Raw genomic sequence first — 72,089 nt, 5'->3', positions numbered from 1 at the left:
AATTTAAGCTTAGGTTAAGAAAACGGATTTAGGCCATTTTGTGAAGAGACGAAGACTGAGCGGTTGTGTCTGCGTTGCCGACCTCGAGCAGCAGTCGGCTCCTGCACGTAGAACAACCCGGGAGTAGGAGGCTCAGAATCGAATCTCTTCTCCCTCCTCTCTCCTGTTTTCGGCTTTGTGAGAAACCTTATCATCAAACACAATGGCCAGCAACGTTACAAACAAGATAGATCCTCGCTCCATGAACTCCCGTGTGTTCATTGGGAATCTAAACACTCTCGTGGTCAAGAAGTCTGATATGGAGGCAATCTTTCCGAAGTATGGCAAAATTGCGGGCTGCTCTGTTCATAAGGGCTTTGCCTTCGTTCAATATGGTAATGATAGCAATGCCTGGGCTGCTGCAGCAGGAGAGGATGGCAGAATGATTGCTGGCCAGGTTTTAGATAGTAACCTGGCTGCAGAGCCAAAAGTGGACCGAGGAAAAGCAGGTGTGAAACGGTCTGCAGCGGAGATGTACGGCTCCTCTTTTGACTTGGACTATGACTTTCAACGGGATTATTATGACAGGATGTACATTACCCAGCACGTGTACCTCCTCCTGCTCCTATTGCTCGGGCTGTAGTGCCCTGGAAACGTCAGCGTGTATCAGGAAACACCTCACCAAGGGGCAAAAGTGGCTTCAATTCTAAGACTGGACAGCAGGGATCTTCCAAGTCTGGAAAGTTGAAAGGAGATGACCTTCAGGACATTAAGAAGGAACTGACCCAGATAAAACAAAAAGTGGATTCTCTCCTGGAAAACCTGGAAAAAATTGAAAAGGAACAGAGCAAACAAGCAGTAGAGATGAAGAATGATAAGTCAGAAGAGGAGCGGAGCAGCAGCTCCGTGAAGAAAGATGAGACTAATGTGAAGATGGAGTCTGAGGGGCGTGCAGATGACTCTGCTGAGGAGGGGGACCTACTGGATGATGATGATAATGAAGATCGGGGGGATGACCAGCTGGAGTTGATCAAGGATGATGAAAAAGAGGCTGAGGAAGGAGAGGATGACAGAGACAGCGCCAATGGCGAGGATGACTCTTAAGCACATAGTGGGGTTTAGAAATCTTATCCCATTATTTCTTTACCTAGGCGCTTGTCTAAGATCAAATTTTTCACCAGATCCTCTCCCCTAGTGTCTTCAGCACATGCTCACTGTTCTCCCCATCCTTGTCCTTCCCATGTTCATTAATTCATATTTCCCTGCGCCTAGTCCCATTTTCACTTCCTTTGACGCTCCTAGTAGTTTTTGTTAAGTCTTACCCTGTAATTTTTGCTTTTAACTTTGATACCTCTTTATGACTTAACAATAAAAAGGATGTATGGTTTTTATCAACTGTCTCCAAAATAATCTCTTGTTATGCAGGGAGTACAGTTCTTTTCATTCATACATACGTTCAGTAGTTGCTTCCCTAACTGCAAAGGCAATCTCATTTAGTTGAGTAGCTCCTGAAAGCAGCTTTGAGTTAGAAGTATGTGTGTCACACCCCAACATTAGTGTGCTGTGTGGGGCAGTTCAACACAAATGTAACGATGTATTTTTGTGAATGAGAGTTGGCATGTCAAATGCATCCTCTAGAAAAATAGTGTTGTAGTCTTAAGATTTGTTTTCTAAAGTTGATACTGTGGGCTATTTTTGTGAACAGCCTGATGTTTGGGACCCTTTTTCTTCAAAATAAACAAGTCCTTATTAAACCAGGAATTTGGAGGGAAAAAAAAAAAAGAAAACTGATTTAAAAAAATAGGTTCCACTTTCCAAAGTTGTTATTCTATTGCTAAATCTGCTTTTCAGAGAAAACGTTTCTGTTTTATTGGCTATAAAACTACTGTTTTGAAAAATATTGACTGTAGCTATGAATTAATGTAAGTATTTAACAAAATCACCCCATGAATAAATCAAATATTTATTTATTCACTTGAAGTATATGGAAGGAGAATGACATAAAGATCAATTAGCAAGGTTGATAAATCAGCAAGAAACAAGCTTCTCAGGCCTACATTTCATCATTGAATTACTGAAACTCAGAGTTGTGGATTACATCATCTCAATAGTGAGTGTTAAGATAGATTTTCTACAAGCATGAGCGTTTTTCTCTGGGAAAGATTCTGTTTGTAGGTCATCCTGGATATATTCAAGGGACCATTATTCTTGGAGTTATACAACGTAACTTGATGTTCTCATAATCAAATGTGAATGCAATTCTCATACTTTATCTGAGTCCTCTCAAATTAACAACTTTGTCCAAGTATATTCTCAAAATTAGAGTCTCTGAGCCTGAGCAGAAGTTAGGCTCCCAGAAATGGCAGGAAGCTGTGTTAATAAGCAGTTAGAATAACCAGGGCTTATCTTTTGTGTGTCCTTTGATAAATTTAAACAAATTATATTCTTCTCCAAAATAGGTTTGATTCACAAACTTAAATTTTCACCTATAGTTTAATGAAATGTTTATTTTTAAAAGATTTTTAAAGTCTGAAATAGACTCCTAAAACAGTGTCTGACATGTAGTAAGTCCTCAGAAAATAATTCATAGATATTGAACGATGAGTAGGATATTAAAATGTGGTCATTCCTGTGGTTTACTTTTATCTGAGGGCACAAATATCAAGAACAATTCTACAGGTGCTAGACCTCATATATAGGACATGCTAACAAACTTGCAAAAGTGTTTTTTCAAATTTTAGTCTGTCATCTGCTTTCAGAGCAAATTGAGAATTTATAAGTGTTTAGAAATTAGGAAGTGAGAATTTTTTTATGACGGGACTTGCCAGTGTAGTTCGCATTTCCCATCAATAAGCAGAAGAACTTCTCTTTTATCTTCAGCCAAGTTCGGATTCTAACATACACTGGCAAGTGTCCTCTGGCAGTTGGAAGTTGCAGAGTTGAACACTTTCAGTGTGTGAGGTTGTTAGAACTACACATAACCACAGAGTAAAAGTGGATGTGTAAAGTAAAGCCACACTTCCAGCAAGGGTGAGGCTGAAGGGAGTGTTTCCTATGGGCTGAATGTGGATCTCACACAAAGCAGCCAGTCAGGAACCATCCCAAAATAAAATTCGCCTGAGGGTGTCCTACCACAGGCAAGTCAACCTCAATGAAAACAAGCTGCAAGTATAGAGTAGGAAGAAAAAAAAAATGGTACAGAGGGAGTTGTGTAGGGTGAGGTACAGTGATATGTAAGCAGGATTGATAAAGGGACATCAGACAACTGCAGAGTACCCCAGGAGCAGAATTTCTGAAAAACCCATAGAAGCAGTCCAAAAAAAAAAAATAAATAAAAAAGAAAACATTTGGAGTGTCAGCATACAGATTAAAACTGTAAAACTGTCCAGTCTGGTAACATCTTTCTTCCGTGTTGATTTCAGTTCCCTGTGTTTCACCTTCACTCATTCTGGGCATCAGGGTTGGGGAATGGAAAGAGATACCAGACAGGGAAAGAGTCATGCAGAGCCCATTACACTCACTTGCCCCCTTAATGGTTCCAAACTTTAAGCAGATCCAATACAAGCTGGGAGAGAAGAAAAGGGTTAAATCAGATAAAAGTTGGACTTTAGATATTAGATGGAATTGGCACTTTTATTATCCTTGTTATCAAAAGACCACAAGATCCACACCGGAAAGAAAGGAGAAGACTATTTTCAGAGGGGGAAAAAAACCCCTAGAATTAGAGAAATGCAGCTTTCAAGGAAATCTGAAAGTGCATGCTCCAAAGAAAGGAGAGGGGGCTGGCACACATGTCTTACAGAGTCAGTTTTATATACATACTGAGCAGAGTTGGGGAAATTCTGTCAATATTTATGAATATCCATGAGGGAAGTCAAGCACTTGTGCATTGGGTAAACAGATGTAGCATACACTCCATGGTCACTTTGAGATGGTGTTTTAATATTAAATCGGGTGGAATTTGGCTCTTTACCTCAAAAGGTGAACTATAAGGGCACAAAAATAGCTTGTGCATAGTCTCCACAAGCTGTCTGTAACTGGTGTAAGGTCTGTGGCCATTTATCAACAAAGATTTTTAACAAAGTTTTTAATATTCTCTATTTGTCCAATCTGAGTTATGGCAGGACAGCACCGCTAGGGAAGAAGGTTGTCCGCTAGCATCAGGCCATCTATGGAGATGTTTTGGAAATTTCCCAGCTGTAGTTGTTTTGGCAATGCATTTCAGCATTTCCTTATTGACTATGATGTGGGAAGAAATCAATAACATTTTCTAGTAAGCAGGGGCAGTTTTGAGATAGAATATTGTTGCTGGTTTCTCCTTTAATGCAGTTTGACCCTACTTGTTGAATCAGTTAGTTACCTATTCATTTAATTTTCTAGTGTTGTTTAAGCATTTCAAATGCTGTGCACTTGGAGGCTCTGAGAGCACTCACCATCAAGGGGTAAAATTTCCATGGGCGATGGGCTGATCACAGAGTGGGCTGGCTGGCCATTGGGTTACCCCCTAGGCTTGGGGGAATGTCCTGCTGCCAGTCTCATGGCATTCCCTCTTTTATGTCTTAACTGACATGTAAATCTAACCAAAATTTTTTTCCTAAAAACTTTGTCGGATTTTAAAATTAATTAATTATTTTGGAGACAGGGACTCTTTCTGTTGCCAGGCTGAAGTGCAGTGGTGTGATCAGGACTCACTGCAACTTACTACTCCTATGCACAAGATATCCTCCTACCTCAGCCTCCCCAGTAGCTGGGACTACAAGGGCAGGCCCCCATCCCAGCTGGAATTTAAAAAAATAGAATAAGAAATTTACCATGTAGCATTTTAGACTTTTTTTTTTTTTTTTTACACATTTCATGGTACCAAGGAAGAAAACATTTTTTTCACCCCTTCAGGATGGCTGACTAGTGGCCCTCAGCACTTCCCTCCACAAAGAGGAACCAAAACAACCAGTAGAAAATCCCACTTGGAATATAGCATCTAACAGAACACACTCGAATTCAGCAGAGAAAAGACAGCAACACTCGGAGGCAGGAAAGAAACAGAAGGGAGGCAAGCAGCCCAGCTGACACTGTCTGGGAGCCCAGAGATCTCCTATTGCAGGGAAAGTGTGTCCACATTCCCACTGCAGACTCCTGTGGTCCTAGCCATGGGAGAGCCCTGGGAGCCCCGAGACTAGGGTGGGGAGCGGTCTGGAGCCTGCACAACAGCACTGTTCTAGGACGGAGCTCACGCTAGGCCCCACACATCCTGGAGCAGGCCATTTGGAGCCCAGCCCCCACAAGCCTTCCTCCTGCCTTGGGTCTCAAGAGCTTCTGCGTCTCCATATCCCTGGATCCCCGCAGGCAACCTTCACCTCCCACACAACACTCCGCACACCTGGACGGCCGCAGTGGCACAAGGCTGACTGGAGCCCGCCCTGCAGCCGGGTCCCTGGCACTCTAACCCAAAAAGTGCCCTACACCCCAGGGAATAGGCAGTGCAGTGCACTGGGGAGGCTGTCCCAGTCAAAGGGAGCCAAACACTCTCCAGAGCCTAAGGGCCACTTTGGTGAGGTCGCTGCCACTGACAGCCACCCCGACTCCCAACAGCAATGCTGCAGCAGCACTGACAGGCTTTCTCTGCCCACCTCCACCTCCACAGCCGCCGCTGCTGCTGCTGGGGGGCCCTGGGGATTGCGCAGCCTGAGCCCTGCGCACAACATACAGGTGTGGGGTGTCTGAGGACAGGGCCACACCACCAAGCGCAGCCTCTCCCAGTGCTTGAGCACACTGTCCAGGGGCCCGGAGATCCATGGCCCTGTCTCACCTGTGGCTCCGTGTATGCTCCTGCACCACTAGGAGGTCTGAGGAAAGACCCAGCCTGCCTGCCAGCACACCCCACGTAGGCCTGGGGATTGTCCCGTCCGCCCGGCCCGGCCCCACCTACCACAGCCTGTGTGCACCATCTGGAGGCCTGAGGTTGGACCCGCAAAGCCTGGCACCTCCCATAAGTGCCGAAGTACATCATCCAGTTGCCTGGGGATCGCCTTGTCCACCACCCGCTGACATCTGCAATCCTCTTGGGGAACCCAGGGCTGCTCGCCCAGCCCACCCTTTGCTGCTACCACAAAAAAAGTTATTGTAGACTGGGCGTGGTGGCTCACGCCTGTAATCCCAGCACTTTGGGAGGCTAAGGCTGGTGGATCGCAAGGTCAGGTGTTCAAGACCAGCCTGGCCAACATGGCAAAAACCTGTCTCTATTAAAACTACCAAAAAATTAGCCGGACATGGTGGCAGGCACCTGTAATCCCAGCTACTTGGGAGGCTGAAGCAGGAGAACCTGGGAGGCAGAGGTTGCAGTGAGCTGAGATCGTGCCATTGCACTCTAGCCTGGGTGACAAGTGCAAGACTCTGTTTCAAAAAAAAAAAAAGTTATTCTAATGGAGGTGAACAGTAGAATGATAGTTACTAGCAGCTGTGAAGGATATTTGTGTGTGTGGTGTGGGGGAGGCATACAAACATACAGTTAGAAGGAGTAAGTTCTAGTATTCAACAGGACAGCAGAGTGACTATAGTTATTGATGTATTTTATATTTCAAAACAGTTATGTGAGAAGACTTGAAATGTTCCCAACACAAAGAAATGATAAATGCTTGAGGTGATGGATATCCTAAACTCCCTGACTTGGTGATTACATATCCTATGCATTTATCAAAGTTTCACATGTACCTTAAAGATACATGAAAATATTATATACCAATAAGAATATAAAAAAGAAATAAAACAAAAACAAGAATATTTTTCTTATAACTCATGATGATAACAACATAGAAATTGCACTTTCAAATTAACTTACAAGGCAAATCCTACCTATTTTCTAATATACTAGTTTCTAGCTTAAATGTGAAAACATGGTTATTTCAATGATTCAAAATTTATTTGTGGAAGTAACAGAAATGTCTGAACATGCTATGGTTTGATTTATCATTTCTACACTAACTTCTGAGAGATTATTTGACAAGAGGACTCTGGGTTAGAAGGTATCTATATCCAGGATGATTCTTTCTGAGCCACAGATGGTCTTCCGTGGTCTTTTTGTGTGGTTGAGTTCTTTTTCTCTGTCAGCAGGTACCCCTTGAGTAGCCGGAGACAAGATGTAGATTGCTATGCACTCCATCTTTTTTCTCTCTCTTTCTGTCCAGCTAATTGTACGAAGTGTTTGGCTCAATTAATGACCTATATTATCATTACATTGCATCTAAGTAATTGGGGTGTTTATTGGTTTAGCCTAGCGTTGTATTTACCAAGGCTATCAGGATAGTGGTGCTAAAATATGCTCCTGTAAATCTCCTGGTGATGAAAGCTCAAGGCTGTCCAGTGGTCTCCATGTGGACGACCTGAGCCACGTCAAGGGACTCTGTTTGATATGGCACCTTACTTATTGGGGTCCCCGTGGTCATCGTGTGTCTGCAAATCAGACTATTGGATTTGGGAGTCCGTCCAATAGTTGTATCACTTGGTCAGCGTATGGGCTTTCAGGACCAATATTACAGTTAAAAGGGAAACAAGCTTTAAGTCCTGCTCCTACTTAAATTTGGAGATTAGGATTTCCCTTTTTTGAACAGGTTCTTTCGCTTAGTGAGTACATTCCTAGTGGTGGCAGCTACACCCTTTCCTTGCACAATAATGCTACTGATATCGTCCTGATTTGTACTACACACTCCTATATACTTCTGTTTGGGCAAGGTGTTCCTAACATAGAGCAGAATCAATCCTTTTATAGTATGACTGTCTCTGCCAGTAGTTAGTATGCTACATGCTTGTCTCATCAAAACATTACACAGTTAAATATAACCTATGTCATGATTTTAAAATGTCTTGCAGAATTATGGCTGCCTATAAATTTAACCCAGAGATGGGAAGGGGATTCTACCCTGCAGTTAGTTAGAAAAGCATCATCTCATACAAAAAAAAAAAAAAAAAAAGATTTCCGGCCACTTTAATTGCTTTTTTAATTTCAATTATTATTACACTAGCAAGTGCCACTACTGCCGCTGTCTCTTTGACAGAATCTATTCACACAGCCTCAGCCGTGGCCCACATGGTATATACAGTGCAACCCATGAATTTCAAGAACAAGTAAATATTGATAAAGCTATCTTGTCTCCCTGGAGGCTCTTGAAGCTGCTGTTGAATGGCTGGGAGATCAGCAGCAGGCATTTACTATCCGTCAAAATTTACACTGTGATTGGCAATACAATTCTGTGTCACACCTCTACCATATAAGAGCTCCCAGTATGCTTGGGAGAGAGTGAAAGCACACCTGCAAGGGGCTTATCACGACGACTTTTCTTCTCAAACTTCTCCTCTTGAGTGTAAATTAAAGAAACAACTTGAAGAATGGTCACCGCAATTACAAACAAATACCCTTCGGTAATTACAAGAACACTTTCAATGGTTAAACCAGAACACTTGGTTGTCTGCATGAAACATGCACATTTGGGTGATGGCCGCTATACTTATGGTTTTTTGTATATGTTTGCTAGGCATCTGCAGATGGCTCTGTGCTGCCACTGATGCATATATGAGCAGGGAAGAACAATAGAAGCTTACCTTGCATTGGATGACCAGCATGCTATAAGAATTAAAGAATGGGGAGGTGTGGGGGGCGCACGGCAACATATTCAAGCTTATGTACAAGGCACTTGAGGTCGGGTTATGGAAAAATACTGAGGCACTCTGTGTACGTTATTTGTGCCTAGAATGTAACTCCTTGACCCTGAAAACAGGACAAGGAGAGGAGTGTGAGGTGTGATCAGGAACACTGAAAACAACATCCTAAGAATGCGGTTTGAGTGCTTTTACAAAATCAAATGCGATTCATGATCCGGCCTCAAAAAGCTATCTAGTGGATGTTTGTGCTTTAACAAGCCTTTTCAGTAAATACTTGACGGACAGATTCTGGAGTGGCACTCTCTCAGAAGAGTTGCTCCCTGCCCCGCTCAGCTGGGATTGTCTGAGTAATCACTCTCAGCATTCACCACAAGGTATAAGCTGCAAAATACAATATTGTGTGAGGAACCATGACAATGGATAAGACATTCTGTAACTCTGTGTACTGATGTTAGTAGAAGCACTGGAGGCAGAGAAGGCAAATCCGTTCCTAAAATATGTGATTATTCCTATGAAGACCATGCAGCATCTAGTCCAAGATCAAAAGTAATAAATCTTTCATCAGGTGACTGGCTGGTAAGCCTCCTGGTTCCAGGCATAGCTTATACCAAAATAAAAATATTTCTTTCCCTAAATTCTGTTTTTATTTATTTATTTATTTCATATTAAGAATTAATCTTAGAATGCCAAAAAAATTGTCAGTATTTCTTTTTCTTCTTCAAATTATATTGAGAAAGTGCAGGTAGGTGACTAGAAACAGCTGTGTGTGGTGTTCTCACAGGAGAAGTAAAAGGAGTGAGTAAATACAGCACCTTCGACTGAAGCATCCGGGTCCACACATTGGGATTCATCAAGAAAATAACTCAATCCACAGAGAAAGAAGTAAAGCAAGGCAGGATGACCACCCACCCGGGAGCAACACGGAGCCGGAGGAGTCTTCTCCAGCCAGGGAAGTGGTGAGTGGGTGAGCACCCTGGGGGCTCACATTTCTCCCATGGATCCTTGCAACCCTTGGGTCAGGGGATCCCCTTGTGAACCGCCCCCGCCCCCAAGGCCTGCAGTCTGACACACAGAGATGCAGGGAGTCCTGGCAGAGTAGCCTCTCTGGCAAAGACGCACTGGCTTGGAACTCCAGCCAGCCACTGGTGGCAGGGTTACACCTCCCTGAGATGAATCTCTCAGAAGGAGGGGCTGGACACCCTTTTTGCTGTTTTGCAGCCTTAGGCATTGTTGCCTTTGGGCTCTGGAAAATCCAAGGTGACTAAGGACTAGAGAATCTCCCAACACAGCAGTATACGAAGAGGCTGCCAGATTGCTTTTTCATGTGGGTTTTGGATCCCATTTCTCCTCACTGAGCAGAATCTCCTGACCGTGGTCCACAACCACCTCCACCAGTGTTTCTGAGCTGGCAACAGGTCCATACCCGTCTGGGATGTAGTTTCCAGAGGCAAGGACAGGCCACCATATTGCTGTGTTACAGCCTTAGCCACTGTTGCCTTCAGGGAGCCTGAAGTGAGTGGGTGCTGGACGAGTCCCCTGCAGAGCACAGCAGCTCTACAGAAAAGTGGCCAGATTGCCTTTCCATGTGAATCCCAGACCCTGTTTCTCTTTACTGGTTGTAATCTCAAAACAGAGACCTATAACCACTAGGTGTTTTCCAGTTGGCAACAGCTCGGTACCTCCCTAGGATGGAGCCTCAGAGGGAAAGGCAGGTGGCCATCTTTGCTTTTCACAACCTTCACTGTTGCCGCCATTACGCATTGGAGAGTCTCAGGCCAGGAGGGAGATGGTTGGACCCTCAACACAGCACAGCTGCTTTATAAGAAAGTAGCCGGACTGCTTTTGCTGTGGTTATTTATTTCTTCTTCTTATTTTTATTATACTTTAAGTTCTGGGGAATATGTGCAGAACGTGCAGGTTTGTTATATAGGTATACACGTGCCACAGTGGTTTGCTGCATCCCTCATCCCATCATCTACGTTAGGTATTTCTACTAATGCTATCCCTTCCCTATCATCCCATCTCCTGCTATCCCTCCCCACGCCCTCCACCCTCCGACAGGTCCCGGTGTGTGATGTTCCCCTCCCTGTGTCCATGTGTTCTCATTGTTCAACACCCACTGAGACTGCTTTTTTATAGCAGTCGCTGATCCCAGTTCTCCTCACTGGGTGTGACCACTCAAGTGGGGTCACCAGCCACCCTCACCGGCGTGTGTGGGCCAGCAACAGGTTGGTACCTCCCTGGGATGGAGTTCCCAGAAGGAGAAGCAGACTGATGTCTTTGCTGTTTCAGTCTTCACTGTTGTAACCTTCAGGTACTAGAACATCTGAGGTAACTAGGGACTGGAGTGGACTCCCAGCTTACTGTAACTGCCCTACAAGAATGGTGATCAGATTGTTACATGACCAGATTGTTACCTTGATCCCATATCTCCTCACTGGGTAGGTCTTCTCAGCCTGGGCTTCCAGCCACCTCCTGCCATGGCTATTGAGCCAGTAGCAGCTCTGCAACTCACTGGACAGAGTTCCCAGCGGGAGGGGCGGGTTGCCCTCTTTGCTGTCTTGCAGCCCTCACTCTGTCTCCAGACTCTGGAGAGTCTGCAGGCACCAGGGGCTGATCTGGCTCTCAGCACAGAGAGCCCACCTCATGGATAAGTAGCTGGACTGTTCTCCACCAGCATCCTGGAGCTCACATCTCCTCCCTGGCCACAGCCGCTGGACCTGGTCCTGCAGCACAACCACCCTGCCCCCACCTTACCACTTCAATCAAAGGCAGCCTAGCATTTCTCTGAGGAGGAAATCACAGAGTCAACCCACAAGCCCTCCACGACTGCAGTTGCCGTGGTGCCACCTAATAGCCGTTGGGCTGGAGAAAGAACAAAGGGCCTAGCGACCACACTGGCACTTCCAGCACACCACAGTCACCAAACAGAGAGGAGTCCAGCCCCGTTTCCTTGGGAACCCCCAACTCCCAACTCTTCACCAGGCAGGGCCCCTGACTTATGACCACAGAATGGGTGCCCCACACATGGCTGACCATACCTGCTAGGAGTGGCCCAGGGTTCCCCTGTGCAGAGGCTCCCAGAGGCATTCAACAGTTCCTCTGCCACAGGGATACAAACAGTGTTATCCCTGCTGCCCTCAGTCTAGGGAGAAGCAAAGATCCTGAGAGCTACCACCTAGCTTACAGAATGCAATAGACACCATACAGAGAGGAAGCCAATCTCTCCTTTTGGTGAGCTCTCAATCCCCTGCTCCCCAAAAAGTGGAGTCCTAAGCTCATGCCAGCAATGCAGCCACTCCACCCCACTGGCTGAAAACTCCCAGTACCAGCAGTTTTGCATTCCTCAGACATGAGACACCCAGGGACAACTGAAAGCACATCTGCCACTGTCTCTGCCATGGCACTAATCCTGCTACCCTCAGACTAATGAAGAAGCAAAGACCTGAAGTACCTTATCCATACTCCCAACAACCAACTGTCCACCCAAGGAGAGGAGACCAATCCATCTTACCCAGGTCCTGTACACTCCCTCTGCTCATCACCAAGCAGAGAAAACTGGCTTGAGCCCACAGCACAGATACCCCCACGCTGGGCTGACTGAATTGAGCAATTGCTGACCTACATCTCTCTGGGGTAGAGCCCCTAAAAGATAAGTAAAAGACATTCAGCCACAAACACTCCTAAAGTTCCTTCTGCAGCTGCCTCCAAGTTGGAGAGGAGACATAAACACTGAGGTCACCCCATAGCTGTAGGGGAAAAGCCTGGGAATGACAAGCCATGACCTACAGCCAACATTCAAGTGGGAGAGGAGCCTGAATTTTCAGAGCATTGAGAGACAGCATGGCTACAACTGTGAAGAAATATGGGGGAGTCATACAACTGACCAAGAGCCAACCAGCTGAGCACTATACCTAAGCACAACCTACTGGATCATACACCAAAGCTTTAACACCAAAATACTTTACTAACATACCCCCCACTCTGCCATGAGACCAAAGACAAGTCAGCTACAAATAAAGACCTGCACAAAGCCTCAGCTCTGTGAACACATCCTGAAAGGAAGTCTACTGACTGTACTCACAGTTAAAGAAACACTCACATGCAAAGAAAAGAAAGGAGCAACACAAGAACTCCAATAACTCAAATGGCCAGAGTTTCTTATGTCCTCCAAATAACTGCGCTAGTTATCCAGTACAGTTGGCTGAAATAACAGAAATAGAATTCAGAATATAAATAGAAATGAAGTTCATCAAGTTTCAGGAATATGGTAAAACCCAATCCAAAAAAACGCTAAGAATCACAATAAAACACTACAAAAGCTGACAGACAGAATAACTACTATAGAAAATAACCTAACTGATCTGATAGAGCTGCAAAACACACTACAAGAATTTAACAATACAATTCCAAGTATTAACAGCAGAATTAACCAAGCTGAGGAAAGAATCTGGGAACTTGAAGACTGGCTTTCTAAAATAAGACAATCAGACAAAAACAAAGAATCAAGAAAAAAAAGCAACAAACAAAATCTTTGCGAAATATAGGATTATGCAAAGAGGCCGGATCTATAAATCATTGACATCCCTGAAAGGGATGGGGAGATACAAGCTGGCGTAATAACCAACTAATAACACAATGACAGGATCAAATCCACACATATCAATACTAACCTTGAATGTAAACAGACTAGACGCCTCATTTAAAAGGTGCAGAGTGGCAAGCTGGATAAAAAAAGCAAGGCCCAATGGTATGCTATCTTTAGTAGAACCATCTCACACACAATGACACACAGGCTTAAAATAAAGGGATGGAGGAATGTCTATCAAGCAAATGAAAATCAGTTTAAAAAAGCGGGGGGCGGGGGGTGTTGTAATCCTAATTTCAGACAGACCAGGCTTTAAACCAACAATGATGAAAAAAGGCAAAGAAGGACATTACATAATAGATTCAATTCAACAAGACTTAACTCTCCTCAGTATACATGTACGCAACACAGGAGCACCCAAATTCATAAATTAAATTCTTAGAGACCTACAAAGAGGCTTAAGGGTTTACACAATAATAGTGAGTTACTTCAATACTCCATTGATAATAGATCACTGAGGGGAGCAAATTAACAAAGATATTCAGAATCTGCACTTAACATTAAGCCAAATGAATAATTTGAGAGTCCTTTACAGAGCTCCGAACCCTGAAAACCAGAATATACATTTTCGACTTCTTCCTGGTTTTGGCTTGGGAGGCTGCAAGTGTCAAGGAATTTATCCATTTCTTCCAGGTTTACCGGTTTATGTGCATAAAATTCTTTGTAGTAATCTCTGATGGTAGTTTGTATTTCTGTGGAATCAGTGGTGATATCCCCTCTATCATTTTTTGTTTGATTCTTATCTCTTCTCTTTTTTATTAATGTGCCTAGTGGTCTGTCTATTTTGTTGATCTTTTCAAAAACCAGCTCCTGGATTTATTGATTTTTTGAAGGGTTTTTTGTGTCTCTATCTTCTTCAGTTCTGCTCTGATCTTAGTTATTTCTTGTCTTCTGCTAGGTTTTGAGTTTTTTTGATCTTGCTCCTCTAGCTCTTTCAATTTTGATGATAGGGTGTCAATTTTAGATGTTTTCTTGCTTCTCATGTGGGCATTTATTGCTGTATATTTTCCTCTAGACACTGCTTTAAATGTGTCCCAGAGATTCTGGTACGTTATGTCTTCGTTCTCGTTGGTTTTGACGAACAACTTTATTTCTGCCTTCATTTCATTGTTTATGCAGTCAACATTCAAGAGTGAGTTGTTCTGTTTCCATGAAGTTGTCTGGTTCTGAGTTAGTTTCTGAATCCTGAGTTCTAATTTGATTGCACTGGTTTGTTATGATTTCTATTCTTTTGCATTTGCTGAGGAGTAATTTACTTCCAATTACATGGTCAATTTTAGATTAGGTGTGATGTGGTGCTGAGAAGAATGTATATTCTGTGGATTTGGGGTGGAGAGTTCTGTAAATATCTATTAGATTTGCTTGGTCCAGATCTGAGTTCAAGTCCTGGATATCCTTGTTAATTTTCTGTCTGGTTGGTCTGTCTAATATTGACAGCGGAGTGTTAAAGTTTCCCACTACTATTGTGTGAGAGTATAAGTCTCTTTGCAGGTCATTTAAAACTTGCTTTATGTATCTGGGTGCTCCGTATTGGGTGCATATATATTTAGCAACTCCTGCTTTTTTTTCTTGTTTTTTTTTTTGCTCTCCATTTGCTTGGTAAATCTTCCTCCATCACTTTATTTTGAGTCTATGTGTGTCCTTACACATGAGATGGGTTCCCTGGGTACAGCACACGGATGGGTTTTGAGTTTTTGTCTAATTTGCCAGTCCATGTCTTTTGATTGGGGCATTTAGCTCATTTACATTTAGAGTTAATTTTGTTATGTGTGAATTTGATCCTGCCATTTTGATGCTAGCTGGTTGTTTTGCCCATTAGTTAACGCAGTTTCTTCATTGTGTTGATGCTCTTTACCATTTGGTACATTTTTGGAGTGGCTGGTACTGTTTGTTTCTTTCTATGTTTAGTGCTTCTTTCAGGAGCTCTTGTAAGGCAGGCCTGGTGGTGATGAAATATCTGAACAATTGCTTGTTCCTAAAGGATTTTATTTCTCCTTCACTTATGAAGCTTAGTTTGGCTGGATATGAAATTCTAGGTTGAAAGCTCTTTTCTTTAAGGATGTTGAATATTGGCTCCCACTCTCTTCTGGCTTGTAGGGTTTCTACCAAGAGATCTGTTGTGAGCCTGATGGGCTTCCCATTTTGGGTAACCTGACCTTTCTCTCTGGCTGCCCTTAGCATTTTCTCCTTCATTTCAACCCTGGTGAATCTGATGATTATGTGCCTTGGGGTTGCTCTTCTTGAGTAATATCTTTGTGGTGTTCTCTGTATTTCCTGGACTTGAATATTGGCCCGCCTTGTTAGATTGGGGAGGTGCTCCTGGATAATTTCCTGAAGAGTGTTTTCCAGCTTGCATTCATTCTCTCCGTCACATGCAGGTACATGTATTGAACATAGATTGGGTCTTTTCACATAATCCCATATTTCTTGGAGGCTTTGTTTATTTCTTTTTACTCTTTTTTCTCTATTCTTGCCTTCTCATTTTATTTCATTGAGTTGATCTTCAATCTCTGATATCCTTTCTTCTGCTTGGTCGATTTGGCTATTGAAACTTGTGCATGCTTTGCGAAGTTCTTGTGCTGTGTTTTTCAGCTCCATCAATTCATTTATATTCTTCTCTCAGCTGTTTATTCTCATTATCATTTTGTCAAACCTTTTTTCAAGATTTTTAATTTATTTGCATTGGATTAGAATATGTTCCTTTAGGTCAGAGAAGTTTGTTAGTACCCACTTTCGGAAGCCTCTTTCTGACATTTCATCAGACTCATTCTCCATCCAGCTTTGTTTCCTTGCTGGTATGGAGTTATGATCCCTTGGAGGAGGGGAGACATTCTGATTTTGGGTGTTTTCATCCTTTTTGGGCTGGCTTCTTCCCATCTTTGTGGATTTACTTTCGGATTGGGTCTCTGAGTGGACATCCTTTTTATTGATGATGAAGTTATTTCTTTCTGTTTTTTAGTTTTCCTTCTAACAGTCAGGCCCCTCTGCTGTAGGACTGCTGGAGGTCCACTCCAGGCTCTGCTCACCTGGGGACCACCTGACATGGCTGCAGAACAGTAAGGGTTGCTGCCAGTTTTTTCTTCTCTTATCTTTGTCCCAGAAGGATACCAGCCAGATGTCAGCCTGAGCTCTCCTTTATGAGGTGTCTCTTTGGATATACTGGGGTTGAGGAGCTGCTTGAGGAGACAGTCTGTCCCTTATAGGAGCTCAAGTGCTGAGCCGTGAGCTCCATTGTTCCATTCAGAGCTGCTGGGCAGGTACATTTAAGTTTGCTGCAGTGTAACTTATAAGTTACACTGCAGGTAACTTTTTTTTCCCAGGTGCTCTGTCCTGGGAAGGTGAGATTTTATTTATAAGTTCCTGATGTGCTGCTGCCCTTTTTCAGAGATGCCCTGCCCAGAGAGGAGGTAGCCTAGTCACAGTCTGCCAGCAGAGGCATTGCTGAGCTGCCATGGGCTCTGCCCAGCTGCTGTATGAACTTCCTTGTGGTTTTGTTTATAGAGGTATAGTTAGAACTGCCTCAGTAATGGTGGTATGCCTCAGTAATGGCAGACTGTCTCTGTAATGGTGGACTGCCTTGGTAATGGTGGATTGCCTTAGTAATGGCAGACTGCCTCGTTAGTGGTGGACTGCCTTGGTAATATCAGATGCCCTTTCACCCACAGAGCTGGACCATCCCAGGTCCAGCTGTGCTTGCTGTGAAACTCTATCCAGAGAGTTTCAGATTGCTGGTCTTTGTGAGGGGGGACCCGCTGAGCCAGATCATCTGGCTCCCTGTTTCAGCCCCCCCTTTTTTAGTTGAATGGATGACTCTGTCTCCCAGGTGTTCCAGGTGCAAGTTGAAATGGTCACCCAGATTTGTGTGAGTTTTTGTGTGGAGATCTACTGAGCCAGCTGAAATAGCCCTGCTGGAGACTCATGGTGCTTTTCCACCTGGGAATCTCCTGGCTTATGGGCAGTAAAAACTCATTTGGAAATGCAGTGATCATTCACCCTCTGCATTTTCACTGGGAACTGCACTCCAGAGCTGTTCCTATTCAGTCATCTTGGATTGAATGACCCCAATGACATTCTTCACAGAACTAGAAGAAAACTATTTTAAAATTCATCTGGAATGACAAAATTAGCCTGAATAACCAAGGCAATCCTAAGCAAAAAGAACAACACTGGAGGCATCACATTACCCACTTCAAATTATATGACAGTACTACAATATCCAAAACAACAAAGTACTGGTGAAACAGCAGACACATAGACCATTGGAACAGAATGGTACAATGCAGACATGTAGACTACTGGGCAGAAAGCTCAGAAATAGTGCTGCACAACTACAACTAACTGATCTTCAACAAAGCTGACAAAAACAAGCCATGGGAAAAGGACTCACTGTTTAATAAATGGTGCTGAGATAACTGGTCACCCACAGGCTGAAGATTGAAAGTGGACCCCTTCCTTATACCATATACAAAACTCAACTCAAGATGGATAAAATGCTTACATTTAAAACCCGCAAATATTGAAAACTCTGGATGATAACCTAGGAAATACCATCCTGGATGTAGTAAAAGGCAAATATTTCATGACAAAGATGCCAAAAGCAATTGCAACAAAATAAAACAAACAAACAAACAAAAAACTAATTAAATATGAGATCTTCGTCGCAGCAAGAGAAACTATCAACAGCGTAAACAGATAATTTACAGAAAGGGAGGAAATTTTTGCAGACTATGAATTTGACAAAGGTCTAACATTCAGCATCTGTGAGAAACTTAAATTAACAAAAAACAAACAACCCTATTAAAAAGTGGACAAAGAACATTAACTGACACTTTTCTTGTTTTATTTGTCAGTTTTAATTTACTTCTTATCCATGTGAAGTGTCAAATAATGGCCAAAGAAACTGTAATTATAAATTAAAGAGCACAATTTAACAAGGAAAAATAAAAATAACACAACAATGTATTATCTTTTACTTTTGTCATTTAGCAACAAATAAATTTCTGATAATTTGTCAAATATTTTCTCTTTGAATTAATAGTTTATCTTATTTAAAAGGGTATATTATGTTTTTTAAATTTTATTTTAAATTCAGGAGTACACGTGTAAGCTTGTTACATACATAAACTTGTGTAATGGAGGATTACTGTAAAGATTATTTCATCACCAACGTATTAATCCTAGTACCCATTAATTATTTCCTTATTTTTTTCTCTCCTCCCACCCTCCATCCTCTGATAAGCACTAATCATTAGAGAAATGTAAATTAAAACCACAATAAGATACCATCTCATACCAGTCAGAATAGCTACTATTAAAAAGTCAAAAAATAGTAGATGCCGACAACTTAGTAGAGAAAAGGGAACACTTATACACCGCTGATGGGAGTGTAAATTGTTCAATGACTGTGAAAGATAGTATGGTAATTCTTTAACGACCAATTCAGAAATACCATTCAACCCAGCAATCCCATCACTGTGTATATATACAGTGGAATATAAATCTTTCTATCATAAAGACACATGCATGCATATGTTCATGGCAGCACTGTTAACAATAGCAAAGAAATGGAATCAACCTAAATGCCCATCAATGGTAGAATGGATAAAGAAAATGTGAAATACTATGCAGCTATAAAATAAGAATGAGATGATGTCCATTGCAGGAACATGGATGAAGCTAGAGGCTGTTATCCTTAACAAACTAATGGAGTAACAGAAAACCAAATACCGCATGTTCTCACTTTGGGAGCTAAATAATGAGAACACATGTACACATAGAGAACGACAGACACTGGTGCCTACTTGAGGGTGGAGGGTGGGAGGAGGGGCAGAATCGGAAAAACATAACTATTTAGTACTAGTCTTAATACCTGGGTAATAAAGTAATATGTACAATAAACCCCTGTGACATGATTTTACCTATAAAACAAACCTGCACATGTACCCCTGAACCTAAACGTTAAAAAAATCAAATTATATTGTTAAATTATTAGCATGATTTATAAACGATGTTGTTTTAGGATAAAGAATTTAATTGTTTTGGCAATTGCAAATTATTAACTTAAGTACCAATATGTTAGGGAGTATAATTCAAACAATATAAATAATTAGGCTACAACAAAAGGCAACTATATATTATTTATCTCACCTCAAAAAGGGAGTTAATTTCCATTCACTTGACTTTAAGGGTAAATTAAGAGAAATTTGTTTGTTTGTTTTTTTGTTTTTTTTAAGAACGAGAGAAAGGAAGAAAAAGAATTAAAAAAAAAAGAAAAAGAATAAAGGAAAGGAAGAAAGAGGAAGAGGAAGAGGGAGAGAGAACAGAGGTGTTGCTTTATTGCCTGGGCTAGAATGCAGTCTAAAACTGAGTATGCCTGTAATTGTGTTTAATAATAGAGACATAAAAAAAATGAGGGAATAAAATAATTAACAAGCAGCCAACCAATATTTCATTTAAACCTGTAAATACGTGTGATGTAGCACTGATAAGAGTGTATATTTTGTGTATTTAAAGTGGAGAGTTCTATGAATGTTGATTAAGTCTACCTGTTCCAGATCTGAGTTCAAGTCCTGGATATCGATGTTAACATTCTGTCTCATTGATCTATCTAATATTGATGTTGAATTCTCCCGCTATTATTGTGTGGGGGTCCAAGTCTCTTTGTAAGTCCTATATATCTGGGTATTTCTGTATTGGGTGCATATATGTTTAGGATCTTTAGCTCTTCTTGTTACATTGATCCTTCTATCTTTATGTAATATCCTTCTTTGCTTCTTTTGATCTTTGTTGCTTTGAAATCTATTTTATCAGCAAAAATTGCAACTCCTGGATTCTATTTATTTATTTTAGCTCTCCATTTGGTTGGTAAAATTTTCACCATCCCTTTGTTTTGAGACTTTATGTATCCTTGCATGTGAGATGGATCTGGATGTAGCATACCAATGGGTCTTGGCTTTTTTTGCCTGTCTGTGTCTTTGGATTGGGGGATTTAGTCGATTTAAATTCAGAATTAATAACATTATATGTGTGTTTGATACTGTCATCTAATGTTAACTGGCTGTTTTGCCCATTAGTTGATGCAATTTCTTAAATATGTCGATGTTCTTTATTTTTTGGTATTCTTTAGAAAGGCTGATACTGGTTGTTCCTTTCTATTTGTAGTGGTTCTTTCAGAAGCTCTTGTAAAGCAGGCCTGGTGGTGATGAAATCTCTGAGTGCTTGCTTGTTCACAAAAGATTTTATTTTTCCTTCGCTTATGAAGCTTAGTTTGGCTGGATGTAAAATTCTGGGTTGAAAGTTTTTTTCTTTAAGGATGTTGAATATTGGCCCCCACTCTCTTCTGGCTTGTAGGGTTTCTACTGAGAGATCTGCTGTGAGTCTGATGGGCTTCCCTTTATGGGTAACCTGACCTTTCTCTCTGGCTGCCCTCAGTATTTTCTCTTTCATTTCAACCCTGGTGAATCTGGCGATTATGTGCCTTGAGGTTGGTCTTCTTGAGGAATATTTTTGTGGTGTTCTCTGTATTTCCTGGAGTTGAATATTGTCCTGCCTTGCTAGGTTGGGAAAGTTTTCCTGAATAATATCCTGAAGCGTATTTTCCAGCTTGAATTGATTCTCTTCGTCACATTCAGGTACACCTATCAAATGTAGATTAGGTCTTTTCACATAGTCCCATATTTCTTGGAGACTTTGCTCGTTCTTTTTTATCCTTTTTTCTCTAATCTTGTCTTTTTGTTTTATTTCATGCAGTTGGTCTTCTACCTCTGATATCTTAATCTTTTACAAATTAAGAGAAATTTGTAAAACACCTCGAAAAATATTCAATTCAATATGTGATGGACAGTTGAGAAATTATGTGTTATCTGTTATGGGAAAGCAACTTTTAAGAAGAAAACATTTCCTTTGAGGTTTTCACAAACAAATGAAACTGTGAACCGTCATACGTACTGAGAAAGGACAATTTGAGGTGCTTCTCTGACTAGCAGCAGGTTTAGTATTCTTTCCTCATTTCATATTTTACTTAATAAAACAAAACGTACCTGTATACACACGCATTCACTGATATTGAAGATGCAAGATGAAGAAAGATACATGACATTGAATATACAGTCAAAGAAAAGGAATTCTGCCCAAACATCTCAACTTACATTTAAAGGTATGGAATTTCATTTCATTTTCAATTGGTGTGAATTAACAGTGTAGTTTCCCGTATTCTGTTCTATAGTGTTATTGGACTGTTTCATTATTTGGAGCTTTTCTTTCTCTGTCTTTGTATCTCTCTCTCCTTCTCTTTTAATAATAATAATGATTTAAAAATAACAAACACTCTAACCATTTAAGGAACACCAATTGCAGGCACTATGCAGAGTGTTTTATCTATGTTTCTTCATTTACTCTTACAAAATTCCTATGAGAGACTCTTGCTCCCATTTATCAATGTGGAACTAACACTTACTTGTATTATTTTGTCTGCCATAATTTCTTAAGGACATTCTCTGAGGAAATATGTGCATTCAATTAAAATTAACAATTTCAGATTAGTGAATATTTGGTACCATTCACCTCCTTATCATTCACAGAATATGGCGTTTTAATGCTATTTTTTTTTTCTTTGAGACAGAGTTTCACTACTCTGCCAAGGCTGGAGTGCAATGGCAAGATCTCAGCTCACTGCAATCTCTGCCTTCTGGGTTCAAGCAGTTCTCCTGCCTCAGCCTCCCTAGTAGCTGTGATAACAGGCACCCACCACCACGCCCGGCTAATTTTTTGTAATTTTAATAGAGATGGGGTTTCACCATGTTGGCCAGGCTGGTTTCAAACTCCTGACCTCAGATGATCCACCTACCTTGGCCTCCCAAAGTACTGGGATTACAGGTATGAGCCACTATGACTGGCCTTTAATACTAATTTTTATTTTAACCTCTCAAAAGCTTTAAAATATATTCTTCACCTGGTTAACTCAAAATAAAGTTTATAAGTCAGCAACCAACATTTAAGTTTACTACTTCAAGCATACCTTCCATACATGGTGCAACTCCATCATGCCACCTTAATGTGATATGGCAAAAGAGATAAGCAGACACTAAAGACACAAATAATCGTAGTTATAGAGACTGTCTGTTCTGTTCTATTGCTTTCTAAATGTTTCTCTTTTGATAATTTCACCCATGAAAATATTACCTGTCTCTGGAGTGCTTCTGCAAGTGACATCCATTACTGATATCTTAGAGTTACATACGTGCTATGTATACAAAAATTTACTGCTTCTTTCATGTGAATTTTTACAGATTCCCATATTTTCAAGTCTTTCTTTTTTATACTTAATTTTCGTTTTGTTTTTGGAAACTAGAGACATTAAACCTGAAAGACTACAAAATGTATTGACTTTGCAGCAGACTTTTTTCCACACTCTGTTCATAAATGTCTCTTTGAAGCAAAAATGTGCAGATTTCTAAAATTTTATTTATTTAAATTTATAAAGTTTAAAAAATATAGTAAGATACTTTCAGAGAAATTCACCTGGAATAAATCCAGCTCCCTTAATAATATGGTATCATTTTGTATTTCTGTCTTCTCACTGCTTACTTAGCTATTCTCACTCCTGTTCTTCCAAGTAACTTTATACTACATTATTCAGGCTGACTCACTACAAACAAAAGAAATAAAACAATCTGATGTAGCTTTTACATCTAAATTACTTCCTATTTTGTCTTTTAACTTAGGTAGAATTTATCTTTATGACAGTTTTCTTATGCAAGAACATGATCAAATTAATGTTATTAAGTTTTTGGTCAGTTTTCTTTTTTTTTTTCCCTGTACTGGCTTGGGCATTTGTCGAGTTTCTGTCTGGTATTCTTTCTTTTTGTTTGTTTGTTTGTTAACTATCTATAAGTATGGATTTCTTTCATCTGTGTTTTCACAGTGGTTACTGGATTTTATAGGACACGATTTTAGTATGTTATTTTCATAAATGTGGCTACTATTTTTTGTTCCTGGAATTACGGTATTTTTTCAACCGATTCTTTAGGTTTTACCAAATCTGTACTCACATTATCTTCACATAGTTTTATCTTGTTTTTATAATGTTTCTACCTGTAATTAGAGTATTTTTTCTTCATTAAATTATATATTACCTCTTCATATTAAAAAGTAGTGGAGATTTGAGGTATCTTTCTTTTTCTGGTCTTCAGCAGAAAAGCTTCTTTCAGTTGTCTCAATTGAATAAGATGTTAGCTTCATTACACATAAAACTATTATGTTGAACAAGTATTTATTAATTCCTCTTTTTAACATAAAGGTAGACAATTTTATCAATTTCATTTTTTTTCATTTTTTTTTATTGTACTTTAGGTGCTGGGGTACATGTGCAGATCTTGCAGGATTGTTGCATAGGTACATACATGGCAAGGTGGTTTGCCACCTTCATCCCCCATCATCTATATCTAGTATTTCTCCCCACCCTCCCCACTCCCCACTGTCCCTCCCCTAGCCTCCCCAGCTGACCACAGTGTGTGATGATCCCCTCCCTGTGTCCATTTGTTCTCATTGTTCAATATCTGCCTATGAGTATGAAGAGGCAGTGTTTGGTTTTCTGTTCTTGTGTCAGTTTGCTGAGAATGACAGTTTCCAGATTCATCCATGTCCCTACAAAGGACACAAACTCATCGTTTTTATGGCTGCATACTATTCCATGTTGTATATGTGCCACATTTTCTTTATTCAGTCTATCGCTGATGGACATTTGGGTTGGTTCCAAGTCTTTACTATTGTAAACAGTGCCTCAATGAACATACATGTGTGTGTGTCTTTATAATAGAACAATTTATAATTCTTTGGGTATATATGCAGTAATGGGATTGCGGGGTCAAATGGAATTTCTATTTCTAGGTCTTTGAGGGATCACCACACTGTCTTCCACAATGGTTGAACTAATTTACACTCCCATCAACAGTGTAAAATTGTTCCTATTTCTCCACATCCTCTCCAGCATCTGTTGTCTCCAGATTTTTTAGTGATCGCCATTCTAACTGGTGTGAGATGGTATCTCAATGTGGTTTTGATTTGCATTTCTCTAATGACCGGTGAAGATGAGCATTTTTTCATATGTTTGTTGGCCTCATATATGTTTTCTTTTGTAAAGTGTCTGTTCCTATCCTCTGCCCACTTTTGAATGGTTTTTTTTTTTTTTCTTGTAAATCTGTTTCAGTTCTTTGTAGATTCTGGATATTAGCCCTTTGTGAGATGAGTAGATTGCAAAGTTTTTTTCCCATTCTGTTGGTTGCCAGTTCACTGTAGTGATTGTTTCTTTTGCTGTACAGAAGCTCTGGAATTTAGTTAGATCCCATTTGTCTGTTTTGGCTTTTGTTGCCATTGCTTTTAGTGTTTTAGCCATGAAGTCCTTGCTTATGCCTATGTCCTGAATGGTTTTGCCTGGGTTTCCTTTTAAGGTTTTTATGGTGTTAGATCTTATGTTTAGATCTTTAATCCATCAGGAGTTAATTTTAGTGTTAGGTGTCAGAAAGGGGTCCAGTTTTTGCTTTCTGCACATGGATAGCCAGTTTTCCCAACACCATTTATTGAACAGGGAATCCTTTCCCCATTGCTTGTTTTTGTCAGGATTGTCAAAGATCAGGCGACTGTAGATGTGTGCTGTTGCTTCTGAGGTCTCTGTTCTGTTCCATTGGTCTATGTCTCCATTTTGATACCAATACCATGATGTTTTGATTACTGCAGCCTTGTAATATAGTTTGAATTTGGGCAGCATGATGCCTCCATCCTTGTTCCTTTTGCTTAGGATTGTTTTGGCTATGCAGGTTCTCTTTTGGTTCCATATGAAGTTTGAAGTGTTTTTTTCCAGTTCTGTGAAGAAGGTCATTGGTAGCTTGATGGGGATAGCATTGAATCTATAAATTACTTTGGGCAGTATGGCCATTTTCATGATATTGATTCTTCCCAACCGTGAGCATGGAATGTTTTTCCATCTGTTTGTGTCCTCTCTTATTTCGTCGAGCAGTGGTTTGTAGTTCTCCTTGAATAGGTCCTTTACATCCTTTGTTAATTGTATTCCTAGGTATTTTATTCTCTTTGTAGCAATTGTGAATGGCAATTCATTCTCGATTTGGCTCTCTTTAAGTCTGTTGTTGGTGTATAGGAATGCTTGTGATTTCTGCACATTGATTTTGTATCCTGAGACTTTGCTCAGGTTGCTTACCAGTTTCAGGAGATTTTGGGCTGAGATGATGGGGTCTTCTAGATATACAATCATGTCGTCTGCAAGTAGAGACAATTTGACTTCATCTTTTCCTAACTGAATACTCTTTCTTTTTCTTGCCTAATTGCTCTGGTTAGAACTTCCAATACTATATTGAATAGGAGTGGTGAGAGAGGGCATCCTTGTCTAGTGTCAGATTTCAAAGGAATGCTTCCAGCTTTGGCCCATTCAGTATGATATTGGCTGTGGGTTTGTCATAAATAGCTTTTATTATTTTGTGATACATTCCATCGATACCTAGTTTATTGAGAGTTTTTAGCATAAAGCACTGTCGAATTTTGTCAAAGCCTTCTCTGCATCTATTGAGATAATCTTGTGGTTTTTGTCTTTGGTTCTGTTTATGTGTTGGGTTACATTGATTGACTTGTGTGTGTTGAACTAGCATTGTATCCCTGGGATGAAGCATACTTCATCATGATGAATAAGCTTTTGATGTGCTGTTGCAATCAGTTTGCCAGTATTTTATTGAAGATTTTTGCATCTATGTTCATCATGGATATTGACCTGAAGTTTTCTTTTCTTGTTGAGTCTTTGCCGGGTTTTGGTATCAGGATGATATTGGTCTCATAAAATGAGTTGGGGAGGATTCCCTCTTTTTGTATTGTTTGGAATAGTTTCAGAAGGTATGGTAGGAGCTCCTCTTTGTACATCTGGTAGAATTCAGCTGTAAAGCTGTCTGGACCTGGACTTTTTTTGATTGGTAGGCTTTTAATTGTTGCCTCAACTTCGGCCCTTGTTATTGGTCTATTCAGGGTTTCGACTTCTTCCTGGTTTAGGCTTGAGATGGTGTAAGTGTCAAGGAATTTGTCCATTTCTTACAGATTTACTTGTTTGTGTGCATAGAGTTGTTTGTAGTAGTCACTGATGGTTGTTTGTATTTCTGGGATTGCTGGTGATGGCCCCTTTATCATTTTTCATTGCATCTATTTCCTTCTTTTCTCTCTCTCTCTCTTTTTTTACTTAGTCTGGATAGTGGTCAGATTTGTTGATCCTTTTAAAGAACCAGACCCTGGATTTGTTGATTTTTTTGAAGGATTTTTTGTGTCTCTATCTCCTTCAGTTCTGCTCTGATCTTAGTTATTTCTTGTCTTCTGCTAGCTTTTGAATTTCTTTGATCTTACTTCTCTAATTCTTTCAATTTTGATAATAGGGTGTCAACTTTGGATTTTTCCTTGCTCCTGATGTGGGCATTTATTGTTATGAATTTCCCTCTAGACACTGCTTTAAATGTGTCCCAGAAATTCTGGTACATTGTGTCTTCATTCTTGTTGCTTTCAAAGAACATCTTTATTTCTGCCTTCATTTCATTGTTTATCCAGTCAACATTCAAGAGCCATTTGTTCAGTTTCCATGAAGTTGTGCAGTTCTGAGTTAGTTTCTGAATCCTGAGTTCTAATTTGATTGCACTGTGGTCTGAGAGACTGTTTGTTATGATTTCCATTCTTTTGCAATTGCTGAGGAGTGATTTACTTCCAATTATGTGGTCAATTTTAGAGTAGATGTGATGTGGTGCTGAGAAGAATGTATATTCTGTGGATTTGGGGTTGAGAGTTCTGTAAATGTCTATTAAGTTCACTTGGTCCAGATCTGCTTTCAAGTCCTGGATTTCCTTGTTGATTTTTTGTCTCGTTGATCTGTCTCATATTGACAGTGGAATGTTCAAGTCTCCCACTATTATTGTGTGGGAGTCTAAGTCTCTTTCTAGGTCATTAATGATTTGCATTATGTATCTGAGTGCTGCTGTACTGGATGCATATATGTTTAGAACAGTTAGCTCTTGTTGTATTGATCCTTTTACCATTATGTAATGCCCTTCTTTGTCTCTTTTGATTTTTGTTGGTTTAAAGTCCGTTTTATCTGAGACTAGGTTTGCCATCCCTGCTTTTTTTGCTCTCCATTTGCTTGGTAAATCTTCTTCCATCCCTTTATTTTGAGTCTATGTGTGTCTTTGCATGTGAGGTGGGTCTCCTGAATACAGCACACTGATGGCTCTTGTCTTTTTATCCAATTTGCCAGTCTGTGTCTTTTGATTGGGACATTTAGTCCATTTACATTTAATGTTAATATTGTTATGTGTGAATTTGATCCTACCATTTTGTTACTGGTTGGTTGTTTTGCCCTTTGGTTGGCATAATTTTTTCATTGCATCATTGATCTTTACCATTTGGTTCTTTTTTGCAGTGGTTGATACTGGTTTTCTTTTCTGTGTTTAGTGCTTCCTTCAGGAGCTCTTTAGGGCAGGTCTGATATTGATGAAATCTCTCGGCAATATCTTGTCCATAAAGGATTTTATTTCTCCTTCACTTTTGAAGCTTAATATGGCTGGATATGAAATTCTGAGTTGAAAGTTCTTTTCTTTAAGGATGTTGAATATTGGCCCCCTCTTTTCTGGCTTGTAGGGTTTCTGCTGAGAGATCTGCTGTGAGTCTGATGGGCTTCCCTTTGTGGGTGACCTGACCTCTCCCTCTCTGGCTACTCTTAGCATTTTTTCCTTCATTTCAACCCTGGTGAACCTCATGATTATTTGCCTTGGGGTTGCTCTTCTAGAGGAGTATCATTGTGGTGTTCCCTGTATTTGAATGTTGGCCTGCCTTGCTAGGCTGGGGAAGTTCTCCTGGATAATATCCTGAGGAGTGTTTTCCAGCTTGGATTCATTCTCCCTGTCTTCTTTCAGTACACTGATCAAGTGTAGATTCCACATAATCCCATATTTCTTGGAGGATTTCTTAATTTATTTTCACACTTTTTCCTCTTTGCTTGCCTTCCTATTTCATTTCATTGATTTGATCTTCAATCTTTGATATCCTTTCTTCTGCTTTATCTATTTGGCTATTGAAACTTGTGTATGCTTCATGAAGTTCTTATGCTGTGTTTTTCAGCTCCATCAAGTCATTTATGTTCTTCACTAAGCTGGTTATTCTAGTTAGCATTTCATCAAGCCTTTTTTTCAAGGTTTTTATTTTCTTTATGTTGGATTAGAACATGTTCCTTTAACTCAGAGAATTTTGTTATTACCCTCTTTCTGAAGCCTGCTTATGTCAGTTCATCAAATTCATTCTCCATCCTGCTTTGTTCCCTTGCTGGTGAGGAGTTATGATCTCATGGTGGGGGAGAGACATTCTGGTTTTTGATATTTTCATCCTTCTTGCACTGGTTTCTTCCCATCTGGTTGGATTTATACAGTATAGGTTTGATCTCAGGTAGCTGCTTGGGGAGGCAGCCTTTCCTTTGTCTGCCTGCAGAGGTGCTGTTGGGCTGCCACAGATTCAGTGGAGCTGCTGTGTATTTTTCCTGTCTTATATTTGCTCAGGAAAATTAGGACAGCTTCTGCAATGGCAGCTGCCCTTCCCCCATGCTGAGCTCGTTCATTCCTGGTCACTAACTGATGTTCTGTATGCGAAACTCTGAAGTGAGTTTTTTTAGCCTGCTAGGCTTTGTGGGTGGAGACCCGTCCTGCCATATGGCCTGTTTCTCTGGGTTCAGTTTCCCTTCTTTCTGGGGGGGGGGGGCGGGTAGCTCTGTCCCACCAGCTTTTTGGCTTGCTCAATGTCAGCCAGTGCTTCCACCTAGATCTATGCTGACAGCCCCGGCACCAGCCAAAGTTGCTGTTCTGCCCTGTTCATGCAGCTTGCTGAGGCTTTTCCACCCGGCAAAGATCTCCTGTTCTGTGGGTTGTAGAGGGCTTGGGTGGAGCACTGTGTCTGAACTGAAGTCCCAGAGGAAGAGATCCCCCAGTCCTCCAGTCAGTTGCTTACACCACCTGGGTCGGGCAGTGCTCCACCTTGCCTCAACGTGCCCTATTTGGTTTATATTCACTGTCCAATCAGACCCACAAAATGAACCTGGTACCCCATTTGGAATTGTGGACACCACTCAGCTTCTGCGTCTCTCTCCCTGGGAGCTGTGTCCCAGAGCTGCCTCTTATTCAGCCATCTTGGGACCTCCTCCTAATTTTTTTATGTCTTATGAGATGATGATAGATTTTTCTCTAACTATTGAATAATCTTTATATTCCTAGAATAAACCAAACATGATTATAATATATTTTCGTTGTTGATAATGTATTTAAAATTTTTTATAGACATTTGTAAGACTGATTTTGCTTTTTTCTTTTATTTCTGGTTTTGAGTGGTTAAAGAAAAGGCTTGCGCTTTAACCATTATAAGTTAAACCACTTCCTTACAAAAGAAACACAAGATAATGAAAGTGTTATTTTCTCTGTTATTCAGAATCTTAATATGCCTCAAGAACATACTGTGAAGGTCACCCTGTGGTGCTTATGAGAAATAATTGAGTCCAAGTTGAATTTCAAACGCCTTCCATACTTTTTTTTCCTAATTATTTTTTAAGTTTTAAAATAAATATATAGTATTTTTAACACACATGTTTGATTTCTTGGAATTTATTGCTTATCATAAATATATCAAAAATTCAAAAATAATCTGAGAAATGTGAAGTATTCATTAAATAAATTCTGTTACATTTTATTTTAATATTTTTGACAACGTTATAAAAAGAGAAAACTTGCAAACTATTTATCTAAAGTATCATTCTATAGGGTTCATCACGTGCTTTCTTGACAGGGCTTGACAACTTCAAATGTAATTTCTCTGTTTTCTCAGGTTTAAGGGGTATTTAGAATATAAATTTCAGCATTAACAATGCAATTTGTTGAACAATAAGAATAATTTCAGTTATGATAAAGAATTCTTAACAATTACAGTGATAGATTTGCATAAATTATCTTTGATAAGGACAAAGTGTTTCACATAATATAGATATTAACTTATTCAGTATAACATAATTATTCATGTAATTTCATAAGTAAGTGCCCAGTAGACCTGAATCCTCTGGAAGAGACTCTCTGTCCAATGATAGCAGTTTCTTCAATAATAGTCATTGAACTGGCACTCTTATCTTGAGCCTGGCAGCGTAGGTATATGAAAAATAAAACAGTTCTTAAAAGTTTACCATGTAATAAGAAGATGAAATACTATTCATTTCTTAAGAAGGATTTTAGGTTTTTTTAATTAAAATTGTAGGATACCTGAAGCCATATGGAGTTCTGGTTCATCCTTAGAAAATGAAAAAGACTCAAAGGATTTGTAAATGTTATGTTAATTATTAATTAGAAAGTGTATATTTATGTGGATATCATGCATTATCTATAAATGAATGTGCATATACATGAGTGTGTGGGTCTGTGGTTGAAAAATTATTTGGTGTGTAGATTAAAATTCTTTCTACCAGTTAATAATGTTAAATATTAGCAATTACTTAAGATTTCATATGATATGTATCATACCTTCTGACCATTCAGAGTGTTATCATTATTAAATAAATGTATATGTTTTTCTATCTACTTAGCCTTCATGCTTTTGATTGCCTAATAACCTTTGAAGCCCAAAACGAATATTTTGTACAATCCTATTACTACAACTGCTATTTTATTACTTCCTGGAAACACTTTTCTAAACTAATTCGTGTGATTAATGTCTCAGATTATTCAGTGATGTTGCACTGGTATAAAATCTTACTGGGAATATCTGGAACCATGAATGGTGTTCTGGCTTTGACTTTGATTTCTCTGATCCTGTTGGGTAAGTTAGAAGATCCTAATTTCATAAAAATATGAAAGATGTTTGCTTGTCTCTCACAAATCATTTTATAATAATTCATTCTTCATTACATTAACCAAGATTGAATTAGAAGCTACTGCATGTAAAACTCTATTAGTACACTCCACAGTGCTATGTTAAATATGTAGTAAAACCAGGTAAGTATCCTGTTCTCAAGTGGTATACAGTCTAATACAGAGAAAAGTGTTTGTGTATGTGTGTGTGTGGTATTTGAAACCATTATTCTGTGTTTCTTAGATACTCATCATAGATATAATTTTACTGTTTTAAATATTTTAATACATTTTATCAAAAGTTGTATTTAGTTTGCATTTCCTTTTGGCCAACAAATATTTACTGTGCAACTATAACACTCTAAATATTATTACAAATTCCCCAATTTTTAAAAAACAAAGAATAGCTAGAGTGAGGAATATATATTCCAGTGGGGGAAGCAGGCATTAAGTAATTATGGTACAATGCACTGAATACAGTATTGGAGGTTGCAGCTAAACATTAAGAAAGGATGAAAAGAGCCTATACACTTCCAAGAGACGAAACATGGCTTTATTCACTATGTATTACCAGTTCACAGGAATGTGTGGCATAGAATAGATTCTCACCAAATATGTGTTGTATAAATAAATTTATTGTGTAGTATTGTGAATTCTTTTCATCAGTAGACATAAAAATTTTAAAAAGATCCTAGTGACTCCTTTTATTATTTCTTGTTAAATCATCAGAATAATTCCAATGAATGTGTCTCTGAGACATTCCATAGAGAAGATATTTACCCAATCTTAAAATTGTCCTGTATTCAAGTTTCTCAGGGAATATTGCTAAAATGCCCAAAAGGAAGTCATTCAAATATCACCCAGTGTGAGGATACTGGAGACCTAAAAGTGAATAATGGCACAAGAAGAAATATAAGTAATAAGGACCTTTGTATTTTGAGATCTACAGACCAGACAGGTATGTCTCAGGCTTTGGCTTATCCTAATTTTAATCTTTTGGACTCTTTAAATGTGAAGTCTTATTGAACAGGTATGAAATAGATTAAACTAACAAGTAAATATTTGGTATAAATCTACTTTTATTTTATTTTTTATACTTTAAGTTCCGGGGTACATGTGCAGAATGTGCAAGTTTGTTACACAAGTGTACACATGCCATGGTGGTTTGCTGCATCCATTCCCCTGTCATCTACATTAGATATTTCTCCTAATGTTATCCCTCCCAAATTCCATATCTTTAAACTTGTTGCAGTGGGATAAGAATTCTAAAACAACATAAGAAATAGGCTCTGCCCTCCAGGAGGTTAAAATCAAGTTGATACATATAAATATGGAAAGTTAGTTATTGAAAAGCAGTATGTAAATAGCCATTCTTGTTTGTCACTTATTTATTCTTCTTTTTCTGAAATACAAACTGGATAAAAGTCAATATTTAAAAAATTATTTGTTATGATATTAAACTTAGACTTTTAAGCTTAGAAATCCCAGTCATACAGAATCATTTTGAAAACATAACCTTATATTTCTAAACATCTAAGTTTAACTTTTTAATACTTACCTCGGAGAATTTTGACTTCATTTTATTGTATGAGATAATATTTTATGACTTTCCAGAGAAATGTATAATTACTATCAAAGGATTTTTTTCTAATCTACTGGTTTGTATTGCTTCCTTTATAATATGTAAAAATTTGATATATTTTATCTTCTACTTATTGACACTCTCTTTACTTGGCTTATACATATATAAGTGCCAAACCAATTGAAGTATTGTAGCTTTAATTCATATTTTATTGTCTCTCTATCTGTAATATCTGTCATTATGTTGGGTATCATTGCAATGACACCGTAAAAAAGGTAAGGCAGCTTTAGAGGTAAACATGGGATCATATGCATGTCATTAAACACTAATTAAAGTAGGTATGAATACCATATATTAACTATAATATATTTATTTCATATTCCTTTTGATTTTTTAACTGAGGTACAATTCAAAATGTTGAACCTTTCAAAGTAAATAATTTTATGATGTTTAGAACATTCAAACATTGTGCAACTAACATGTTTATCGAGTTGAAAAACTTTTCCCAGAAAGAAATCCTTTACATACCCACTTGGCAAATCAGTCTCCATTCTCCCTCCCCCTAACCTCTGACAACTACAAACCTTCTTTCAGTTTGTATGGATTTACCTATTCTGGATTTTCATGTAATAGAATCACACAATATTTGGCCTTTGGCTTCTTTCACTTAGCATGATATTTTTAAAGATCATCCACGTTTTATTCCTTTTCATGGCTGAATAATGGTCCATTGTATGTGTATACCTATAAATATACATACGTATATATTTATATGTATCTATATACCTATAAATATTTGTAGTTAGATGTATATCTGTAAATATAGATATGCACAATGTTTGTGTGTGCAGAGCTTAAAGGTCAGCCAGAGGTGAGATCTTAGGACATTTTCAGGTAATTTCTGAGCATGCACTCAGCACAGGGCTTGTGCCCAGCCTTCCAGATTTTCAGGATTACATGGGAGCTTTTCAAAGTCCTTATTCACTGAAACAGCTCCCCAGCTTTTCCCCTCACGCTTTTCAATTAGTCTATTGTTTGTTCCAACTGTTATACCTTGTCTCAGGTGGCAAAAACTAACACATTGGTCTTTGTATCTACAAACATGCTTTGGTAGCCTCGTGGCAGATACCTAAGTCTTCTTTACTGGCAGTGATATCTACTGCTAAAACAATTCAAGGGTCCATGGATGCTCTGGATTTCATAGAAACTCACGAAGGACTCAGTTAAATGCCTGCTAATTCTACAAATAACACCTCTCCTGACTTGAACCAAAATTACTACTGATAGCAAGGCTACCTCTTTGCTAGGCCATACAAACCACCTACAGCCAGGCTCCTGCTTCAGGGTGAGCCCTGAGAACAAGAGAGTTTATATTGGACCCCAAAAGACAAGTGGGTCTCAGGTTGGATAATCTCTGGTAAATTGATCAAACAATTACATTACTTTCTAGGGTTAGATGACAACAGTGACAACCTTCTCCTTAGCTTCTGGAGGCAGTCTTTCCTTCTGCCCCTGCCTCTATATCCATGAGTGGCAGGATCCCGCTCCCACACAGGGATATAGTGAGCATGGAAGCAGGCCTCTTCTAGTAGACATTTACTCTTTCACCACATTGATTGAGGTTGAGTCTCCAAAAAATAAACAATTCTGACTGACTCTGTTAGACACAAAGGCCCAAATTCCCCTTTTTTCCATAAGTTAAAGGGATTTTTCTGGTAGGTGACTAGCTTTGCGGGAAGGTAAATTAAAGGGGCAATTCCCGGCTCAGATATTAAAATTGGCCCCATTTTGCTAAAAGATGCTTTCATCCTGGTTGTCCCTCAACACTATTCCTTTACGCACCCTTGGAATGGACCTTCTCAGTCAGCATGTGATCTCATGGAAAGCTTTTACACTATTGTCAGGCACCACATGGTGGAAAACCATTAATCTTCCCACCAGTGTGAGTGGTAAATACTCCAAGATACCAAGCAAGGCAAAGCACTGCAAGACAGTGGTCTGTTATAGCTGACTTTGGCAAAGGAATTCTAGTCTTTACCATGTTGCTTTTTTTCTTTCTCTTTTTTTAATTGTACTTTAGGTTCTGGGGTACATGTGCAGATCATGCAGGATTGTTGCATATGTACACACATGGCAATGTGGTCTGCTGCCTTCATTCCCCTGTCACCTATATCTGGCATTTCTCCCCATGTTATCCCTCCCCAACCTCCCTACACCCACACTGTCCCTCCCTTGCCCCCCCCAACAGACCCCAGTGTGTGATGCTCCCCTCCCTGTGTCCCTGTGTTCTCATTGTTCAACATCCACCTATGAGTGAGAACAACCATGTTGCTTTTTAACTTCCTGGTATGGCCTATGTTCTAAGCCACTACTAGAGAGTGAAGGCTAACTACGGACTACAGAGAAATAAGAAAAAATATTCCTTTTATTAGAGCACCTCTATTGAATAATTGCTTTAATGAATGGCCTTCAAAACAACATGGGTAAATGGTTTGGGTACAGACTTAGCTAACATGTTCCATTGAGTAAAAATTTTGCAGGAGAATCAATCACAATTTGCCTTCATTTTTACTTGGTTGTTGCTATGGACAGACTTGTGCCCTCCCCCAAATTTATATGTTAAAACTCTAACCTCCAAGGTGATGGCATTTGGAGATGGGGTCTTTAGGAGGTAATTAGGTTTAGATGATGTCAGGAGGATGTGTCTTACTCAGTTTGGGCTGCCGCAGCAAATTACCCTAAAGTAGGTGGCTTATAAACAGCAGATATTTATTCCTCGTAGTTGTAAAGACTGGAAGTCTGAGATCACGGTGCCAGTATGCTTGGGTTCCGGTGAGGGCCCTCTTCTCTGTTGCAGACTGCCAGCTTCTTATTGTAATCTCTCATGGCAGAGAGCAGAATGACTCAAGTTATCTCAGGACTCTTACGGGTACTAATCCCATTCTGATCCTCATCTATTCTTAGCTCCCAAATACCTACCTCCTAATACCATCATATTGGGAGGTAGGATTTAAGCATATGAATTTTGGGGTATGCAAACATTCAGTTCATAAAGTTTTACCTCCGACTTCCAAAATTCATGTTCTTTCACATGTTAAATGGAAAAGACAACACACCAAAAGAGAAAGATATATTCGTAAATTTTGTATCAGATAGGGGTATTTCATTCAGAACACATAAAGAATGCTTATAACTCAAAAACACAATCCAATTTAAAAATAAGCAAAGGACATGAATAGACATGTCTTACAAAAACACTGTACAAAAGGCCAATAAGCACTGGAAAAGATGTTTAATATGATTAGTCATTAGGGAAACGTGAAATCAAAATCATGGTGGAAAGCCACTGCATACCCACCAGGGTGGCTATAATCACACAAAAAGAGCAAGTGTTTTTGGGGGTATGGAAAAATCGCTCATATATTGCTGGTAGGAATGTAAAATTGTATAGTACTGTGGAAAACAGTTTGACAGTTCCTCAAATTATCACATGACCCAACATTCGACTTTTAGGTATATGTCCAATAAAATGGAAGACACATGTCTTTACAAAATTTTGTACATGAATGTTTATAGTAACAATATTCATAATAGCCGAAAGTGGAAGCAGCTCAGTTGCCCATCAGCTGATGAACGGATAAACAAAATGCACCACATACATGTTACGAAATATTCTTACAGCCATAAAATAGAGTGTAGTACTGATGTATCCTACAACTTTTATGAACCTTGAAGCATTGTGGTGAATGAATGAAAAAGCCAGATACAAAAGGCCACATATTGTATGATTTCATTTACACGAAAAGTCTATCACAGTCAAATCCATAGAGACATAAAGCAGGCTAGGGGTTTCCACGGCTATGGGATTAGAAGAGGAATAGTGACTACTTCGTGCTTATATGCAATGAAAACGCTCTAGCATGAGATAGTAGTGATAGTTGTACAACACTGTGTGTTAAAAGCCACTGCATTTATACTTTAAATGGCTAAAATAGTGAATTTTGTGTTACATGAAGAAAATTAATCTTGATAAAAAAATAATTTAAAAAGAGAGAGATTGTAATGGGCCATAAGTTAAAATAGTTATATTGATATTTATGTATATTTTTATATATACCTCACTTTTTCTCAATACTATGCCAAAAAATCTCAATATTTTCCATTTAATTTAATTTAACTTAATTTTAATTTAGGAAAATCAAAGAACTTCATAATATTGCAGTTATAAAGAGGTTGAAAATAAAAAGGTTGAAAATAAATTATCACTCTTGATATTGTTTAATCATTTAATTGTTAATTATTTAATATTAAGAGGGAGAAGGGAATACACATACAAAACTACAGGGAGAGCGATTTTAGAACTCTGTCTTTAATTTGTATTTCCTCTAATGATCAGCGATGTTAACCACGATGAGGTACCAACTCAAACCAGTCAGAATGGCTATTATTAAAAGTAAAAAAACATGCTAGTGAGGATGTGGAGAAAAAGGAATGTTTATACACTGTTGGTGGAAGTGTAAATTGGTTCAGCCCTTATGGAAGACTGTGTGGCAATTCCTCAAAGACCTAAAGAAATACCATTCGACCCAGCAATTCCATTACTGGGTATATACGCAAAGGAATGTAAATAATTGTGTTATAAAGACGTATGCGTATATATGTTCATTGCAGCACTATTCACTACAGAAAAAAACACGGAATCAACCTAAATTCCCATCAATAGTAGACTGGATAAAGAAAATGTTGTACATATACACCATGGAATATTGTGCAGTCATAAAAAAAGATCGTTTCTTTTCAGGGACGTGGATGGAGCTGGAGGCTATTATCCTTAACAAACTAATGCAGGAACAGAAAGCCAAATATCGCATGTTCTCACTTGTAAGTGGGAGCTAAATGATAACACACAGAGGGAAACAACACACACTGGGGCCTACTTGAGGGTGGAGGGTAGGAGGAGGGAGAAAATAAAGAAAAATAACTAATGGGTGCCATAATACCTGGATGTTGCAATAATCTGTACATAAAACACGTATGACACAAATTTACCTATGTATCGAACCTACATGTGTACCCCTGAACTTAAAAGTTAAAAAAACAACTTTGTGTGGATAAATTCTAAGTGATACAAATTATATTTTATCTAATATCTCAAACAGCATTAATGCAACATACATTTTAATTTGTTCGTGCTATTCTAGTCAATATAATAGATATGGCATAAAAAATCCCACTATGTCGGCCCGCGCAGGCCACTGGGCGGCGGCAGGGCGGAGGAGCGCAGGAGCGGGCGCCAGGCCACCGCGCGGAGGCGGAGCGGGCCGCGGCCCGGCGCTTGTCCCCCTGGCGGCCCGGCGCTTGTCCCCCTGGCTGCCCGACGCGTCCCTGCCGCCGCCGTGCGCGGCTCCTCAGGCACCCGGTATCTGGGCAGCAAGATCAGCCGCATCTCCAAGGCGCAGAGCCGCTACGAGGGCATCCTCTGCACCATCGACACCGACAGCTCCACCGTGGCGCTCGCCAAAGTGAGACCGTCCCACAGAGAGGCCTGCTCCCCCCAGAGAAGAGATTTGTGAGTGCATCATTTTCCGGGAAGTGACATCACAGAGATCCCTGCGTGTGAACCTCCGACAGCGCAGCACACCCTCCCGCAGGATCCCGCCGCTGTTCGTCTTCCCCGGGCTCTGCTTCTTCCCGCCCTCCCAGCCCTTTCCGAGGGATGGCGCCCTGTGGCCCGTGGCGGCCGGCTCCTGCTCAGCCAGCAGTAGGCCGCCTCCCTGGGTCTAGAGAAGGTGGTAAGCCCTCCGGCCTCGGCCGCCGCTTCCAGCCCTGGCTCTTCTCCATCTCCACAGCCCGTTTCAGAGCTTGACTTGTCCTCAGAGCCACAGCGGCTCACCGCCAAGGGAGCTGGTTTTCCGCCCATCCCAGTCGGCAAGAGGCTCATGGTGGAGCAGGGCGTCCAGACTGGTTCTGCTGATAACCTGAATGCTAAAAGGCTGTTGTTACCTGGCAAGGGCACCACAGGGACGCAGCTCCATGGTCGTCAGGCCCCCCCGAGCAGCAAGACCACCAGCGATGTAGTCCAGCCGGCAGCTGTGCAAACTCAAGGGCAGATGAATGACGAGAACAGAAGACCTCAGAGGAGGCGACCAGGAAACAGGCGAACGAGGAATCGCTCCAGAGGGCAAAGCCGTCCAACTAAGGTCAAGGAAAACACAATCAAATTTGAGGGCGACTTTGATTTTGAGAGTGCAAATGCCCAGTTCAACCGAGAGGAGCTTGACAAGGAGTTTACGAAGAAACTGAATTTTAAAGATGACAAGGCTGGGAAGGGGGAAGAGAAGGACCCAGCTGTGGTGGCCCAGAGCGAAGAAACGCCGGCCGAGGAAGGCCTTCTGGGGCCCAACTGCTACTATGACAAATCCAAGCCGTTCTTTGACAACATCTCTTCTGAAATCAAGACCAGCTCCAGGCTGACAACGTGGGCCGAAGGGAGGAAGCTCAACACGGAGACCTTGGGGGTGTCTGGGAGGTTTCTTCGTGGCCGCAGTTCTCGGGGTGGATTCCGAGGAGGCAGGGGCAATGGGACCACCCGTGGCAACCCCACTTCCCACAGAGCTGGAACTGGCAGGGCGTGAGGATGTAGTCATAGGCTCCTGCTGCAGTGGCGCAGATATGATTCTCTGTGTCAGCACACAAGGAAAACGCTCCACTTACAAGGAGATGTGGTCACTTTGTTTACAGAGTTTGGAAGATTCCCATACTGCTACTTATGTTTCGGACTTAACTTGGACACGGTCTCAGTTAGAACCACTTGTTTTGGGGAAGTATTCATGGGTAAACCTCTTTGAAGTGTCTTTACCTATGTTTCCTTTAGTTGCGCATAGCCTGATTCTAAGGTTTCCGTATTTTGCAAAAAGGTTTCTATAGCGAAAGCTGAATCCTTACTTTGTGATTTTTTTTTTTAATGACAGCTTTGACTTTTCAAAGTGAAACCAAATCTCATTTGGCAGATGTGGCAGCCAAGTGCATCTCTGTAACCCTGGCCCCTGGTGCTGCTGGCCTGGCACCCCCACTGCCAAGGGTGGGGTCTCAGGAGTCAGGCACGGCCAGCAGAGGTGTGGGAGGAGGTGGGTGGGTGAAGGGCACAGAAGGGGTTGTGCTATGGATCATGTTGTGTAAGTGCACCAAACCACCCTGATGACACCCACAGTAATGTTGTCAAGGTTGGGACTGGACAGGGGTAGGTGGATTAGAAGCACTTGGGAGTAGTGGCCAGTGGCCCCAGATGCGAGCCACGGAGCTGCTGTACAGAGCCTCGTGTCCATAAGCTTCTGGGTCGCAGTTGGACCTTAGGATGAGCCCCTGTGGCGCCTTGGCCCTTCTGTGGTCCCTGCCAGGCTCTGACCTGTGCCAGTCAGTCATTGCTGGACTCTGGCCACACACTTTGGTGTTCTCATCTACTTGGAAATGAGCCAGTCTTTTTTGCAAGGTCAGTTGACCAAGAGCATATTTCTCCTTTGTTGTACATCGTTCTTTTGTGTTTCTGTTTTAAAGGTGGGTGGAGGGAGGGCAGGGTCCACTTTTGAGGTCTACATTTGTTGCATGAGTCGATGGGTCAGAACTTTAATATACACATGCATCCTGAGTGACAGGTCATTTTGTTGAACAGAAGCACCTTGGTAACTAAACCCTTCTAATAGCTACAAAAGCTTTAGTTCTGTATTGATAAAGTTACTGTAAAAGCTTGGGTTTATTTTTGTCGGACTTCATGGCTAAGAATTAGAACATAGCAAGGGGGGATCCTCTGTTGGAGTAATGTAAATTATAATTATAAATAAACATGCAAACCTGAAAAAAAATCCCGTTAGGTCTAGGTTTCCCTTCATCTCGTTAAATTAATTGTCTTAGTCCCCAAACCTTATCATTTGTGTTTTGGCCATCTTCTGAGTCTGGACAATTTGCGATGAATAATTTTACTGTAGCTCAACTCTTGTTCATACAACATATAAGTATTGTCCTCACTGCCAGTTTTCAGAGATGCATATGTAATTTAATTTCATTTTGTTTTCCACATTTCTCTGTAGTACTATGCCCATCAGAATGGCTCAAATACCAAGGAAAGTGTTATTGGTTCTCTAATGAGATGAAAAGTTGGAGTGACAGTTATGTGTATTGTTTGGAAAGAAAATCTCATCTGCTAATCATACAGGACCAACCTGAAATGGTAACTGGCCAGTATCAGGGTTATGGCATTAGTCTTTTTGCAGTTAAAAACAGCTTTCCTTAAATATCTTTCATCTTTGCATTAAGTCACCATTTACCTTGATTATCGAGTTTTGGGCACCCTTAAAATCGGGCATGCCTCACTTCTCATGCTAGATATGGCTTAAATTCATATATTCAACTTGCAATTGTGTGTGTGTGTGTAATATATATATGATATAATGTGTATATAAGTAAGGTATGAATTGATTTGCATAAGAATCCCCATGGAGAGTGCTATTTTTTTTTTGCAGTGAAATTTAAAATCTTCAGTGCCTCTGAATTGCTAAAATATTCTGCTCATTTAGTCCCTCGTTGTCCACATTTCAGGCTTTTATACAGAAAAACCTAAGGCAATCAAACTACGTATGGATTGGGCTTAACTTTACCTCCTTGAAAATGACATGGACTTGGGTGGATGGTTCCCCAGTAGATCCAGAGATGTGAGTCTTTCATAAAAGGCGATCTGATTTATCGTCTATTGTAGAATATGTCTCCAGAATGCACCTCTAGGTCCACCAAATGCAACTCTGAAATAGTTACTGGTACTACAGAATTTGAAAGAATGAAAATTAATTTAGTATTTATAGAAGTAATGATGAATATTTTGATTTGGTTTTTAAAGAAAAAGGATTTGAAAACAATAATGGAGATTTATGATTTTAAAATTTCTTACACTTTATGTAGAAAAGTAGATTGTTGCAGTCTCTCTTTTTTTTTTTAGATGGAGTCTTGTTCTGTCACCCAGGCTGGAGTGCAGTGGCACGATCTCAGCTCACTGCAACCTCTGCCTCCCGGGTTCAAGTAATTTTCTGCCTCAGCCTCCCAGTAGCTAGGATTACAGGCACCCACCACTATGCCTAGCTAATTTTGTTGTATTTTTAGTAGAGACATGGTTTTACCACCTTGACCAGGCTGGTCTTGAACTCCTGACCTTGTGATCCACCCAGCTCGGCCTCCCAAAGTGCTGGGATTATAGGCATGAGCCACCACACCCAGCCGCAGTCTCCTGTTTTTAAAGTTCCTAATGTTTTCTCTAGTCATCTTCAGTAATAAAATAAAACCAGCGTTCAATTTTTGTGTTATGTAATTATCATTATGTTAAAATACAAACAATAAATACAACATAGAACAAGATTATCCAAAAGTCTCTGAACAGATGCATGGAGTTATTGATTTTTAAAGTTCCATCAACATTTTTGTGTGCTTTATTTTATAATAAAATATTTAATTGAAAATATAAATAGTAAAACAGGTGAATTCAAAATCCTATTCCTACGTTAGTAGGCAAGATAATGGTCCCCAAATGTCCACATTCTACTCCCAAAATGTTGTGAATATGTTATTTTATATGGCAAAAGAGCCTTTGCAGGTATGATTAAATGAAGACTCCTGAGATAGGGATATTATGCTGGATTATCCGTGTGGTCCCAATTAAATCACAAGGGTCCCTAGAAAAGGGAGGAAGTAGAATTAGAGTCAGATTGGGAGATATGAAGTGAAACACAGAGATTGACATAATGTGAAAGCACCTCTGTGAGCCAAAGCACGCAGGTGGCCTCTGATTCGTCCCTAGTGCACCCTGAAGGTGACTCTGTAGACATTTTGATTTTAGCCCTGTAGGGCAATCTTGGACTTCTGATATTCATAAGTGTAAGATAATAAATTAGGCTTGTTTTAGGCCACTAAGTTTGTAGTAATTTGTTACAGTAGTGATAGAAAAATAATATATTATTGAATCAACTTAATGGTGCTATTGTGTTGTTTTCCCCTTATTTCTATTTCATTGTTAAATATCATATATTTTCTTTTTTTTTTTCTTTTTTTTTTTTTTTTTGGGACGGAGTTTCGCTCTTGTTACCCAGGCTGGAGTGCAATGGCGCGATCTCGGCTCACCGCAGCCTCCGCCTCCTGGGCTCAGGCAATTCTCCTGCCTCAGCCTCCTGAGTAGCTGGGATTACAGGCACACGCCACCATGCCCAGCTAATTTTTTGTATTTTTAGTAGAGACGGGGTTTCACCGTGTTGACTAGGATGGTCTTGATCTCTTGACCTCGTGATCCACCCGCCTCGGCCTCCCAAAGTGCTGGGATTACAGGCTTGAGCCACTGCGCCCGGCCCAATATCATATATTTTCTATCTGAGTGCACTAAGTCATATAACAAGTGAATAAAAACATTATTTGAAATGAAGTATAAAATTATGGATGTGTGTATATGTGAAGTATAAAATTATGGATGCCTGAGAGCAGAGTTATGTCACTGAACATAATGAAGTTGACAAGCTTGGTTTTGTCCTCATGCCAAATCCATTCCTCACTGCCTTTAGGGTTGAGTTTTAACTCTAGGTCATGCCTAGAAATTTTTGTCCATAATGTTTTCAATACAAAATTTAAATCTAAACTCGGACAAAGTGTATTTTAATAATGTGAAAAATCAGTACTTGTCCTTATCAATTTGGAAGCTTTGATGACCATGCACAGCTTTTCCAAGGTTCTTTCTTGAACCTTTTCCACAGGTCAAACAAATTTATCACAGAATATATCATTAATACTAAATTATTTTATAGATAACTTTGTTAACATTTTTAATATGTTACATTATAAGTAAATAATGCAATAAATATGCAATTTATTATTTAGGTCGTACATAGGTCGATTTGTATATTGAATTATTTACAAACATCAATTCATATAACCGCTGTAACAGTATCATGAAGTATTATTATCATCCTTATACAATCAGATATAAGAAGGCAAAAGAGGTTGTTAAGTGAGCTGTCCAAATGGAGTTAATCTTATTTTTTAATCTAACTGAACCATGTGGGCCAAGAAAAGGAATACTCGAATGGGAATGTGGAGGGAAATTTGTAAAAATGCTTTAAAATTTTGAATTACTTTTTTACTTAATAGAGGATATTAGCAGAAGACACAAATGGATGTCTTCAGCAACAATGATTAACAAAGCATTTATTCTCTCTTCTCCAGATTCTTCATAAAGGGACCAGCTAAGGAAAACAGCTGTGCTGCCATTAACGCAGGCAAAATTTACTCTGAATCCTGCAGCAGTGTTTTCAAATGGATTTGCCAGTATTAGAGTTTGACAAAATTCATAGTGAAATAATCAATGATCACTATTTTTGGCCTATTAGTGTCTAACATTAATTTCCAGGTGTAACATTTTAAAGTGCAGTTAAATGCAAAAATCTCTTCTCCCTTCTCCCTCCATCATTGACATTAGTCTAACCTCAGAGTAACCCCTGTTAGCAAATTAAAATGTACCCTTCAAAATTTTTACTTGATAGTATAAACCGATATGACTTCATGTAATTATATCCAGGATACCTATTCATTGTTTATTTTATGCCAAATGTGATCAAATGATGCCTGTTTTTCCTGTATCTTGGCTTTTTAAATTCTTAATAATGTCCCAAGCAAAATTTCTTGTATTTCTAAGGGCTGAATTATAATGTGGATTTATACATTTCTTACCCTTTTATCAAAGAGAATTAATTTTGTTTCCTGGCTTATGCTACTCTGCACTCGGCTACAATAAACATCCTGAATATTTTCTTAAATAGTAGCACCTTTATTTCTATGATATAAACCCTAAAAGTAGAATTTCTAGGTAAAAGTGTTAAATATGTTGTTTTATATTTTATACAGTTTTTATATGTTGCACTTTTATTTCCAAATTTGAAGCTTTCAAACTTATAGGAAGATATTAGGTGCAGAAAAAGAATATACTGCTTTTCTTGAACTCTTGAGAATTAGCTGCCAAATTGATGCATTTTATTATAACATTCCATTTATTATTTGCTTTTTGTGTATTTTCATCGGAAAAGGGGCCTTCTCCTACATATCCACAATAACATTATAAAAATCAGCAAATGTACATTGATATAGAACTATCATCTAATGCCCAGACTTCCTTCAAGGTTTGCTATTTATCAAAATAATGTTTTTTAGAATAAAAGCATCCCACTCAGAATCAATGTCTGCATTTGGTGACTATATCTCTTTCCTCCTTCAATATAGAAGAGTGCCTGAGCCTTCCTTGACATTCATGACCTTGACACTTTTGAATACTGCACATTGGTTATTTTGTAAAATGTTCTTCAGCTGAAATTTTCTGATTGTTTCTCATGGTGAGATTCAAGTTGTATCTTCTTGGCAGAAATTGCATAGAGGTGACGCAATGAAGCTTTGTTCTATCTGCATCCTTTCAGGTGGCACACAGCTTTATTTGTTCCATTAATGATTACACTTATTTTATTCACACGATTGATACCATTTCTACTTGAATTCACTGTAAAGTTATTATTTTCTCGTTGTAGTTAATTCATATTTGGGGGAGTGACTGAGATGGCCTTAATATTCCCTTCAGCTTGGGGCTAAATTCTTTTTTTTTTTTTGAGACAGGATTTCGCTCTTTCACCCAGGCTGGAGTGCAATGGCATGATCTCAGCACACTGCAACTTCCGCATCCTGCGCTCAAATGATCCTCCTGTCTCAGCTTCTCAAGTGGCTGGAACTGCAGGCATGCACTAGCATGCTTGGCTAATTTTTATATTTTTTGTAGAGATGGGGTTTCATCATGTTGCCCAAACTGGTCTTGAACTCCTGGACTCAAGCGATCTGGACACCTCGGCCTCCCAAAGTGCTGGGATTACTGGCATAAATCACTGAGCCTGGCCTTGTGGGTAATTTCTAAACAGATTTCTTCTCAACTATAGGTCCCTAGCCTCCCTTTTCTTAGAGCATTTACTTTAGCAAACTTATAATTGTAAATGTTTACTCTGCCCCTTTGACATATCAAACTTTTAAAAATCCTCTAACAGATTTTATAACCCGGGAATGTCTTTCTAAAGAACCTGGGAGCCACCCTTTTGAAATGTGTTTCCCAGGGATGTTAGAGCCCCTATTTTCCAGTCTCTGTGGGAGGGAGAAGCCTAACTTCAATGGGACACCTTGCTTCACTTTATAAAACTACCACCTGTCCCAGGATTTGTCAATGTCAAATAAAATATAGAGATGAATCTCTAGGTTTAAAATGTTTTGATTAGAAAGTAAGAATTGTAAATTGGGGCACATATAGCAACTGATAGTCTTAAGTATATCCAAAGAACAAAGAGAAGGGTGGAGGTTTTATTAAAAGGAGAAATGTTATGTATTGCTTTGAAAGAAAGCATGTTGGCCCTAGTAAAATTTTGGGGAGCTGGCAAGTTCTGCTTGGTGAATGACAGTAGTAGGTGAAAGTAGTCTTAGAATCACAGTAGGTTATTTTCGTAGCTATTGGAAAAACTGGTTTTAGGATACACCAGGCAGTTTTAGCAGCCAGGCTTATAGAAAATTAAATTTTTGGAGCAATGATACATACCTTGAGTGCTTTTTTCCCCCCCGGTCTGTCTACTCTGCTTTGGTTGAGTATGACAAAATGACCTAATTTGTATGATCAACTTTTACATTTTTCTCTTTTATTCAAGGTCTCTTTCTGAACGCATTGTTAGTCAACCATTTTGAAGTTAGGCTTAATTGCCTCTGGTGCCAGGATAGACCTGTCTTGGTTGTCTCTGTTTCACATGAGAGGAAGGTGTGAAAGTCTATCTCAGGGATCTGGCCCATGTTTGCTCAACAGAAAGGCCAAAGGAAAAAAAAGTTTGTTTGGAGTCTAGCATCAAGTTTTATGATTATTTTAACACTTTGATTGGCATCAGCAATCATCTCAAAGCATTGGGCCAATGTTTCGTTGGGGCAGATGGCTTCACAATGATTTAATATGAAATAAGAATAAAGCTTAAAAATCATAATATAACAATAATTAACAACAATATAACAAGTTTAGTTTTTACAATGCTTTCAAATTAAAACTGGAGAAATCCAAAGATGTGAGGCCTGTCTGTAGTCACAGAGTAGCATTTTGTGATTGGGTTGAATTAAACCAGAGAATGTCACCTTTGTAAGAGGGACTACAGATGCAATTTGAAGAAAAAGTTGTGTTAGGAATATTGTCAAAGATATTCACTAGATTTACTAAAAGGATTTCTTATGTCAGGTTTTGTCAACTTATCTAAAATAGTTACTAATTGTGAATTTTAATTACTATGTTTTCTTGCCAAATGAAAAACCTTAAGGAGGAAAACGTGTAGCGTTTTGCTCCTCATGGTGTGGGGTTTTGTTCCAATATCTTGGGAAAATCTGATGACAGCATGAAAACAATAAACTTTTCATCCCTGTTTATAGTTTGAATGTCTCTGATTCTGGCATACGGTGGTTTGGTAAACTTTTTGTGTGATCCATACATTAGGCACAAGATGTGTTTTTAAAACTAGTTTCAGCTTATTGGGATTTAGGAACAGAGAAGTTCTCATTTTTTTACTTTGATGCAAGAAAGTTGGATTAGAGGAACGTAGAATAATTTATGGCTTTGCCTAGTCTAGAGATGGATAACAAGCACTCAGAAACAATGTACAGGGTTATGATCTAACAACAGATGTATTACAGTTTTTTTCTAGAAACTTACTTTTTTTCTGCATTGATTATACAGAAATATCAGATTTTAAAACCTCTTGCCAAACTAAGGCAAACTTTAGATTTTATTTATAGTTTTAATGTCTTTGGGACTCCTAGGAAGTAAGTTTTTATATACTCATTGTAAGGCTGTGAACCTTCAAAGTTAAGCATGTTATGGATATTGTTAAGTATGACATTTCAGACAAAGCCTTAGTAATGTAACCTATGTTTTTAATTGTATTCTGCTATTGAGAGCAGAATTTTATTGGACTTATGTAAATAACTTTACATAAATAACCATATTGACATAAGAAATACTAAAAAGTACATTTAAAATTTTTCAGGAATCAAGTAAGGAGAAAAAATAGCAAATGCTTTTATCTTTTTTCACAAAAGTATATTTTATCAAATTGCTGTAAATTATAGATAGCGTAGGAGAGAAACTTTCTTTATACCTGAAAGACAAAACATTTGAGTAAAAACAACCTTTCAAATAAATGACATAAGAACATTATCAGTTCTAATGTTCTATAGCAGAGTAGGGTGACTATAGTTGACAATAACGCACTGTATATTTTAATGTATCTAAAGAGAGGGTTTGAAATATTCTCAACACATAGGAAAAATAAACATTGAAGAGGATGGATACCCTAAGTACACTAACTTAATCCTTATATATTCTATTCATCTACCAAAATATCACATGTATCTCATAAATATATATAAATATTATGTATAAGTTTAAAAGATACTTGATTAAAACAGAAGCATGGGTCACTGTAAAATAATAACTCATTAAACCAGAGCGATTATCAAAAAACTTCAACAATAATGTAGAAAGTCACATGAATGGAAAAATCTTAATCATTTTAAAGCTCAGTTTTTTAAATAATTAAAAACCTAATAAAGGCAACACAAAATTTATTTTGATGAAATGTAAAATCTTTTTATTTTAAGCCAGCTACCAAAAGGGTAATCTTTTGCAGTGTGATTTTTTCTCCTTATAAAGTGTTGATTTAGATAATCTGGAAGTTGGACCTGACTAAAAGGACACTTGAATTTAATCAAACAAAAAAATGTGTCTAACATTATAAATGCAACAATTAGATATATCAAGAAAAGCAAAGAGTACAAAATCAAATTATATTGGAGAAAAATACTGCTTTTCTAGGCTTTCACGGTAAGTATTTTACTGTCAGGCCAAAACAGCAAAGTTAGAACCAGAGGAAAAACGTTGCTGGAGTGGACAATAAAGCAAAAAGGCCTTTTCACGGTTCTCCATGGTATTCCCTTTTTTTTTTTTTTCTTTTACAATTTTTATTTTACACTATAACAAACAACAACAACCATCAACATACTGCTTTTCTTCACATTTACATGGGTTTTAGAAAATTATTGCCTTTTCCCCAGAGAAATAACCAACAGACAAAAAGAAAGAAAAAAAAAGTAGTACCACATTGCAAACTCAGTAAATCCCAGAAGTCCACAGCTTGAAGACAACCTCCAGGGGCAGGGAGGAGAACAACTGTCACAAGAGACATAAGCACACAGAACGACAGGAAACCAGTGCTCAACAACACCACTGACCCAGGATACACAGCAAGTACCCTTCTCCTCCAGGCATGTACTGCCACCACCTCGAGGGGATGACTATTTTTGGTCCACGATCTGAAAAACTCTTTTCTCAAATGAAGAGTTGCTCTGAGAAGAGGTGGAATGAGACGAGTTCAAGTATGAATAAGAATCATGCCAAAGTCCAAGGTCAGTGAAGAACCCACGGTCAAAAAACAAAAAACAAAAAAACCAGAAAAGCCAGCATCTTGCTACCTCAACCAATTGCCTCACTGGACCCAAGAAGGTATCTAAAAAACACCTCAGGCTTCAAATCAGGATACTGATCATGTCCCCACAAACCCTGTAGGGTTACTTTCCCAACTAGACGGTGATCAGCTTATGCCCTGAAGCAACGGAGACAGACATTGAAACTGCCGAAGTTCAAAAAATAAGGTGGGAATTGTGCTTCCTTCAAAATGAATTGGCTTCGTATCTGCCTTTTCTCCTGGTCCAGCAACTTCTTGCTCCCATGTTGCTGCAGGTTTACTGCCTTATGCTTGAAATGAAAAGGCGAACTTTGAGGTGCAAGGACTGGGCAGTCCCGAGAGGGAAGGGAACCTGGAAGCACAGTAGTCAGCACGTGTGTGCTGCCCCAGTGGCTTGGCCTTCCTTCAGTCCCGAGAGCCTACCCCGAGGTCCGTCTGAAGTTCATTTGCAAGCCTGGTGACCACTCGCTGTCTCGCCGGGGCAGCATGACAGAGTGAGGTCTTCAGTACTGCACAGGTATGAAATGTCCATGAGTCGTAAAACCAAAAATCACAGTTGCTCTTGGGGCTGGGCTGGTTCCTCCACCCCAGTTTTAGCAGAATGTGGCCGTGGCCACAGGGCTTCTGCGGAGCTCCGAGACTGTCGAGTGGGTGGGCACCGGCGCCTGCACCGAGGCAGGAATGTGCAGTAGGCACCCTGCGTGTCAGGGCTCAGTGTCTGCAAAGGGCCTCTCAATGAAGAGCCTGCTGCCTCCCCTTGGCAGCAGGGAGGCTGGGGCTTGGGCGTGGAGGGCAGGATCTCAGATTCGTACTTCAGGAGCTGGCCCATGAAGCCAAAGTTGGGTGAGACCATACCCGTCCTCTGCTGGATGTAATCGAAGGCCTCCTGCAGGCGGAGCTGCTTGGTCTTCATGAGGTAAGCCATGCAGATGGTGGGTGAACGGGAGGTCCCAGCCTCTCAGTGGACCAGGACCTTGCCTCCCTTTCCCCCGACAGTCAATGAAGTCTACTGCTTCTTGAAAGTGGGAGCTAATGTCAGCCGTGTGGCTGTCTTCCGCAGGGATCCGTTTGTCGTGTAGGCGGGTCGTGCAGGCCTCGGAGGTCCGCCGGGAGACATTCAGCAGGGCTGTGATGTGCAGGTTGGCGAGGAGCTCGCACTTGGACGCATGGTAGGCACTTCCAAGGCAGAGGAAGGGAGGGATTTCTCTGTTCCTAAATCCCTTGATACCAATGTTTACTTTTTAGAAAAACATAGTTGTTGTTTTTTTTTCAATCTCAATCACACACAAAACCTCTTTTATAAAACTCATCTTTTTTTTTCCATTGTTAACCCTTAATCACATTTACACACATTCATAACACATATCTGCATTATTAAAAGTGATAAAAACGATTAAGCAATTAAGTTAAAGCATCCTTTATCCCATCATTTTCAATCCTACTCCCCTCTTCATGTCGGCAAGTATTGTTGTATAACACCCATCTTTTATAACTATTCTTTAACTTGCTTAGACCTTTTATAATGTTTTTAAAACCTCCAGTCTTAGTCTTATAATTTTTTATTTCTTTTGGGGCAACTAATCATTTTATCTTAGGACAGAAAATTATGTAAGATTTTTTCATACAGAATAATCTTTTAAAATTTGTATTTTGATTAAAAACCTAGATATTATTAGTCTTTTTATAAAAAACTAATAAATCTTTTTTTAAAAAAGACTAATCTTTTTATAAAAGACAAATAAATATTTTTATAAAAGTCCAATAACTTTATAAAATTTAAGATGCTAGAAGAAATGTATTTAACAATTTATTTTAATTTTTTAACTAATTCGAGTATTACCCAAGCATTTAATGAGTACGTAATATTTAACTTAAGGTAACTTTTAAGATTTTAAGTTATATAAAAACTTCATTCACAAACATTATTTTATTAGTAATTATCCAACTTATTTATTGACAATTATATCTGGATTACTTATGAAAATGTAGCTATTAGAGCTACTCATTTTATTTTTTTATTAACCAATTTGTAGCTAGTTAATATCAGATGTTTAAGCAAGAAGATTAGAATTAAATGGATGTACACCTCATTGTTAACTCAGAAAATATATTTTTATTAAACTGTAATTAACTTTTAATTAAATATATTAACTAATAATTAAATTTTAATTTAATAATGCCTAAATGTAACCCTAACTCTATTAAATTATTAAATTAATACTATCAAATTAATTCAATATCAATTATTAATCTTATAAAAAATTACACAAACATTGTTTTGTTTGAAACTGGGTTTATAGGTTTATGACTAACATATCTAGTAGGGGCAAATATAAAACTGACCAGTTAACTCAGGCAAAAATGTATGTTCACAATTTTGAAAACATTTCTAATTTTGTTTTATTAACAACTTAAAAACAATCTATTTATTTGAAGTTTATTTAAGTCATGTGAACTAAATAAAAGATTTGTATAATTAAAATGTATTTTATATGCATGCCCATTTATCCTAATAAAATTTTTAAAGAAATTTCTGGCCAACGACAGTGCATTTTATCATTTAGACTTAATATATAATGTAATATATGTACATATGTAGAAACACTTCTAAACATATATCCCTAGAAAGAGACCTTATAGCTTAGAGTTTAGTCATAAAATAGTAAAACATATTAACTCATCAGTTGATTAAAAACATTTGAATCTAAATCTTTTTTTCTTTGACAAAATGGGATAAGGCTAAACCTTAAGTTTTCTTTTCTTTTAGTTTGGCTTTGTCAAGAAGCAATTTTACAAAGGCTGTGAACCAAATTTTGGAGACAGACAGTTGAGTCAGTTACCAACATTCTGGATCAGACAAGGAATAGTTAACTTTCAGAATGTGACTCAATTATGTGAGGAGGCCCCCCAGAAGATTGTAACAAGGTTCATACACTATTTTCTTGGTCTCAACTACTTGTCTTCGGCCATAATAATGTTGCCATTCCTTTTGGTACAAGAAAGGTGTCTTTTACATGGGAATTTCACCTTTTGCTTTTAAGAAACAGCATAAAAGTAAAAATGATTTTATTTTTTATTTTCTGACTTTCAAGTGTTTAAGTGTTTTTTGTTTTGTTTTGGTTTATTTTGTTTGAGACAGTCTCCCTCTGTCACCAGACTGGAGTGCAGTGGTGCAATCTCAGCTTACTGCAACCTCTGCCTCCTGGGTTCACGTGTTTCTCCTGCCTCAGCCTCCAGGGTAGCTGGGACTACAGGCATGCACCACCATGCCTGACTAATTTTTGTATTTTTAGTAGAGAGGGGTTTCACCATGTTGGCCAAGATGGTCTCAATATCCTGATATCGTGATCTGGCCGCCTCGGCCTCCCAAAGTGCTGGGATTACAGGCGTGAGCCACTGTGCCTGGCCACAAGTGTTTCTGCTTACATAACCAGTATACCAGAATATTTGAGGAGCTTGGAAAAAAAGTTTAGCTTAGAGAAAGATAAAGAGGAGGAATTATAAGACAAGGGGAAAGGCCTGGAGAGGAAAGCGTGTCAGTTAGCTTTGAGATACTGTTTTGTAGCAAGGCACTCAATTAAGAGATGAGGCTTATTTGGAGTATATAATTTTATAGCTGTGGTCTTTTAGTTTAGATTTAAGAATAGACTGTTGAAGGATCTCTGCAATATTTGAATATGTTACCAGCTGGAGTCCCAGAAAATATGTTGGCATGCCTTTAAACTTTGAGAATCCATTTGTAACTAAATTTATCTAGATGACTTTGTTTAATGCCAAATACACAAAAGCCAATTAAATGCAAGCACTGATTATGAAAAAGCCAAATAAACCCAAGAAGGAAGATCAGCTGCCTTCTCCAAATGAAGGAAAAAAGAAAAATGCTTTTGTGGAGGCTTTAACCTGAAAAGAGAAATCCTGTCACCCAGACCTCATAGCTGAGATCTGCCAGGAGGAAAATAGTTCTCCCTAAGAGGAGATCTTCCAATCAGAAGGAGAAAGACATCTCCAGCCAAAATCCAAATAAAACAGAAGTTAACTAAAATTGGGAGTTGAGTCCAAGAGACTCACCAGGAAGAAATGAGGCAACTTGCAGAAGCAGTGCAGTCATGAGAGTCAATGAGCTCCTGTGTGAGTACGTCATGCCCTAGCGCTGTGGACCAGTGATTCTCCCAAGCTGAGTCAGCTTTGGAACACAGCTGGACACCAAGTAGGTCAAAATCAAAATAAAATATAGGGACAGATCTCTGCATTTAAAATGTTTTATTAGAGAGGTGCAAATTGTAATTTGGCATAATTGTAGGGACCAGGGGGTCTTTGGTTTGTCTAAAGAAAAAAACAAAGATTGGAGGTGTTATTTAAAAAAGAAAGTTATGTATTGTTTTGAAAGAAAGTTTACTGGCTGTAGTAAAGTTTCGAGGAGCTGGCAAGTTCTGATTGGTGTGTGACAGTGGTGGGTAAAACCAGTCTTGCAGTCACAGCAAGTTATTTTAGCAACTGTTAGGTAAAACTGGTTTTAGGCTACAACAGGCAGTTTTAGCAACTAGGTTTGTAGAAAATTACATTTTTGAAGCAATGCTATGTGCCCTGAGTGCCTTTTTCCCCTGGCCTGTCCACTCTGTTTTAGTTGCATATGACAAGAATGACCCCATTTGTTTCATCAATTTTTACAGATCAAAGAAAGTTTAATTTTCTTTTGGGTAAAGCCAATTAGCAAATGCGGATGGTGTATGAGCTCCTCTTCACCTTCATTCTTAATGCCCCACCCCATTTTGTTTTGGCAGATTTAATTCAGACTGAACTAAAATTTTAGTTCAGACTTTTCCCTGTGGTAACAGTCTTGAATAAAATAGCCATTGTCTGTGTGACGTTGTTCAGTGCAATTCTTGCTCTGTCAAAAGGTACTTCATCTTTCCAGTTATATCTTTGTGGACTCCCAGTTTTACATTTTGTTCAATAGGTTATAATCTCCTATTCTGGTACTCAAATTGTTTCAAATTCGGACATGAAAGTCCTGTCAAAGTGCCATGTCTATCCTTGATCTCCAAAATCATTTTCTGGCTTAAAGTTAAAAAAAAAAAAAAAACTCAGCAGAATACCTGTAACCATTTTTGCCAGTGTTTGAAGTGAGTTTTATGTGTAGCCTGATTCATAAGAATAAATTAACCAGACAGATACAAAACTTCAACTTTGTTTAATTAAAAAAAAACTTAGTTTGTTTCATCCTTAATAATCTTATTTTTTGTTGCCCTATTATCTAAGACATTAACTTAGTGTATTTTTTTCCTGCAAATCCATTTTCTTTCTGTGTAGCATCTAGCTGTTGCTGTACCATCATCACTGAGGTAGGCACATTCTTCACTCCCTTTCATAACAAACTTGCAACAAAGTGATTAGCCATTATGTAGTCATGTGGTTTCTTCCTTGCCCACTGACAGCTTTAAACAAAAATTCTACTTGTCTTAAGTGCTGAAAGGTGTGCTCTGGCACAGTTCTCTCTTGCTAGTGTTGAGATACCTATACTAGTTTGGATCAAAAGAGTTTCTTTTCCAAGAATTTGTATATGTTAAACTGGCATTAGGTTAGTTACATGTAATCAGTGGAGGTACCAGTTCATATAAACCAATGGTTTTCAATTAGGGGTGATTTTGCTTCCAAGAAACAGTTGACAATATCTGGAGATGCTTTTTTATTGTCAAAAGTGGAGGAAGAGGTTGAGTAGGGTGGATAGTTTCTGTCATTTAGTGGGTAGAATCCAGGGATGCTGCCTACATCCTACAATGCACAAAGAAAAGTACCCCTTTTCTATGACAGAGAAGTATTCAGCACAAAATATCAGTAGTGTTTCTGTTGAGAAACTCTAACATAAACTAAGTGGCTGAGTGACTGAGAGTCACCATTTAGGGTGTGTACACACATTTTCCAAATTAAAACTCCAAGATATGAAGCCCAGGACAAATTGCATAATAGTGAAATTGCAAGTGAAACCAGATTAAAATGAACATCAAATTGAAATTGACCTGTAAAAGACATCAGAAAATAGGCAATAAAAAGTTTAAAGAAGAGGCATATAATTGGACAAGATAGTTTATAATTAGACAAAAGTTTAAATTGGGGTGGAGGTGGTTGTGTACATGAATCTCAGGTCTTTATTTTTGAAATAGCCAACAAGGAGATTTGTTCCCTTCTATCTTAATTTCCAACCTTCATGGTTGACTCCTTAAATAAATCTCAATATATACTCAATGTCTCCTTCATCTTACTAACATGTACAAAAATATTGGGCTTTAGAGAAATTTAGCTAAAGCATAAGTCCTAGAGAAGGCTGCACTATCTAAATTTAAGTGATTCCAGAAAGAAAGAATCTCATGATTTGTTAAATTTAGCTCCATCTACCTATTGTCCTGTTTGATTTTTTGCCATCTTCAGCCCAATCCAGTGATCAGAACTGTGTTTGTACCGCCTAAGAAAATCCTTTAGAAACAAAATTAATTTCAAAATCATACATGTCAATTTTTACTACAACCTATTGTGTACCTCTTGTTTTGTAGGTTGTGAAGTGCAAGGCAACAACTGTTCAACTCCTGGCCTCACTAGAAAATAGCTATGGAATTTTTAAAAATTACTTTTTTTCTCTGACCTTCAGTTTTCTGATTTGTGAAACAAATATGTGAGATATGTTTTCTTTAGATATGATTCTAAATTGATAAAGTTTCAATTTGAATATCTATTCCTTCACAATTTTCAAACTAAGCTACAAGAAAGCCAAGGTTTGAAATTGAGCCTTTGCATAGCATTTCTAATATTTGCTTATGCTATTTGCCCACTTCCCAGTAAACAGTAGTAGCTTCATTTTAGTGCTCTGTCTTACTTCAGTTTATCTCCCCAAACTATATATGTAAACACTCACACACACACACCCTCATATATCCAGTTTCTTTATAATCTAATTATCAAATTTTATTTTTCTGCTAAACATTTACATTTCCAAATACATCATTTAGAAATAAATACAATTTTTTTCCTGACATTTCTCCTGCTGATGCATTGTTTAACTTACTAATACCCTCGACTTTTTTCTTTAATCATAGAATTATATGAGAAAGTCCTTGAGGCTACTCTGCTGCTAAATAGCTTGGAAATTACAAGCTTCACATTGTATCACTCTACTTTTGAATTTAAGATAAGTATAAAGGAGTTAGGCCAAATCACAACACTATGGTCAAATCCCATCTACACCAACAGTGAAACTTGTAGCTTTTGGCGTTTTAATACACCATCTTCACAGCATTGAATAAACCAATTAAAAAAATTAATTAGTTGGGCCAAGTTTGGATTTACAAATAAACAGATTAATAAAAACACTGTCATACGTTCAAAGGCCTTTATTTATAGTGAGGAAAATAATGTAAACATAATGTTAGAAAATATTCTACTAGATATGGAGAAGTTGTGAGTGTAATGAAGACAATGTGAAATTGGAATTTACAGAAAAAAAGAATGAGTCTTTAAGGGAAACTTTGATACAGGATGTGCTCCAAGAGAGGAGTAGAATAGTCCATGTAAATGCAGATGCCCAAGGAAAAGAGGGTGATTCATAGTCTAGACTCAGGAAAGAACTTCGGGAAAGGCTTCAGGAGAGAGCTTGAGTGGTCTTGGTGACGGAGAACTGGGAGATTTCCTAAGCCTGCTCTGTGAAAAATGTTAACATTATTTGCTCAGTAAAAGCTTGCCCCATTTTAGCCGTTTGTTAGAAGTGAAATAATTCTAAATAGGTGGAAATAGATATAAAAGTATTTTGTAAGACAAACTTCATCTCCTATTATTTTATAATTAAAATGTACATTTAAACTATTTTAAATAATCCATTAAAATTCTCATGCAAATTTCTTCTCCACTCCACGGACAGCTTTACTTCACTCTGTTTGTCACTTAGATTTTGCCAGTGTATATATTACATAGTAGTAACCCGTGATCTTCAAAATGTATTAGGATATTTTATGATCGATGTTTTTTCTTCATCCAAACAATACAAGCATTCTTCCCTGATACATTTGAAGATTTCTCTTAGGTTTAAAACAAATTATTTTTGTGTACCCCTGGTCTTTACATTCCATGATCCTCACTATTTAGTCAGTCTTCGCTGACAATATTCCTAGAGTGAATATACTTATTTGAATATTGATTGTCTTTACCTTTCTTCATCTTTCCTTTTATTAACATTCATTATTTTTCCATCTTGTTGCTTGTATGGCTTTTTTCCCACCAAGAGAAACTCTAAGAAACAGAGAATTTCTCAGAATGTTCATTTTCAAAAGTCTTGCAAAATTCAGCAGCAACACTATTGGCTAAAGAAGCCCTATGATGTTAAGCTTGCAGCTTAGTTCTTGATTTACAGTATCTACTCCTAATCCATCTAGGTTTCAACATTTTATTACCTTTTGTTTCTTGCAAAATAGTTTTGTTTCCTTGCACTGACGTATAAACTGGTCCCTCCTGATTCACATGCATTTAAATTTGAACCGATCTTCAGGCAGATTGCATAAATAAACTTTGTTCACCACAAAGGCAACACACAACTGTCTTAACAATGTGGACTCTTGTGCTATCCTGCTTTTCATTGAAACACTTCTCAATAGCAAATTATTTGCAAAAAAATATTTTTAATCAAGCTATACTACCTCTCATATTTTCTTTTCATTCTTAAAGAGCCCAAACAAAGGTAAGTAAAAATGTATGTTTACAACATAAGTCACTAGGGGAAAAAACAAATTTCACAAATGCAGAGGTGTGGTTTTATAATCCCGTTTTAAAGTTCTTGGAGAATCTCTTTACTCATCAAGATTTTGTCATGTAAATCAAAATTTATTCAACAAGGATTCATTAGACTTTTCATTTGTACCTGATTTTGTGCAGCAACAATAAGGATAAAATTTCAGAGAAGACATGGTCATTCTCACTGAAAATTTATACTCCGGTGTAGGAGGAAACTTTTGATTTTCCTCTTTATTGCATTACTGGTGGAAAGGGTTCCAATGGAAGCTGCATGGGACCTCAGAGACAGGCAGCAAAACAAAATGGGGAAGTCGGGGCAAAGTTTCTCTCAGGAAGTAGAATGGAGAAGCCCCTCCTTCCTCAGACAATTTTCCTTTCTTGGCAGAGTACTGGCTCTTAAAATGTTTCCAAACATTATCTTCTATGTATACTCTTTAAAATACGAAGATAGTTACTCAGTCTACTACTTGATATCAGTCTTACATTCTTCAAACAAAGTATCACTAGGTTTTTCACCTTTATGTCACATGGCATATTCTGAACACCTTCAATATTCTGCATAGATAGGCATGAGTAAAAAGACTTCAAAATTTTAATGGTATTTGAATATTTCTAATGTTCCAACTCAAGATAATTCACAAAGAATGTATCATAAATTACTTACCATTTCTTCTTTGCTGTCAATTTTAGTTAGGTCAGTATGTTGAGTGGAACAGTTGTATTTACTTGAATTTCAATCTCCTTCTTCTTTAGAGAAATAATAGCATTTGTTTTGGAAACCAATCCAATCACATGGGCAAAATCTTTGAGAATCTGGAGTTAGTTTAACTGAAAATGAGACAAATGCATATCTTAGGACCATATAGAATAATATGTATTTTGAGATCACTGGACACAGGATTTTAATGTAAAAGATTATGGTCACTATAGAATTTGTATAACTATCACATGACAGTTTGAAAAAATTTTATGTCTTGTCATGTTAGGTCAAATGACAGTAGTTTAGGATATATCATGGCATTTATATTTCTTTCAACTTCAACTTCAGTGATATATAGGCCTTCCAGAAGCCACCAGAATTATTCTACTTGAGTAGGGTACCCTTTCCATTTCTGGGTAAATAAAATAAAATGAAATTCTAGCATTATCTAAGAGTAATCCCAACAATAATTTGTATTAATCAGTCATGAATCTAGATACATGATTTAATCTACAAAGAAGTCACAAAAATAATAAAACAAAATACAAAGTAAGTTGGATTGTTTGTTGTCAGCTAGGTATCACCATCACTGTATAGCCTTCTGCTAGCCAATGAATGGAACTTGCATGAGATTTGGAAGTAAAGAAGAAGGTATAATTTCTGTAGACCATGAGCATAGGAACTTCACAGGTCTTTCTATGTGTTCCTGTATTGCAGTTTTGTTAGCTTCTTAGGCTTTCTTCCAAATGCGTTAATGCATTATGCGAATATTATTGGTCATCATTTCTCTTTCAGCTACACAGCCCCAGTCTTCAGTTATGCATCAGTCCCGGAACTTCCCACATTCATGCTATCCCTAATTTCTATATTAAAGCCTTATTCTCACAATACGTGTTTGTTTTTTGGAACACACCCAGACTGAATCAGTTTTTGGTACCAAACATAATTCTAAGGAAACAGACCTTGAGGATGAGATACGGTGTTAGTTTTTATGTATTCACTTCAAAGGCATTGATCCAACTACCAGTTAGAAATAGGATGCTGATTTGGTTTAAAGTCTATTTCATCAAAAAAAAAAAAAAAAAAGAAAGAAAGGAAGAAATAGGATGCTGATGACAGTGGAGCACAGTGGCAAAATAATTAGTTGAATTATCACCTATAGTCATCTGGGGCCAAAGGTCTATAGAAGATAAAATTTTATATGCATACACACACATGTGTGTATATATATGTATATATGTATGTGTACAGATAAGTGTGTATATATCTATATACACACATGTGCATATATATCTCTCATATACTGTGTAATAAAAATTAGTGTTTGTATTACTCTTAGATAATGCTAGGATTTATTTTATTTCATTTACCTAGAAATGGTAAAGGTGACCTACACAAGTAGAATAATTCTGGTGGCTCCAGGAAGGCCTACACATCACTGAAGTTGAAGTTGAAAGGAATATAAATGCCCTAATAAATCCTCAACTACTGTCATTTGACCTAACATGACAAGATATAAAATTTTTTCAACCTATCATATGATAGATATACAAATTTCGCATTGACCATAATCTTTTACATTAAAATCCTGTCTGTCTTCCATGGTCTCAAAACACTGTAGCATCCAGACTTACAGGATGCAACTAAACTTGTGAGATACAGCAACTCTCTTAAAGCTTAAAGAAAAATTTATTGCCTTAAATTTATGTTTCTGAAATGATTAAGACTTTTGAAATGATAATTATTCTATCTTACAAAGTTAATAATAGTGATAAAACCAAAGTAGAAAGACACAGTTTAAAAAACAAAAAGAACAGAAACCAATTGAATAAAAAGTTAATGCCAAACAGAAAAAAATTTTAGTCATAAGATGACCTTTGTTGAATACTCTAAAATAAGATTGATCACTAGAAAAACTGATTTAAAACAATTTAAAAGTGAGAGTAAAAACACAAATTAGCAACACAAATAATGAAAATGTAGAAAAATTTCTAGAACACAGTTTAACATAACCGACAAGATAAAAGTAGTATATCTAAAAAATACTATATCTTATTAAAAAATTAAATCTTTAATTTAAAAAATTACACTAAAGAAATCTCCCAGTCCAGATGGCTTCTGTAGAAATATTTCTAATCATTTAGGAAAGGCATAACACCAACGTTATACACACTCTTTCAGAAAATAAGATGGGAGGCAATACTTTCCAACCCAATTTAAGAAGCCATTATAATCACATCAATACCTGACAATAGTATTAAAAGAAAGAGAAATTATAAGTCAATCTCTTATGAACATATGTGCATATATCTTAAACAAAATACTATTCAGTTAATTGAAAAATGTTAAAAGGTTAATAGGTTATGATCAAGTTGAATCTATCACAGAAATTGAAGCTTATCTTAATATAAAATCTGTGTAGTTCAACCTATTAGCAGAAAAAAGAGATAAATATCTCAATAGATCAAGGTAAAGCATTTGCTTTTTTAAATTAGAGAAGTAAAGAGATGACCTTTAATCTGGGAAATATTAAAAATGTTTTCATTGATATTCAGAGTGAGACAAACATGTAAGCTGTCACTACTGATGCTCAACCTTGTACTGGAAGCTATAGCTGGTAAAATAAGGGAATACAACGAAAAAAAAGGCCTAAGGATTCCAACAGAATAAGGAAAACAATTATTATTGGGAGATAATCTAAATTTTTACATAGAACCTGCAAAAGAAACTGAAGAAAATTTACGAAAATGAATAGTTAACTATAGCAAATTTGCTATATGAGGCTCACATAGATATATATTAAATACATATAGACAGTTTTTATATGCCCGCAACAGACTGAATAGGAAAATAGAGTTAATAAAAATACTTCTACGCTACTTACAATTGCATTATAGAGCACTGAGTCTTTTTAAAATAAATTCTGAAAACGATGTGTGTGAAATCTATTCTGAAAGCTATAAAAAATTGCTGGCAGAAATTATGGAACACCAAATGAATATTTTATATGTATCATTCAATATTAAGATAATGATTCCATGAAAATTGACTATGGTATATTGAAATCTCAATCAAAATTACAGATGATTTATATGGCAGCATAAAGGATCTAAAATGCTCCAGGCAAACTTGAAGAAAAAAATAAAACTTTTAAAAGATTTAAACAACCAGACATCAAGACTGCTGCATTAAGACAAAATGATACAGATACAAAGATAGATAAAATCGAGTAGCTTAATATAATAAAATTTTAGCAAAAATGATCTTCAGCTACACAGTTGGTTGATGACAAAGACCAACTGTGGTGAAGTTGGGAAAGTATTGTCTTGTTAGTAAGTTGTTTCAGGTTGAAAGATTACCTAAATGGGAAAAATGCATGCTAATCTCTCTCTCTTAATATTTATAAAATTTACCTTTAAGACGACTATGTTTTGGAAAGTGAAAGGAAAGTAGAAACCGTACAAAAATATTTTTATGTCTTTGAAGTGAAGTGAATTTCTTAGAATGAAAATATAGTTATAGTGACAATAGACAAGGACACAATTACACAACTTTAAAATTCAGAAGCTCTGTTGATTAAAAGGCATGATAAAGAGAGCAAACTTAAGCTTCATAGTTAAAAAAGATATTGGCAATACCTCTAAACTACAGTCTCATCTAGAATATTAAAGAATTCTTATACTCTTATGAACCAAGCAGAAAAAGACAGCTAACACACTAAAATATGGGCAAAGTATTTAAACATTCCCGTAAAAATATTACATCTAAATCAACAGTAATTATGAGGTACTGAACAGCACTGAGCATCAGAAAACCGTCAAAGCCAAAATTGGGTAACATGCACTTATCAGAATGGCAAAAATTGATAAAACCAACAATAAAGTAATAAATGGCATGAAACTATTGGCATTGTCATACACTTCTGCTGAGATTATCTACTATTTATGGTAAATTGTATTTGGGTTAATCTATGAATATTCTGTGCTTAATAATTCCTCTTATAAGTAAATATCATGTTATATCCATTCATTAAAAGACAAAAAATATAAAATATGAAGTTGTTCAAAATCACCCAAATTGCAATAGTGAAAATGTGGCACAATCCAAATGTTGATCAGAAGTGAAAAGATATATATGGTGGTATATAAAAGACATATATGATGGTATGTACATAACAGTGGATGCACTATAGTAAACACCTGCTAAAACAGCCTTGGACCAACAGCTTCTCTTCTGCTTTTGTACAACAACCAGCTAAAAATAATTTTTTTTAGTTTAGATTATTTATTTATTTATTTTTAAAATTATACTTTAAGTTCCGGGGTACAGGTGCAGATCCTGCAGGATTGCTACATAGGTATACACATGCCATGGTAGTTTGCTGCCTCCATCTCCCTGTCACCTACATTAGATGTTTCTCTTAATGTTATCCCTCCCTAACCGCCCCACTCTCTGCTATTGCTCCCCTAGCCTCCAACCTCCCAACAGACCCCAGTGTGTGATGCTTCCCTCCCTGTGTCCATGGGTTCTGATTGTTCAACACCCACTTATGAGTGAGAACATGTAGTGTTTGGTTTTCTGTTCTTGTGTCAGTTTGCTGAGAATGATGGATTCCAGATTCATCAGAGTCCATGCAAAGGACATGAACTCATGATTTTTAATGGCTGCATAGTACTCCATGGTGTATATGTGCCAGATTTTCTTTATCCAGTCTATCCTTGATGGGCATTTGGGTTGGTTCCAAGTCTTTGCTATTATAAACAGTGCCACAATGAACATACCTGTGCATGTGTCTTCATAATAGAACAATATATAGTCCTTTGGATATATATCCGGTAATGGGATTGCTGGGTCAAATGGTATTTCTATTTCTAGATCCTTGAGGAATCGCCATACTGTCTTCCACAATGGTTTAACTAATTTACACTCCCACCAACAGTGTAAAAGTGTTCCTATTTCTCCACATCCTCTCCAGCATCTCTTGTCTCCAGATGTTTTAATGATCAACATTCTAACTGGCATGAGATGATATCTCAATGTGGCTTTGATTTGCATTTCTCTAATGATCAGTGATGATGAGCATTTTTTCATGTTTGTTGGCCACATAAATGTCTTTTTAAAAGTGCCTGTTCATATCCTTTGCCCACATTTTGATGGGGTTGTTTGATTGTTTCTTGTAAATTTGTATTAGTTCTTTGTAGATTCTGGATATTAGCTCTTTGTCAGATGTGTAGCTTGCAAAATTTTTTTCCCCATTCTGTTGGTTGGCAGTTTACTTTAATAATTGTTTCTTTCACTGTGCAGAAGCTCTTAAGTTTAATCAGATCCCATTTGTCTATTTTGGCTTTTGTTGTCATTGCTTTTGGTGTTTGAGTTCTGAAGTCCTTGCTTATGCCTAAGACCTGAATGGTACTGCTTACATTTTCTTTTAGAGTTTCTATGGTGTTAGGCTTTATGTTTAAGTCTTTAATCCATCTGGAGTTAATTTTTGTGTAAGGTGTAAGGAATGGTTAGCTAGTTTTCCCAACACCATTTATTAAACAGGGAATCCTTTCCCCACTGCTTGTTTTTGACTGGTTTGTCAAAGATCAGATGGTTGTAGGTGTGTGGCATTGTCTCTGAGGCCTCTGTTCTGTGCCATTGGTCTATATCTCTGTTTTGATACTAGTACCATGCTGTTTGATTACTGTAGCCTTCTAGTATTGTTTGAAGTCAGGTAATGTGATGCCTCCAGATTTGTTCTTTTTGCTTAGGATTGTCTTGGCAATGTGGGCACTTTTATGGCTGCATATGAAGTTTAAGATTTTTTTTTCAGTTCTGTGAAGAAGGTCAATGGTAGTTTGATGGGGATAGCATTGAATCTATAAATTATTTTGGGCAGTATGGCCATTTTCATGATATTGAGAACTACAAACCACTGCTCAAGGAAATAAGAGAGTACACAAACAGACGAAAAAACATTCCATGAGCATGAAAGAAGAGGTCCTTCACATCCTTTGCTAGTTGTATTCCTAGGTATTTTATTCTCTTTGTAGCAATTGTGGTGAATGGGAGTTCACTCAAGATTTGGCTCTCTGTCTGTCAATGGTGTATAGGAATGTTTGTGATTTCTGCACATTGATTTTGTATCCTGAGACTGCTGAAGTTGTTTATCAGTTTAAGGAGATTTTGAGCTGAGATGATGAGGTCTTCTAAATATACAATCATGTCGTCTGCAAATAGAGACAATTTGCCTTCCTCTTTTCCTAATTGAAAACACTTTATTTCTTTTTCTTGCCTGATTGCTCTGGCTAGAACTTCCAATACTATGTTGAATAGGAACGATAAGAGAGGGCACCCTTGTCTAGTGCCAGTTTTCAAAGGGAATACTCCCAGTTTTTGCGTATTCACTATGATATTGGCTGTGGGTTTGTCATAGACAGCTTTTATTATTTTGACATACATTCCATCGATACCTAGTTTATTGAGAGTTTTTAGCATAAAGTGCTGTTGAATTTTGTCAAAGGCCTTCTCTGTATCTGTTGATATAATCATGTGGTTTTTGTCTTTGGTTCCGCATGTGATGGATTACATTTATAGATTTGTGTATGTTGAACCAGCCTTGTATCCCAGGGTGAAACCTGCTTGATGGTGATGGATAAGCTTTTTGATGTGCTGTTGCAATCAGTTTGCGATTTTATTGAAGATTTTTGCATCTAAGAGGTATCAGAATGATGTTGGTCTCATAAAATGAGTTACGGAGGATTCCCTCCTTTTGTATTGTTTGGAATAGTTTCAGAAAAAATGTTTCAGCAGCTCCTCATTGTATGTCTGGTAAAAGTTGGCTGTGAACCCATCTGGACCTGTACTTTTTTTTAGTTGGTAGGCTTTTAATTGCTGCTCAGTTTTGGACCTTGTTTTTGGTCTATTCAGGAATTCAAATTTTTCCTGATTTTGTCTTGGGAGGCTGTAAGTGTCCAGGAATTTATCCATTTCTTTTAGATTCACTGGTTTATGTGCATAGAGTTGTTTGTAGTCACCTCTGATGGTAGTTTGCATTTCTGTAGAATCAGTGGTTATATCCCCTTTATCATGCATCTATTTGATTTTTCTGTCTTTTATTTTTTATTAGTCTGGCTAGTGCTCTATCTATTTTGTTGATCTTTTTTTAAAAACCAGCTCCTTGATTTATTGATTTTTGAAGGGTTTTTTGTGTCTCCATCTCCTTCAGGTCTGCTCTGATCTTAGTTATTTCTTGTCTTCTGCTAGCTTTTGTATTTGTTTGATCTTTTTCCTTTAGTTCTTTTAATTTTGATGATAGAGTGTTGATTTTAGATCTTTCCTCACTTCTCCTGTGGGTATTTAGTGCTGTAAATTTCCCTCTAGACACAGCTTTAAATGCATCCCAGAGATTCTGGCATGTTGTGTCTTTTTTCTCATTGGTTTTGAAGAATGTCTTTATTTCTGCGTTCATTTCATTATTTATCCAGTAGTCATTCAGGATCGAGTTGTTCAGCTTCCATGTTGTTGTGTGGTTTTGAATGTGTTTCTTAATCCTGAGTTCTAACTGCTTGCACTGTGGTCTGAGAGACTGGTTGTTATGATTTCTGTTCTTTTGCATTTCCTCAGGAGTGATTTACTTCCAAGTATGCAGCCAATTTTAGATTAAGTGCAATGTGGTGCTGAGAAGAATGTATGTTCTTTGGATTTAGGGTGGAGAGTTCTGTATATATCTGTTAGGTCTGTGTGATCTGGATCTGAGTTCAAGTCCTGGATATCCTTGCTAATTTTCTGTCTCATTGATCTGTCTAATATTGACAGTGGAGTGTTAAAGTCTCCCACTATTATTGTATGAGAGTCTATGTCTCTTTGTGGGCCATTAAGAACTCACTTTATGTATCTGGATGCTCCTGTATTGGGTGCTTAGATATTTAGGATAGTTAGCTCTTCTTGTTGCACTGATATTTTTATCATTATGTAATGCCCTTCTTTGTCTCATTTGATTTTTGTTGGTTTAAGGTCTGTTTTATCAGAGACTAGGATTGCAACCTCTGCTTTCTTTTTTGCTCTCCATTTCCTTGGTAAATCTTCCTCCATCCTTTTATTTTGAGCCTCTGTGTGTCTTTGCCTGTGAGATGGGTCTCCTGAATACAGTATGCTGATGGGTCTTGACTTTTTATAGAATTTGCCAGTCTGTGTCTTTGATTGGGGCATTTAGCCTGTTTGCATTTAAGGTTAATATTGTTATGTGTGAATTTGATCCTGCCATTTTGCTACTAGCTGGTTGTTTTGCTTGTTAGTTGATGCAGTTTCTTCATTGTGTTGATGGTCTTTCCCATTTGGTACATTTCTGCAGTGGCTGGTACTGATTGTTCCTTTCCATGTTTAATGTTTCTTTCAAGAGGAAGGAAGGCAGGTTTGGTAGTGACAAAATCTCTCAGCAGTTGCTTGTCTTAAAGGATTTTATTTCTCCTTTGCTTATGGAGCTTAGTTTGGCTGGATATAAAATTCTGGGTTGAAAGTTTTTTTCTTTAGGGATGTTGAATATTGGCCCCCACGCTCTTCTGGCTTGCAGGGTTTCTGCCAAGAGATCCACTGTTAGTCTGATGGGCTTCCCTTGTGTAACCCAACCTTTCTCTCTGGCTGCTGTTAGCATTTTTTCCTTCATGTCAACCCTGGTGAATCTGACAATTATGTGCCTTGGGGCTGCTCTTCTTGAGAAATATCTTTGTGGTGTTCTCTGTATTTCCTGGATTTGAATTTTTGCCTGACTTGCTAGCTTGGTGAAGTTCTCCTGGATAATATCTTGAAGAGTGTTTTCCAGCTTGGATTCATTCTCCTCATCACATTCAGGTACACCAATCCAATGTAGATTAGGTCTTTTCACATAATCCCACATTTTTCAGAGGCTTTGTTCATTTCTTTTCACTCTTTTCTCTAATCTTGCCTTTGTGTTTTATTTCATTTAGTTGATCTTCAATCTCTGCTATCCTTTCTTCTGTTTGATCGATTCAGCTATGTGTATGCTTTGCAAAGTTCTTGTGCTGTGTTTTTCAGCTCCACCAAGTCATTTATGTTCTTCTTTAAGCTGGTTATTCTAGTTGGCACTTCATCATGTAATTAATAAAATGCATTAATTGGTACCAATTAAATGTTATTATGAATAATGGGAAAAGAGATACTGAGAAAAGATCATAATTGACACAGAAAGGAACAGGATCACATACAGAATACCCTGAAAAATAAAATAAAGAATGTAACTTACCTATTAGTACAGTAATAGCATTAGATATTATTATTAAAATAGCACTCATTTTGAAACACTTTTTATGTCTGCTCATAACACCTAAAAAATAAAAATAAAGATATTTCAGAGATTTCTGGCTCCAAAATGATGGCACAGAAGTAAGTTGGCTTTAATGAAAGCCAACTTTCAGAAAACAACAACAACAACAAATTAGTGCTGTGATTGTCATCAGCAATATCCCAGAACTCAAATATGAGAAAGAGACAGATCCTGGAGCCACAGAAAAGTGAAAATACAAACAAACAAAAAATTTTGTACAGATAATAAGAGAATTAGACTTCCATATCCATGATGCCACTCCTTGCAATCTTCCCAGTACCCAAGTGCATGGCAACATCATTCCTATACTGGAAAATGTGAGATTAAGATGGATAACCAGCTTCCCCACAAGCTGGACTTCCCTGGCAGGAAACTTGCCCCTGCCTTAACCCTTGAGAAACATCAGGCATGCCTGAAGAGAGACATACTTCTCAGGACAAGCAGAGACAAAGTGATGTGGAAGGAATACCATCCCCAGTACCAGAAACTCTGCTCTATTACTTGGCCAAAGAAGTTGTCAACTTAGAGGGGCTGCTGAGCAGCAGCATGCTATAGGAGATCTGTTCCACAAGTCCTGTGGGCTGGAATCCTAGTCAGTCTTCCAACACTACTAGCATATCCACTTTGGAACCTCTCCCATTTGGTATGGGTGGCACTCTGATTGTTTACTAGGATCAAGGCAAACAGGGGTTAAGGTACCACGTAGTCATAAAAAGGAGGCAGAAACATAGCCCCTGTCCCAAAAATCAACAGGTAAATTACAAGGAACACTTAAACAAATATGTTCAATATAAACCAAAACAAGCCATATAAAATCCTTCAACACAAAAACATAGATGCATACCCATAAGAAACAACAGCAAACAGGGAACTGTGATATCCTCAAATGGAGAAAGCTGGAACCAGAGACAGGTGTTAATGAGACAGCAATATTTGAGCACTTGTACCAAGCATTCAGAATAGTAGTTTTAAGAAAACTCAGTGGTCTCTAAAATAACACACAAAAAATCAGAAATTTATCAGGGAAATTTCACAAAGGGATTGAAATACTTTTTGAATATCAAAAGGAAATATTGGAACTGAAAAATACATTTGCTTAACTGAAAATTACATTAGAGGCTCTCAACAGGAGAATGGATCAAGCAGAAGAAATAATCAATGAGCATGTAGACGGGCTTTTGAAAATACACAAGAAAAGGAAAAAGAAGAATAAAGAGGAATGAAGAATGCCTACATGTTATAAAATAATTACTGCAAAAGACCACAACTAAGAATTATTGGTGTTCAAGAGAGATTCCAGCCAAAGCAAGGGATGGAAAGCCTATTCAAAGGAATAATAATAGAAAGCATTCCAAATCTTGAGAAAGAGATATTCAGGTAGATAAAGGTCAGAAAACACCAAACAGATTTCAACCCAAACAAGACTACCCCTAGGTATATAATAAATAATGCAACTCTCAAATGTCAAGGACAAAGAGAGGATCCTAAAATGAGCAAGAGAAGGGAAGCAAATTGCATCTAAAGGAGCTCCAATTTATCTGAGGACCGACTTCTCAGTGGAAACCATACAGGCCAGGAGGAACAGAGATGATGTTTTCTTAAGTGCTGAAAAAAATAAAAACCTGCCATCTAAGAACACTGTATCCTACAAAGCAATCCTTTAAATATGAAGAAGAGATAGTCTTTTCCAGACAAGCAAAAGCTGAGAGTGTTCACTACCACCAGACATATCTTACAAGAAATGCTAAAGAAAGTTTTTCAACCTAAAAGAAAAAAACATGCAAAAGGAAAACAGCTGAATATATATAGAATATAGTGATAAAATTACATGTATCGACAAACCCAGAATACTCTAAAAACTATCATTGTGATGCACATCTACTGACATCTGTAGTATGAAGACCAGAAGACAAATCTATCAAAGACAATAACAGCTGCAGAAACCTGTTAAGAGGTAAGTAATAAAAATATGCAAGTTGAGACAACTGAATTAAAAAATGTGTGAGGGTGGAGTAAAAGCATTTGTTACCTTGTTTCTATTCTCTTCTTTATGATATAAGTTGTTATCTCTTTAAAATAACTTGTTCTATCTATAAGATGTTTTCATAAGCCTCATAGTAATCACAACACAAAACTTATAATAGAGTCACTAAAATAAAAAGCACCTAATTAATAAGTATCACCAGAAAAAATTATATAACCACAAAGAATGACAATAAGAAAAGAAAAAAAATTTTGGAAACAAACATAAAACAAGCAATGAAATAGCCATAGTAAATCCTTACTTAACAATAATAACACTGAACTTAAATGAAGTCAACTCTCCAATTAAAAGGCATAAAATGCAGGCCAGATGAGGTGACTTATGCCTGTAATCAACTTTAGGGGGCCAAGGCAAGTAGATCACTTGAGATCAGAAGCTCAAGACAAGCCTGGCCAACATAGCAAGACCCTGCTTCTACTAAAAATACAAAACTTAGCTAGGTGTGGTGGTAAAGGTCTGCTATCCTGGATACACAGGAGGCCGAGGCAGGAGAATTGCTTGAATCCAAAAGGTGGAGGTTGAAGTGAACCAAGATCATGCCACTGCACTCTAGCCTGGGCAACAAAGCAAGGCCGTCTCACAAAATAAATAAATAAATAAATAAAATTTATAAAAGAGGCTGAATTGGTAAAGAAAAAAACCCTGACTCTATGCATGCTACTAGAAATCCACTTCATCTATAAAGGCACACAGAGAATGAAAGTGAAGGGATGAACAAAGATATTTCATGCAACTAGAAACCATAAAAGCAGGAGTAGTTATACAAGATAAAATAGACTACAAATCAAAGACTACTTTAAAAAGAGATAAAGGTATACTATATATACCTTTATAGTATAAAGGTATGCTATATAAAGAGATAAAGGTATACTGTATAACGCTAAAAGGGTTAATGCAGCAAGAGGATATGACAGTTTAAAAAATCTGTGAACCCAACTTCAGAGCTCTCAAGTATATAATGCAAACATTCATTGATCTAAAGGGAGAGGTAGACTGCATTGCAATAATATTAGGAGACTTTAACTGTCAGTAATGGACAGATCATCTGAACAGGAAATCAACAAGTAAATATTGGAGTTACAGTACACACTTGAGCAAATATATCCGGCTGACATGTACAGAAGCACTGCTGCAGAATACTCATTCTTTTTATCAGTACATGGGACAATCTGCAGAATAGACCACATTTTAGGCCAAATAAAAGTCTCAATGAATTCAGAAGAGCAGAAATCACATCAAGTATCTTTTCTTACCACAATGGGATGAAACTAGAAGTCAATAACTCGAGAAACCTCAGCCACTACACAAATACAAGAAAATTAAATAATGTGCTCCTTAACAGCCAAAGAGTCAATGATGAAATTAAGAAGAAAATTTTAAAAATTTCTTGAAACAAATGAAAATGGAAGCACAATAAACCAAATCTGTGGTATGCAGAAAAGCAGTACATAGAAGGAAGTTTATAGTAATAAATCCTTTTTTAAAAAAGGTAGAAAGACCAAATAAATAACCTAATGATGACCTCTGAGGATTTAGAAGAGCAAGAACATACCAAAACCCAAATTAGTAGAAGAAAAGAAGTAATAAAAATCAGAGCAGAAATAAATGAAATTGAGACTAAAAGTACAACATAGAAAGAAGATCAAGAAAATAAAAACAAAAGGTGTGGCTTTTGTTAAAAGTGCAGCACAAAATCGCAGAGCTAGACCCAAAGAGGCGGTTTATATTGGAACATGGTCTTCTCAGACATAGTTAGTGGAAACTGATGAACAAAGACCATTGTAACACTTTGGTGTCTCATGAAAAGATAAACAAAATATAAAAAAGGTAAACAAAATCAGCAAACCTTTAGCTAGACAGAGAAAAAATATCAAAAACTCAAATAAAAAAAT

At 38.0% G+C, this 72,089-nt stretch overlaps 1 protein-coding gene and 4 pseudogenes across 4 annotated transcripts; 3 read left to right on the top strand and 2 right to left on the bottom strand.

The window, feature by feature from the left end:
- The first annotated feature begins 130 nt into the window (after window positions 1–130).
- LOC116545324 lies at window positions 131–1,740 on the top strand (annotated as a pseudogene). The gene has a single exon (XR_004266274.1). The product of XR_004266274.1 is annotated as a heterogeneous nuclear ribonucleoprotein C pseudogene (transcript).
- A 19,435-nt stretch (window positions 1,741–21,175) lies between these two features.
- Window positions 21,176–44,601, top strand: KLRF1 (killer cell lectin like receptor F1). Of its 2 annotated transcripts, none has more exons than XM_032271881.1 (6): window positions 21,176–21,434; window positions 31,052–31,150; window positions 31,991–32,140; window positions 40,849–40,988; window positions 41,357–41,469; window positions 44,012–44,601. In XM_032271881.1, exons 1-6 carry the CDS (start codon window positions 21,350–21,352, stop codon window positions 44,118–44,120), a joined length of 696 nt encoding a protein of 231 aa, XP_032127772.1. In that variant the 5' UTR covers window positions 21,176–21,349; the 3' UTR covers window positions 44,121–44,601. The 2 variants fall into 2 exon arrangements, with proteins under 2 accessions (XP_032127772.1, XP_032127773.1); XM_032271882.1 differs by having other exon boundaries at window positions 41,357–41,487; window positions 44,012–44,096.
- LOC116545333 lies at window positions 37,153–40,329 on the top strand (annotated as a pseudogene).
- Window positions 44,602–48,456: 3,855 nt separating the features above from the next.
- On the bottom strand, window positions 48,457–53,497 carry LOC116545338 (annotated as a pseudogene).
- A 1,031-nt stretch (window positions 53,498–54,528) lies between these two features.
- On the bottom strand, window positions 54,529–68,172 carry LOC116545319 (annotated as a pseudogene). Its single transcript, XR_004266271.1, has 4 exons — window positions 68,073–68,172; window positions 58,793–58,956; window positions 55,724–55,827; window positions 54,529–54,732 (listed from the first exon to the last, which is right to left on the bottom strand). The product of XR_004266271.1 is annotated as a C-type lectin domain family 2 member B-like (transcript).
- Window positions 68,173–72,089: the final 3,917 nt, after the last annotated feature.

Source organism: Sapajus apella, unplaced genomic scaffold, assembly GCF_009761245.1.
Source record: "Sapajus apella isolate SASKATOON/1434 unplaced genomic scaffold, GSC_monkey_1.0 scaffold259, whole genome shotgun sequence".
NCBI classification, from domain to species: domain Eukaryota; kingdom Metazoa; phylum Chordata; class Mammalia; order Primates; family Cebidae; genus Sapajus; species Sapajus apella.
This window is presented reverse-complemented; position numbering and strand designations above follow the sequence as displayed.

Bases quoted from the DNA above. Each gene is read 5' to 3' on its own strand.
- KLRF1 (XM_032271881.1), top strand. From the start codon at position 21,350: ATGCAAGATGAAGAAAGATACATGACATTGAATATACAGTCAAAGAAA. The intron at 21,435-31,051 runs GTATGGAATTTC...TTAATGTCTCAG, and splicing joins ATCTCAACTTACATTTAAAG to ATTATTCAGTGATGTTGCAC. The intron at 40,989-41,356 runs GTAACTGGCCAG...TCCACATTTCAG, and splicing joins TACAGGACCAACCTGAAATG to GCTTTTATACAGAAAAACCT.